Here is a 72,089-nt window from a genome sequence, read left to right on the forward strand (position 1 = left end):
ATTAAATAGAAGAAATAAACTCAATGATTTAATTAAAAGTCCAAATTTGACATAATTATATTTATTTAATTTAATAATAATTAATTTAGAAGTTTCATTTTAATAATGAACTCTAATACTATTATTAGTTAAATTAATAAATATACTTTATAAATACAACTTATTATTTAATAAATATAAAGTGAATAATTTAAATAAACTCTATGCTAATTAAAAAGCAAAAAATATGCACATGGAATTAAAGTAATAATAATAAAAGAAAAAGGTTTTACATGTTCGTGAAACCAAAACCCTAAGAGGAGAAAATTATTTATTAAGAAATTAGAGCTCATTTCTCCACACATAGGTTTGGAGGAACAATTTTTTGAAAAGGTTTCGAAAGACGAATTTTTTTTGCATTTTTTGAGCACTTTTTACGTTTAGCATCAGGTCAAGGTAGGAATTATGTTGAGATTATCAGTAAATTATTTCGAATTACCTATGTGTTCTTTGTGCATGTTTATGGATCTTGATTTGGAATTTGTATTTTAATTTGAAATCCTTAATTTTGAAGATCATTGTTCTTTGTTACTGAAACATTAATGAACAAAAATGAATTGAAAACCCTCATGATAGGAATTGATTGTAGAAAACCAGCTATGGTTTGATTGGAAAATTGTAATTTAGATTTTAGAATCAATGTATTTTGTTTCAAATCAACGCGGGGAAAAAAGTTTGTATACCAGACATGTACCTGCAAATAGATGAAAAAAAAATTAAAAATTGAATTTTTATAAAATGTAATTAAAAAATAAAAATAAAACTAAAATTCTTTGGGGAAGGGGTTTTACCTACCCCCCGTAGATGACACGCAGTTGCCTAAGCAATTTGTGGCTACCTAAGGCAAATCACGGCTACCTAAGCAATTTGTGGCTACCAAAGATAGCCTGCGACTGCTTGGTTTAGACTGCATCCTCCCCTTTGCGGGGAAAAGTAAGTTAGTTTATTGTTTTATATATATATATATATATATATATATATATATATATATATATATATATATATATATATATATATATATATATATATATATATATATAGTTTTAAAATTATTATTAAATAGATGTGTGTGATTTAATTTATTGTAATTTGAATTAAATTTCTATGTTCTAGTTTAATGATATTAAATTTGAGTTTGTTTTAAATGAAAATTTAATAATTAATTTGTATAATGATTATTAAAAAAATTTAAAGTAGGACTTTAAAAATATTTATAACTCAATTTTATTGGTGAATTTTAGATGAAAGATATTTTCCCTTATAAGTTATCATTGGACTAAGTTAAACATGTATATATTTGGAAAACATAGATGATTAAGATACAAACTTGCGACTTTTAGTTTGACCAATCCAACATTGGAAACCTTTATCGATTGTGATTATTTTGAAAGAAAAAACTTGAAAACTTTATTCTAAATGGATTTTGTTATGATTATGTAGGTCTGATTTTTCGCAGTATTAAAAAATCAGAATTGAATCAAAATTGTAGCCCCGATTTTGCAAATTTTGAGAAAATCAAGCCCCTTTAAATGCTTTTAAATGAGATTGTACCTGATTGTACCTGTGAGGCCCCTAAGGTGTTTAATGTTTCTAACACCCTGTATTTAGCCTGTCTAACTATTCCATGAAGTCAAATTGAGATTTCGAGCTACTCTGTGAGATCCTGTTTTGAGCAATTGTTAAATCTATATTTTACCCATGTCAAACAGTGACAAAAGGCCTTGTTTGCATCATAATATCTCACACCTAGTAATGTTTCATGACCCACCACTTTGGGAGTGTTTAGTGTCTATACTCGAGAACCTGTGTTTTAGATTTCAAGTTGTTTCAAGCTTGTTTGACTAGGTTTTGAATCCCTCAAAGTTGGTTAGTTATCAATGTCATGCTGATATGAAATATTTAGAATTCTGGGAAGCCTTGTTTGACGTGTCATAACTTTGACCCAGTTAACCAAAATACTAAAATTCCTTTTGCATTGCATTATAGACGTCAGAAACTTGTTATGTTTCAAGTTTCAGCTCATGACGAATCTGTTTGATCAGTTTTCAAATGCAATTTCTATCTTTTTACTGGTATCAACATTTGCAAATTTTTCAAAAGCCATGTTCGTGATGTTATAACTCCTAATCTGTGATTGGTGAGACTGAATGGATTGTACCCCTATGTTGTCCTCCGAAAATACTCCAAGTGTGCCAATTTTTAAGTCTTGATGAATCCATTTGCACACTTTCCCAGGTCAATTCCATTCACAAAAAATGTTTCCCATTAGTGTTTCCAGTTTGCAAAATCCATGTAACCTACTTTGATCGCTCTCCATTTGTGCCCAGTTATTCGTCATGAGCCCAGATCGCAGATCCATAATGTCCTCATGACAGAGAACCAACGCCCCAGTTTTCATCTTCCCACATGTCAGTTTGCCCAATTTTTGAAGCCAATTCTGAATCCAATTTAGTGTTTTCTAACATGTTTTCTTGCAGGAAATTTTGAAAGGTCAACTTTGACAACGAATATCTTTTGACCCCAAATTTGTCATGAGACGAGATTTGGTGGGGTAAAAGTGTGCAGAAGAGAGAATCAGTATCCTGGATTTTAGAGCCTAATCAGGTGTTCTGATTAATTTTTAAGGCCAGTCAACGGACCTCCTGACATGAAATTCACAGTTTGCAAATCTATGGTAAAATGGGTTTTAATTGATGGTTAAGTGATCGAACTTGATTTTAATCAGTTCGAGATGATCAATAGATCAGTTTGCCAGTTCAGTTGTTCAGAAACAAAAAAAAAATTTAGCCGAACCCACTTGGGGCCTAACTAATTCCATTAGATTAACAAAAACATTGTAAAGTTTTTATGATGTCCTATAGTGATAATGGTTTTTAAAGATAAACTGATTATGCATTAATCATCATTTGCAAATCAGAATACTGAACGAGGATAAATGAATGTATTTTGAGGCTAATTGTCTGTCGTGAATCTTGCCTAAAATATTTCAATAGAAATGTGAATAAGTATTTTTGTTCCCATGGATCTAAAAAAAGGAGAGTCCGACAATAATTCCAATATGATGAAAGCTCAACATTTAGGTTGTCTTGCATGTTGAACAAGTTGCAGAGGTTGCTCACAAAGATATTCACAAAAGTCAAGTTGCACAAGTTGGCATATTTGTTGTTGATACTTCAACTAGCCATGGTCTTCTTCAACAAGCTATGTAGTCTTATGCTTGAGGCTATTACAGGGGAAGATCCTTCTAATTTGTGGGAAGCAAATGAAATGTCTTTTCATAAAGAAAAGGGTTCAACTAACAAAGGAAAGTCAATAGAGGCTCAGTGATAAAAAAAGGACCAAGCAGCCCACGCACAAGAAATAACAAAGAGGAGTAGCTAAAAAGAATAAGTCTCAACTCCACGCTATTAAAGACAGTTCCAAGTTAAAAAGGAAGAAGATTTCCATTCATCATTAAAGCCGAGTGCTCCAAGTTTAGCAGATTGAATTTGACATTATATGAGTCAATAAGCCAATGAAGAATCCATATTCAAAGCAAGGAAGCCAATTGAAAATAAAGATAGCGTATAATGACAAAGCAATAGGTAGTCAACAAGGCCACAAAAAGAGTAACTATAACATGGAACTCTCTTGTTGAGAATCAACAACTTGACATAATAAAGACGAGTATTGGCTGCAATAGGCACAAGCCAAGAGCCACTTTAAGTATGGTTCCCAATGTTAGAGTTGTTGCCTTAAATAGTTCCAGTTCTGCCCACACTTTCCATGTAGCCAAAGAGGAGTCTCTAATCACATGGTAGAGGATTTTCTAGCCCATTATCATTATCAAGGTGTTTGCAACTGGTATAAGTCAACGTTGGGGGCCCACGCCATAGGAGCAAACAAAGATCTAGTAAGTTCAAGCCGATAATGATGAGGGAGATTCTGAGAATGTCAGTAGGAATCACACTAGTATACTTCTTTTCCGGCTTGGAGTTTTTCAGAGGCAAAATATGTGGATTTAAAATGGCGATTAAAGAAGATCCATATAAGTAAAAAGGGAACACCCACCTCCTAGGAATAGAACCATGTTAGGAAGATGAAGGCATCATATTCTTTGAAGAGGTTGGAGTTTTAAATTTTGAAACCCATGTTGAAAGGAATGAAGCTGCTACATCACATAAAAATTCCGCCCAACAGTACATAAAGAAGATGCCTAGCATATTAGAGCCCTACCCACGCATGAAAAATGGAGCCCGATAGTATAAAACAACAAAGCCACAGCTTGAGAATAGAAGACGCAATCAAAAAGGGTAAAACTTTGACGTCCATTTATCCCACATCGATAAAACAAGGAACATTTTGAGTGCTTATATATGCTTCCACTCATATTGTATCGCGTTCAAAGAAGCGAAGGGTTTTGCAAGCCACAGACTTATGTGGTGGACCCGACTCTGTCAATGGAGGCAAGAGGTAAAGTTTTAAATAAACATACTAAGAAAAATGATGTCAGCACAAACAATGATGGATACGTGGCACAATAGCGCTTCCCCGCTTGGGAAAGTTGCTCGGGTTTTAAACAAAGCGAGAATGCACCTAGGCACCATGTGGCAGTGGGCACAGGTCATAGTTCATCAATGGTAGCTCAAAATGGGACTGTCAAATTTTGCCACGTGGCAAGATCTAATGGTTAGCGCTTACCCGCAAAAGAAAGTTGTTCAAATGTTAAAAAATGCGAGAATACGGGGATGCACCACGTGGCAGCGAGCTCGCTAGTGACAACATGGCGGATGATGTAGATCAAGCGGGCCAATCAAGAAGCAACATGTGGCACTTGGTCAAAGTTTCTTTGACCACAAATTTGAAGGGAGAAGGAATAAAATATTTTAAAGTCCCTCTCCTACCACCTACTCTCTGTCTCTCTCAAGTTCTCTTTCTTCCTCTCTACTCTCTCTCTCTCTCTCTCTCTCTCCCATCCCTTTCTCTCTCTCTCTCTCCCATCCCCTACTACTTTCTCTCAAACTCTCACACTCTCTCCCATCCTTTATCTCTCTTATAAATAAATACACATTCCAATTCCCCCCCCATCTCTCTCTCGCAGTCCTTGTCCCACTGCCTACTCTCCCCCATCCCCTACTCTATCTCTCTTAAATGCTTCCATTCCACCTCTCTCTCCCTCCCACTCCCTCTCCCACTGCCTACTCTCTCTCTCTCTCTCTCTCTCTCTCTCTCTCTCTCTCTCTCTCTCTCTCCATCCCTCTACCATTGCCTACTCTCTCTATCTCTCTCTCCCCTCTCTCATTCTTGACTCTCTCTCTTTCACACACACACACCCATCCCCCCTCTCTCCTCTTCCATCCCCTACTTTTTCTCTCACTTGCTCTCCCTCTCCTACTGCCTACTCTCTCTCACTCTCACTCTCTCACTCTCTCTCTGCTACCCTCTAGTCTCTCTTAAATTTTCACACTCTCCTATCCCCTACTCTCTCTCTCTCTCTCTCTCTCTCTCTCTCTCTCTCTCTCTCTCTCTCTCTCTCTCTCTCACACACACACACACACACACACACATTTCTATTCCCCCCTCTCTCCCCCTCTCCCACTCCCTCTCCCATCGCCTACTCTCTCTTCCATCCCCTACTCTCTCTTGAGCTACTTTATCTTCCCCCTCTCCCATTCCATACTCTCTCTCTTTCACACAAATGCACTCCCATCCTCCTCTCTCTCAAGTTCTTCCTCTCCCACTCTATCTCCCATCGCCTACTCTCTCTCCCCCTCATCCCCTACTCTTAATCTCTCTCTCCCAACCTATACTCTCTCTCCCATCCCCTACTTTAAATCTCTTTCCCCCATCCCACACTCTCTCTTTTCCACCCCTACTCTCTCTCACACTTCCTCTCTTTGCCACCCCTACTCTCTCTCTCTCATCCTATACTCTCTTTGCCACCCCTACTCTTTCTCACTTTCTCTCTCCCATCCTGTACTCTCTCCCCTCTCCTATCCCCTACTTTCTCTCTATCTCTTTCACGCACACACATAGCCATTCCCCTATCCCCCCCCCCACGTAGTTCTCTTTTGCAACTTAGATCTTAATAGTGCATGCACACAATAGTGCATGCGCACTATAGTGCACACGCACTATTTAGAACTGAGGTTTAAATAGGGCGCACGCACTATTTAAACCTTAATTAAACCCAAGCCTAAGGCTTGGTTTTGCCTTGGAGATCCAACCCAAAGGTTTGGATTTGATGAACAGGCCTGAGATGTGTTTTCTAGCAAACATACAAAAAATGATTGTTTTTTCTTCTGTGCTCCCCTTCAAGATTTCTCATGGTTGGGTATCAATAAGATCAGGTTACATAGCATTATAGGTCTTTGTGTTAGCTATCTAACCATATAATTTATTTTTAATTTGAACTATTTCAAGCCTTTCATCTATAATTTCTTTTGAATATATGTTCATTTTTTGTCAAAAACCACCACGTACTAATTGGGCTATAGATTTTAGCTCGTTCATCAAATTTTGTAATAACTTAATTTTTTAGAAACTAGACTCCATTCTACACACTTTGAAAAAAAAAAGTTTTGATTTTAGATTAGTTTTCAATTATTTCTAGGGGGAGCACACAAATATTTCACGTTTTTGGGATGTGTCTAGTTAAAAAATTCATTTAAAAAAAATACACATTATAAAATTACCCAAAAAATTTGGGATAAACTACATAGTGTTAAGTAACTTTTAACTAGAGCGATTAAAGAATTTCAAAAAAAAAGTTAAAATTTTAGGGGGGCCACACTTTGTACTGTGTTATGTTTTTTTGGAATAAACGGTACCACTTTTTGTGGCCCCCTTTTTTGAGGACCTAAAACTAAACCATTTTGAAAAAAAATTAGTAGTTCAGAAACTAGATTCAAAGGACTACGACTTTTGTTTTTGTCATATCTGAAAAATTTGAGCATAACTATCTTCAAATTCTTGTTGAAGTTCAAAATTTGCAGATTTCAGGAAAAAGGTGTCCAGTTATACCCCCCTTTTGGCACCACAACTTTGTGCACTTACCCAAGTATTGCTATTGTTCATTCAAAGAGGAATCCTTAGTATGATTAATTCATAGTTCAAGTTTATATTCAAATTCTGGTAGTTTAATTTTTAGAAAGTTTTATGTATTCATAAGATTTGTGGATGCATAAAATCGATTAGCTATTTTAGAATTCAAACCTGCCTGAGTTAGATCTTGTCTAAGTCTAACTTGGTTACACCTCTGTTGTTCTCGGGTTAAGAACACATCCTCATTAGATAGTAGGAACAAACATAATTCATTGAAAATCTATCATAGGGAGCTATACCTATCAATTTAGAGAAAAACCTTTCATTTATGGGTGGCTTTTCAACTGTTGTATTCAGATATTGTTCCAGAAACTTGGGATTTAAAGAGTCAAAACAAAAAGAATAAATTTGTTTACCAACACATCTATACTATTTGGTATGAGTGTTAGCCATGGATGATTGTGTTGTGTATTTGTGGTCGGATCATTATCCCATTAGCACGATGGGATTGAGCTTATAGGCACCATGTTGTTGGGAGGCATAGCTACCTATACTACTACTGGGGACCAATGTACAAAGATGGTTTATTTCCAATTTGAGGTTGATGTTGGATATTCACTTGGTACTTTGGTGTATCTAGAGTATGTTCTCTAGTGATTTATGTTTCGCTTTGGATGCATTTGATACCATGTTTAGATGATGATTAGTATGTTACTTGATGCATTCCTTTATCATGATGTTGTATCATATTGCTAGATGATGTTTCTTACCACTACTTTGGATTAGTGATGTTATTGATAGATTAGCATGTTGGATGTACTTGTTCTTATGATGTTAGTTGATGGTTATTAGTAAGAATGATCTCATGAGACAACTCCAACTATCTTTTTGGCAATTTGTGATTCATGCTTGTAGGTATGGTTAGGGCCTTTGAGGTTTCATGATGTCATTATGGTTGGGAGAAAATGAGCATGATTATTTTTAGTTTGGTGGCTTCATTGCTTGTGATTTCCTTCTTGTATTGTTTGATATATGCACATGCATGTTCATTGCAATGTTGCTTTCCGCATGATTACATTATATGCTATGGATTAGATGTTAGAGTTATTTGTGTTGAATAATGTTGTCCTTGATGTCACACAAATGTCTTATTAGTCATTAGTCTCAAGTTCACTGAGCTCAGACAGCCTGCAATACAATTTACAGTGCCAACCGAGCTCACTCGATCATCGAAGGAAATGTGAAAAATTAGTGTTAACCGAGATCACTCGGTCATCGAAGGAAATGTGGAAAATAGTGTTAACTGAGCTCACTCGGTCATCGAAGGAAATGTGGAAAACAGTGTTAACCGAGCTAACTTGGTCAACGAAGGAAATGTGAAAAGTCAGTGTTAACTAAGCTTCACTCGGTCTCCAAAGGTTAGTTTCCACCGAGCTTCACTCGGTCTCCAAAGTTTAGTTTCCATCGAGCTCACTCAGTTATCTCAGGAAACTCAGTACTTACCGAATTCTCCCGGCGATTGAAGGATTGTCACGAAGATTCGTTGTATCAACCGAGCTTAGTCGGTTAACACAGGAATTATTTTCTGAACAAAGTTCACGGTGCAGGGTCGGCCAGTATAGGGATTTGCTAATTAATTAGTTTTAGCTGACTGTTGTAATTGTTTGTTTTAGTCAGTGATTTGAGCTGACTAAGATAATCTAAAAGGTATATATGGTCATTCAAGTTATGAATTAAAGTGTGTGATTATGAAAAAGAAGTTATGAATGTGAATTATAATATGAAGAGGCGAATGTTGAGAAAAGTCTGATAAAGGATCAGATGTGTTGAAGGAGCTGCAAAGTTGTATTTGATCAGTAAGGATTCAGTCAAGCATAATAGAGATCTGCAATCAACAAAGATAAGTTGCACATTATATCAAGTCATTTCATTGTTGCTTTCTAACCATTGTAACAGTGTATTCAAAATCTCTTAACAGAGTTGGTTTAACAGCCATTCAATAAATCCTCTAACAAGGTGACAGTTCAGTTGAATTGTTCTAAAGACCTCTAGCAAGGCCACTCCTAACAGGGTGATTAAATCCTTTAACAGGGTCACACCTAATAGTGTGTTTTTGTAACCTTTAACAGGGTTGGCTCCTAATAGGGCTCACTTCAGAAGAGTGAAAAATAGTATCTAGTTACATTGGTGGTTTTTCCCATATTGGGTTTCTACGTTAAAACTGGTGTCTCTTGTGTTTTAATTACTGAATTACTTTGTGCATGGCAACATATCAGTTCTTAATATTTATCATTTGTTGCATTATCAAGTTTTAGCATTTTATTAATCAGATCAAGGGTATATTCAGACATCTTAGGGACTGTGGAAAGTTTTTGGAATAACTGATTCACCCCCTCCCCCTCTCAGTTACTCTATTCTCATTTCCAACAATTGGTATCAGAGCTTTTGGTGCTTGCAAGAAAAGATTTCAAGGATCTAAGTCAAAGATCAAGATGTCTTACAAAAGAGAAATTCCAAAACTCAACAGAGATAACTTCTCCGCATGGCAAGGATTGATGAGACTTCATCTGGCTACTGTTGGTGATACTGGACTAAAATACCTTGAAGAAAAATATGAAGAACCTTCTGGCACATTGTCTGTCAATGACATTGCTGAAAAGAAGACTCACAAAAATATGATGATAGACATAGCATCCGCTCTCAGTTATGAAGAATTTGATGACATTAAGGACTGCACAACTGCCTTTGAGATGTGGAACAAGCTAAAAGAGATCTATGGAGGAGATGATAATGTAAGAAGAGCAAAAGCAGAAAGTCTAAGAGGACAATTTGATCAAATGAGGATGAAAGAGGATGAAAACATTGCAAAATATGTTGGAAGAGTTAAAGCATGTGTGAGTGCAATCAGAGCATCTGGAGGTGATATCAAAGGAGAAATAGTTATAAGCAAAGTTCTCAGAACCTTGCTTCCCGTTTATGCAATCAGAGTTTATGCAATTCAGGAAAGAAGGTGTGAAGCAAATCATTAGATAAATCTTGAGGCCATTGTTGGAAGACTAACTGCATTTGAACTGGATAACTTTGATAACTATGTTCCAGCCTCTAAAAACATTGAATCAGCATTTCAAGCCAAGCTCTCACTCAAAGGAAAAAACAAGAAGGAGAAGGAATCTCAGTCAGAAAGTGAAGATGAATCAAGCCAAAGTTCAGACAGTGACCTGGAAGTAATTGAAGCTCTACTAGCAAGGAAATACTCTAGAGGCAGAGGAAAATACAAAGGTAAAGTTCCTCTAATTTGTTTTTCTTGTGAAGAAATTGGTCATATTGCAGCAAGGTGTCCAAACAAGCAAAACAATGATGAAAAGAAAGATTACAAATGGAATGGCAAGAAAGACTTCAAATCATTCAAGAAAAAAGGTAAGAAATCATGCTTCATGGCTGAAAATTCTAAAGACTCTGATAATAGTGAGGATGAAATTGTTTATATTGCTGTTAAAGATGATTCTGACAGTGATGAGGAAGATAAAATGGCACTTGCCTCTCATATAAGTAAGAATGATACATGGATTATAGACAGTGGTTGCTCACATCATATGACTGGTGATAAAACTAAGTTTGATCAGTTTGAAGACTATGATGGTGGCAGTGTAAGGTTTGGTAATAATGAACCTTGTTTCATAAAAGGAAGAGGAAGAATCTATCTAACCAAAGAACTTGTATGTAATAATGCCTATTGGGTTGAAGGTCTTAAACATAATTTGTTAAGTGTGGCACAGTTACTCAATACTGGATTCAAGGTGGAATTCATGCATGGAAAGGCAAGATTGTTGAATGAGCAAGGAAAGCTGATAGGATCTGGCACCCAAACTAAAGGTAACTTGTTCTATCTATAACTTGGTGAATGCTCATGTTTTATTGCTCAAATTGAAGAAAGTTGGTTATGGCATAAAAGGTTGCATCATGTCAATTTTGATAACTTGGTAAAAATAAGCAAATTCAAGAAAGTAAGAGGCATTCCTAACATTAAGAAACCTGAGGTTGGTCTATGCAAGAATTGTCAGATTGGTAAAATGGGTAAGACTAGTTTTAAAAGTAAAAACTATCAGTCTGAAGATATATTAGAAATTGTGCATACTGATTTGTGTGGGCCCATTGGAATAGAAAGCTATACTGGAGAAAAGTTCTTTATTCTTTTTGTTGATGACTACTCAAGAATGATGATTGTCATGTATCTAAGGAACAAATTAGAAGCATTTGAGAAATTCAAATGGTATTTGGCAAGAGTAGAAAAAGAAACAGGAAAAAGACTAAAATGCTTAAGGTCAGATAGAGGTGGTGAATTCATCTCACAAGAATTCAACAACTTCTGCATTGAAAAAGGTATTAAAAGACAAGTCTCAGCACCTGGAACTCCTGAACAAAATGGAATAGCTGAAAAAAGAAACAGATCCATCATAGATTGTGCAAGAACCCTGATGATAGAAAAGAACTTTGCTATCAAATACTGGAAGGAAGCCATCAGCACTACAGTTCATACCTTAAACCGAGTACAATTGAAAAAGGACTCATTCAAAACTCCCTATGAATTATGGTATGGCTACAAACCCAATGTAAGTTATCTGAAAGTATTTGGAAGCAAATGTTATATTTTGAAAGAATCTAGAAAAGGAAAATTTGGTGTAAAAGGTGATGAAGGAATATTTTTAGGATATTCTTGCAAAAGCAAAGCATATAGATGTTTAAATCTATCCACTCACAAAGTCATAGAAAGTGCACATGTGAAAGTTGATGAGTTTGCAGACAAATCTGAGGAAGAACGCAAAAAGGTACCTGAAGATTACAGAAGATTTGTTTACATTGAACCAGATACTATACCAAGCATACCGTTCACTCAAGAATCCTCAACTCCCGAGTCATTAGTAACCAAGTTGCAAAAGGTTCAAACCGAGCCACAGCAACATTCAGACACCACCGAGCAAGTGTCTACCGAGTCTAAAGTGCCCGAGCCAATTCTTACCGAGCCAAAACAGCCTGAATATGAAATTGAAACACAAGGAGATAGCAATGAAACTCATTCAAGAGGCAAAGAACCTGTATTAGCTAAATATGTCAGAAGACATCATGCACCAGATCAGATCATTGGAGACAAATCTGAAAGAACCTTGACAAGAAGCAAGAAAAATACTTGTTTACTTGCTAATTTTGAACCTAGAAGCATTAAAGATGCATTGGCAAATGATAGTTGGATTGAGGCAATGAACAAGGAAATAGAACAGATAGAGAAGAACAAGACATGGACTCTTGTACCCAGGCCTAAAAATAAGAATGTAATTGGAACCAAGTGGGTATTCAGAAACAAGTTGACTGAGGATGGTAAGTTATCTAGAAACAAAGTCAGATTAGTATGCAAAGGATACTCTCAAGAAGAAGGCATAGATTATGGAGAAACCTTTGCTCTTGTTGCAAGATTGGAAGGAGTCAGAACCTTACTTGCATATGCTGCTCACAAAGGATTCAAAGTTTATCAGATGGATGTCAAGTCAGCATTCCTCAATGGAATACTGGATGAAGAGGTTTACATTGAACAACCTGAAGGTTTTGTTGATCCAGATAAAAGGAACATGGTCTGCAAATTACACAAGGCACTGTATGGTCTGAAACAAGCCCCTAGAGCATGGTATGAAAGATTGCATAACTATCCTATTCAGATTAGTTTTCAAAGAACTAATGATAATGGTAGCTTGTATATAAAGGAAGGACCAGATAATAAGATTGTCCTGGCAGAAATATTTGTAGATGATACTGTCTTCACAGGGCATGATGATCTTTGCAAAGAATTTTCAGAACAAATGAACAAGGAATTTGAAATGTCTATGTTTGGTGAAATAAAATTCTTTGTTGGTCTCCAAATTCAACAAAATAAGAATGGCATCTACATCACTCAATCAAAATACATCAAAGAGATATTGAAAAAGTTTGGTATGGAGGACTGTAAACCTGTTGGAACTCCTATGTGTACTGGATTGAAACTTACCAAAGATGATGAATCCAAAAAGGTAGATCAAACATTGTATAGATCTATGATTGGAAAATTGCAATACGTAGTTCATACCAGGCCAGATATTGCCCTTGCAGTTGGTATTGTTGCAAGATTTTCAGCAAAACCAAGAGAAACTCATCTGATGGCAATCAAAAGAATAATGAGATATTTGAAAGGAACTAAATATTATGGTTTATGGTACAAATTTGGAGGTAATTTAGATTTGAAAGTGTTTACTAATGCTGATTGGGCAAGAAACCTTGATGACAGAAAAAGCACAAGTGGAGGAGCATTCTTTCTTGGAAAAAGATTGGTTTCTTGGACAAGCAAAAAGTAGAATTGTACATCCCAATCTACAGCAGAGGCAGAGTATGTTGCTACAACAGTAAACTGTTCAAATATTGTTTGGTTTAAGCAGTTATTGCAAGGAATGAAGATGGACATTAAAGAACCAATTGTCATGTTCTGTGACAATACTAGTGCAATCAACATATCTAAGAATCCAGTGATGCATTCCAAGACCAAGCATATTGCAATACAATATCATTTTGTCAAAGAATTGGTGCAAGACAAGGAGATCAGATTGGAATATGTCCATACAAAAGAACAAATTGCTGACATATTCACAAAGCCTTTACCTAAGGATGCATTTTTGTATCTCAGAGGTAAGTTAGGGGTCATTCCCCTATCTGAAGTCCCCTAAAAATAAGTTCTAATGATGCATCAACGCATACAAGATTGAAGATCTATCTGTTGATACAGTTTAGTCAACAATCATTGCATATGAATCAGTACTAAAGGTACATTATAATTCGCTTAACTTCTATTGTCTTTGGCATGTGTTGTCAAAGAGGGAGAGATTTTACTGTCATATCCTTCTGAAATTTGTGAAGATTTGAAAAGTTTGTCATAAAGTCCCTTAACAGAGGGAGACTATTGAAAGAGGGAGAAGTCTGTTATCTTGTTGAACTTGTTTTCAAAATTTCATTTATGTTATGACATGTTGTGTTGCCATCAATGCCAAAGAGGGAGATTGTTGAATAATGTTGTCCTTGATGTCACACAAATATCATATCAGTCATTAGTCTCAAGTTCACCGAGCTCAGACAATCTGCAATACAATTTACAGTGCCAACCGAGCTCACTCGGTCATCGAAGAAAATGTGAAAAATCAGTGTTAACCGAGATCACTCGGTCATCGAAGGAAATGTGGAAAACAGTGTTAACCGAGCTCACTTGGTCATCGAAGGAAATATGGAAAATAGTGTTAACCGAGCTAACTTGGTCAACGAAGGAAATGTGAAAAGTCAGTGTTAACCGAGCTTCACTCGATCTCCAAAGGTTAGTTTCCACCGAGCTTCACTCGGTCTCCAAAGGTTAGTTTCCATCGAGCTCACTCGGTTATCTCAAGAAACTCAGTACTTACCGAATTCTCCCGGCGATTGAAGGATTGTCACGAAGATTCGTTGTATCAACCGAGCTCAGTCGGTTAACATAGGAATTATTTTTTGAATAGAGTTCACCATGCAGGGTCGGCCAGTATAGGGATTTTCTAATTAATTAGTTTTAGCCGACTGTTGTAATTGTTTGTTTTAGTAAGAGATTTGAGCCGACTAAGATAATCTGAAAGGTATATATGGTCATTCAAGTTATGAATTAAAGTGTGTAATTATGAAAAAGAAGTTATGAATGCGAATTATAGTATGAAGAGGCGAATGTTGAGAAAAGTCTAATAAAGGATCAGATGTGTTGAAGGAGCTGCAAAGTTGTATTTGATCAGTAAGGATTCAGTCAAGCATAACAGAGATCTGTAATCAACAAAGATAAGTTGCACATTATATCAGGTCATTTCATTGTTGCTTTCTAACCATTGTAACAGTGTATTCAAAATCTCTTAACAGAGTTGGTTTAACAGCCATTCAATAAATCCTCTAACAAGGTGACAGTTCAGTTGAATTGTTCTAAAAACCTCTAGCAAGGCCACTCCTAACAGGGTGATTAAATCCTTTAACAGGGTCACACCTAACAGTGTGTTTTTGTAACCTTTAACAGGGTTGGCTCCTAACAGGGCTCACTTCAGAAGAGTGAAAAACAGTATCTAGTTACATTGGTGGTTTTTCCCATATTGGGTTTCCACGTTAAAACTGGTGTCTCTTGTGTTTTAATTACTGAATTACTTTGTGCATGACAACATATCAGTTCTTAATATTTATCATTTGCTGCATTATCGAGTTTTAGCATTTTATTAATCAGATCAAGGGTATATTCAAACATCTTAGGGACTGTGGAAAGTTTTTGGAATAATTGATTCACCCCCTCCCCCTCTTAGTTACTCTGTTCTCGTTTCCAACAATTTGATCTCCCTTATTCTTTTGAGTGTTTACTCCTCGACTATGGTGGTCTCGGTACTCCCTGGTGTGGAGGTTATAACACTTCCTTTTCTACATAAATGGCTAATTGGCCTTATGTTCAAAACATGGGCGATATTTTTTTCAGCATTCACAATTTTGAAAAAGTATCGCACTATAGTAGTAAAGAATATTGTACGATACTAGTAAAGTATTGCATAGCCATAGTATAAAGTATTGCATGGTTATTATAAGAAATATCACCTGACTATAGTAAAAAGTGTTGCACGATAGTAGTGAATAATATCATACGATACTTGAAAGTATCGTATGATTTGAGGGAAAATATCACATGGGGTTTGAGAGAAAACCTGCTCAGGTAGACAATAGGTACTTTTTGACTTATTGGGTGTGTTTCAAAAAAATGTTTTGGATACCCTTTGGGGAGTTGTTGCCTCCTATAGTGAAGGGATATGTTTATATATCAACTAAGGATTAGTCAAGTTTCAAGATGGCTAGTCAGGGTTTTTTGTACGTGTGTCTTTATTGGAAGTGGTTATTGTACACTAAACCTACTTAGTTAGTTAATGATGTGTTGGTAAATAGTGGAATTTGGAGATCATTGGTTGATTAGACTACTTAGTTGAGTCTTCCACTGTGATATTGTGATCATTTTCATGTTGATGTTGTATCCATGCTTTATTCCTTTTTTTAAAAATGTATTGGCTTTTATTTGTCCTTGTTCCAAGGATCTTCAGGCAAGGCATTACAAATCTTCACATATCCATAGTGTTGGTTAAAAATGCACATTTTTCACCAAATCTTGCCTACTAACCATAATAGGGTAGGCTTTGGTGAAAGGAAGAGGATGACATTTCCTCTTGGGAGGAAAACCAATAAAAAATTTGGTAACACAAGTATAGTCGTACCCACCAATAGTAGAGAAGGCATTACAAGGGGGGCCTCAACATTGACACCAATCGAGGACCTAGGGTACTCAAAGGGAGAGACCTTCTCTAAAATAGTGAAGATTAGAATGATAACATCACCCACCACCTAAACTATAGGAGTCATATGAGAAGTTGGTAATGCAAACCCAATTAGAATGTAAAAGGGTGCATAAACCCCAACACAAGAGTCAATGCTCACAGATGCAGGAGACAAAGACCTTAAGTCCATAGTTAAATGTTTTGAAGAAAAAGTAGAATTGTAACTATTACAGGAGAAAGTAACTTAAGTAACTATGAAGTTGAAGAAAAGGTATAATTAGTAACGTTTGCAATAGTAGTCCCTATTCAAAACCAATGCCAAAATGAGCGCTACTAGAAGCTTAGATAACTGTTTTTTAACATTTGGTGTATTAACACCAAGGGAATCAACTTTCCATTCTTAACATAGTAGAGAATGACCCCTTGAGGTTTGAAACTTGGTTGTTGACTTTATAGACCAAATATTGTACCATTCACAAAATGCTATCCCCTTTTAATAAATGTTATTGATTACTAGATTTGTGATTCTATGCTAACTTTTATATGAAGTAACAAATTTATCTTATGAGATTTCATGTAAATATTATGTAATTTATAGACAACAACAAATAAGAAAACCATGTTATTTACATATGAAAATTATGATATTTACGAAAATGGACATTTTATGTACCATCTCCATTAATGTATGTGGTTTTCAACCACTCTCATTGTCACTACAAGGACTACTATCATGCATTTAGCTATTGTTATTAATAATAATAAATATTTCTGATCTAGCATGAATAATGACTTCACCGTTATAGTATAAAATCTTTTTTTTTTAAATCATTGTGTTTATTTTAAAGAAGCATAAATAACATTTCTTAATATATCATTAAAACAAATAGCTGAAATTTTATGATATTCTATCATTGCAAGGCCAATGGTCTAGAAATTAATAGCAAGCAATGAAGAAGTATCATCTTAATAAGAAGTTTGAGAAGTCGACGGTAATGTAAGTTTGAGAAGTTGAAGGTATTCATCATTACTACACATAAGAAATTAAATTACAAAAGTTGTTCAATGAGGTGGATTGTCCTACAGTCTATGTATGAACTCATGGAGGAATATTTTACTCATAATTTCTAATGCGCTAAAATAATCTTTATCATTAACAATTAACCATCTCTAACACCGACATGAATAACCTTAAAATAACTTATTTTAGAAATATTTGTCTGTTTTGTTGTCTTTGACTGCTTTGTTTTGTCTAGTACTTTAGTAATGATGTCATCCAAAAAGATTAAGCATTAAAAAAAGTTAATTCTAATTATTTAATACTTCAAATCTAAAAATAAAGCCTTACTATGTAATATTTCTTAGCTATTTCAACTCATAAAACAACTATTACTGTATTAATCCGTTTATCCAATAGCTCAAAAAACAGAGGAAGACATGGATATCATCGCAATCACCTTTGTTGCAAGCAAGAGCCATTTTAAGAAATGAAGGGCAGCAGTTGATATTGTCGACACAAACTTTAATATCTGGGTACATACTTGGTCAAGTATTAATCGACCCATCCCATTGATCTCCATGAACGGCGCGAGCCGACATGATGATTAAAACGTTGAAATCAGTTCTTCCTCTCGCGAGGAGTAAATCATTTCCCCCCCCCCCTGCGAGGCTAAAAATATGTATGAAATTGAGAAGGGATGGTTATTGGGCGTTGTGAAAAATGTTAGCTAATAGTTTTAGATACTCTGAAGGGGACTTGAGCAATTTATTTGACAAAAAACAAAGCAACTAGGCAATTGTGGTGAAGCCTAAGACATTTGTTATATTGTTCCAAGAAGAAACAATGATGAAGGATAGGGCAAAGCGTGCAACAAAAGCCCAACTTGATACAATGCTGGAGTTCAGATGATGTGATGTGAAGCGAGAAGGCGACAATGGAGAGACTCTCGAATTGTTAACCAACACCAATACCAACAAAGGGACGCCCATTTTGGCCGCCGTAGTACAAAAAGCAAGGTATCTCTTGGGGCCCAATCACATATGATGGTTGCACCGGTCACCAATGATTTTGTCCTTGGACAAGTAAACACTCACGAGTATAGCAACACAAATGGTCCCATCACTACCTCACTAACCAGGAGGTATAAAAAACTAGGTCACTTGTCTAGATTATATATTAGGGGAAGAGAGCAAATGACAGGGGGAATCAACAATGGTGATAATTTTGTTATACATACATATTAATTATGGTTGTAAAAAGAGTTTCAGAAAATGAAAATACATGTACTAATAGTTAATTATATATTTACTAATAATTAATTGTTTTTTAATCATTTTTAGTTGGTGATTGACTACTTTGTGTACAAGACATTCTATAAAAAATACTAAGACATTTAACCTTAGTACTGCTATTTTTTGAGTGAGTGACTATTGGTGCATAAACATAGCAAGTCTCAAGCGAGCATTTTGAAATTACACTTTTTGACCACTTGGCACTCCACTATCCCTACAGAGAGCTCTGTGAATACCCAAAAGTCAACACATTAGCTTTAAGCTCCTCACTCACCTACAGAGGTGCATTGAAAAAATTGACAAAATCTGACTTAGGGTGAGTTCTAGCTGTATGAAGTTAGCTTGGGCGGTTGTTGGATCTTTTTCCCTAAGGGTGTTATTCACCTGAGAAGTTTAGGGGAGAGTGTCTACTACCTAAATGTGTTCTAATGGTTGTGATAGGATTTGTTTATTTGATACCTATATTTGTTAATTTAGTACTCATAATTGTTAACGTTCAATATTTTTCACAAATTGCACCAATAGTTGCGAGTTTAAGCTTCTTCTTGTTGATGAGGACTACTCATAATTGAATAAAATGTATTGTTTATTCTAGAAAGAAATGAATCATGTAGTGGCACATCAACTACTTAAGCACGTGTGTGCATTTTCCCGATCATTAGTCTCACATTTTTTTGGGGTTGTTTTTGATACCTTGGCAAAAAATATGTTGATGTGGCTCTGAACATTAGTTATAAGTTGGGGACTTGTCAAGTAAGTTGTTGTAAAAAATTAAGGGTGATCTGAAGTTTCATGTAGGATCTTGAGAAGCGCAAAGTTAGGGTGCACAACTACTAGGTCCTCTCCCTAGTGATTTTTCTTCTTTCACTATTAAACAATTTTTTTATGGGTACGCCACTTCTAAAATATGAACAAATAAACCAACAAAGACTATTTAGATTTATAACTTGGAGTATAAAAAATAACAAATTAATTAAAGAATTGTAAAGAGACAACACTAAAAGAGAGCTCAAGGTAAAGAATACAATTTTAAAAATAACCATAGAACCAACTATAAGGGAGGAACATTTCATTTAGCATTTTTGGGTAACCCTTCCTTGTATCGTACTGAGGACATCCATGATCTTTTGAGTTGCTTCATCAACAACATATCTACCTTCAATCTAGAGCTTCTTATAAACAGTGTTCATAATAAATAATTAATATAAAAAAGTTGCTAAGGGAAAAAAATACTTTGCAAAAGAACACAAATAAAAGTGTTTGGTGGAGGTTACTCCCCTTACTAACCCAAACACACACAATACAATAGGGAAACAAACATAAAATGACAAGAACAAACAACAGCAAGAAGATAAACATTTATTTTGTATTGTCAACTTTTCTATGCAACTCCTCTTGTAGTGCTCACACTTGCCTCTAGAGAGCTCTAAAGCCCTCTTCTATCATACACGAAACTCTTCCTCCATGGTTCCTTTGTGAAGGCATTTTCTGCATTTATCTCCCATACCCACAACTACAATCTTGGCGCAAACATTCTGATGTTCAACAATTTATCTCTACTCATCCAAGAACTTCTTCTTTGATACCACTTGACATAGGGTACTCTTTTTACTAACTCAAATGCACACACCACAATAGGGAAACAAACCGTAACTAAAAAGAATACTACAATAGAAAGAAGAGAAACACTTGCTTCATATTATCTTCAATGAAATGACATTGCAATATTAAAAAATATTAAATTCTATATCTATTAACATGAATGTTGATGGTATTCCTATGGGGGAGTATCTTAGCAATGTTGTAGACATGATTTAGAGGTTGTGTGTTGCATTCATGACAAAGTTTGTCATTGATGTCAACATACTAGTTATTTTGTGAAGACTGACAGAGTAGCAAACAAAGTTTGGTTCCATGTTGTTTGAGGATTGAAGATCAGCTTATGCGCACTTGGGATTATGTTCTAAAGTATGTCTAGATGCTACATTTAAGAGTTTCTAGATAGAAATATGAAGATTGGACAAGGTTATGAAGGATTTGGTGAAGGCACCTTTTAGATAGCATTCTAGAAAGTGGGTACTAATGTTTGGATTCTATGTCCTAACAGAGCTGCAATATGGATGAGTGAGCTAAGACAGAGGTTGAAGACATGTTGAAGATTCTTTGATTAATCGCACATAATCAAATGATAAACGAGTATAAAGTTATGACAACTGTGAGATGACAGATTACTTCTAATTGTGAAAAGATGTATTGTTGTAATGTAACATGTAATGTAATTGTATTTGGTCCTATATTATTATTGCAAATTGGGAAAGCCTCTTAAGTCAACTCAATAAATAAATTTAGGACTTGGTATAAAGGGAGGGTCATTTCCTTATGGATAGGTATCCAGTGCATAAAATATGATATATGATGTATTGTGCAAGCTCTTGAATGTGAATATCTTTTGGATTAGAGTAGAAATTGATGTAGTTGAGGCACAGTGAGCTTACAAGGAACTATATTTGCCAAAATAAGTTATTGTTGGAATTTTTTTGATGTACACTTGTATTATTGAGTGAGGATAGTACTGAAGTTGTTTGGACAATGGGTCCTTTTGTCTTCCTTTCAACTCCTAACAGGGTTGGCACAATTTCTAATAGGGTTGAAATCTCCTAACAAGGGTTCAAAGTCTCCTAACAAGGACTCATATATACAGTTTGTATTTCATTGACTACTAACAAGGTCCATCCTTTTACAAGGAACATTTATATTAGTACATCATCTTGTGCGCATCATTCCCGTTAGGGGTTTCCCTCTGATCAAGGGTTTCACTAGTTAACAAATCTAGTGTTATTGTGTATGGTTATCTTTCTATGGTTGCTAAATCTATTGTTTACATGTTTCAGAATTAAAGAAGATATTGAGAGTTGTTTTAATTGCATAAATGATTCACCCCCCTCCCCCCATCTCAACTATTTTGGTGGAATTTACTTTCTAAAAATTAGCATCAGAGCATTAGGTCCTTGAAGGAAAAGATTAACATCTTAAGGAGATCTATGGTGCACTTTAGGAAATAAAGTCTGAAGTTTGATGCCAGAGTTAACTATGAAAGTTGAAAAGAAAAGATGAAGACACCTCTATTATACATGGGTCCAGATTACTAGTTGATTACTATGAAGAAAAAGGATGTGATTGAAGAAAAATATCTTGAAGGTTGTGAGGAAAAAGAGAAATATATATTCATGTCCAATATGCTTGCTAGAGAATCACTATTATCAACTCTTCCTAAAATTGAATTTGGTCAGGTAAAATCTTTAAGACTTGCTCATGAGATTTGGATTGCTTTGCAAAGTACATTTGAAGGTGATAAACATGTTCAAAAGATTAGATTGTAGAGTTGAATATGCTTATTACAAGATGCTAAGATGGTGGAAGATGAACATATAAGGAGTTATTTTGGTAGAATATCATAGATTGTTACAAGAATTAAGACTTGTGGAGGATAAAATTTAGAAGATGAAGTTGTATGGAAGATATTGAAGACTTTGACACCTACATACAAACAAATAGCACAAATGATTGAACAAGGTATTCATTGCATGTCTGATTTTACAAGAGAGACTCTTCTTAGGAGATTACAGTCAGCTGAAATGTAGATGAAGCAAAGTGGAGAATTACCTAGAGTAGAAATTGCTTTTAGCTCATTGAGAGACAAACCTATGTTCACATGAAGTGCAAGTACAAGTGGATATTATGCCAGTAGCAATTGACTAAAAGTGGATAAAGACAAGAAGATTGAGGAAGGATTTGTCCTAGTTATGAAGAGAGAACCTAAAGGTAACAAATTTTTTAAGTGTTGGACATGCAATCAATATGGTCATTATTCTTCTAAATGTCCTAAGAGAGTGAAGAAGTTTTAAAATCCCTATAAATCAACAATGCCTAAGGATTTCTTTTTATTCTGATGAGATCAATTTGATTCTAAATTTGAATATTTCTTGAGTGAAAGGGATGATGAAATAGGATTTGTTGCTATTAAGGAAGAAAGCCTTGAATAAGAGAAAGTTAGTGAAGAAAAAAACATTAGTATCACAAGTTGAAAAGAAAAAATCTAATTGGATTATAGATAGTGGTTGCTCCCATCACATTGTTGAGGTAATGGGTGTTGCACGCATTGCATAATATTGTTATATTATATTATATCATTTTGTTATGTAACATTGCACCTAGATAGATGTGCAACATGTAAAGATTCTCAGGGGATATACTTGATGAGTTGTATTGTAACATTGTATAATATTTCATGTAATTATTTAATATTAGGGAAAAAAATTAAATTTTCAATATTAAATGTGGGGTCAATGGGTTAGGTAGCGCATAGTTTTAGTACCTGATTTATGTAATACCACTTGGTGATTTTGTTGGACTTTCTACTATATAAACAACCACAAGGGTAGTTGTAGAGACAAGATAGAAGGCAAAAAGGGAAAGATTCGAGTGGGACAATGCATGATAGATTAGCCAAGTGAACATTTGTGAAGGTTGGAAGCATGGCATGGGATATGTGGATTCATGTTTGTTCACATGGATTGCTTGGTAGTGGCTATGGTTTTTTGAAGGCTTCCATGGTTGTATTACAATGTTATTTTTGTTGAATAAAATATGAAAATGGATGCTTTTGGAGGCTGAGTTTTTTTTTTTTCCCTCAATGAGGGTTTCCCATGGTATATCTTGTGTCACAATTTTTGTGGGGATCTTGTCTATTATCTTGCATGTGAATTTCAATTACATATTTATTTTAGATCTATTATGGGTTATGTGGAAACAATTATATTCTTTGTTGCAAGTTTTCTTACAAGTGGTATTAGAGCTATGGTTTTATTATTGTAACCCTAGATTGAATCCATGGGAGTGCATGAGATGATAAAAGAAAGAGAAAGATATATGAGTTGTTTATTGCAAATCTGAGGATTTTTTGGGTTTGTTGTTATGATGAGATTTTGGTAGATTTTGGACATGTGAAACTGTTGGACAAAATGGATTTTTTGAATTTTTCATTTAAATGAGGATTTTACTCTCTTGAATCTAGTGGAGTTGTTTTGTATATAATGCTTTATAGCCAACTTTTAGAAGTTCCCTTTTGAGATAGATGTTTATTGTATTACATGAAGTTGTATTGGGAAGTAAAATTTGACTTTTGGGAAGGGTGTTGAATGTGGGATCAAAGAGGAGGTTAATTATTGGAAACTTGTGTTAGTGTTCCTTATAAATTACCTGCCAGTCTTTTACACTAAACTAGTTCATGATGCTTGGCCAAGCTCAATAGAAGAATTATGCATATGTTTGAAATGCATTAGTTATTTTATGTTATATTTCCTTTTCCACATCCTTGTGTATGTTTCTACTAGACATATGTGTAAGTAGATTAGGCACAAAGGTTGCACCAGATCCTTTCGATCTAATTGTGCCAAGTTGCTAGCCTTCTCATGCTAGGGTTAGGTAGTTCTTTTTAACCAAAGAACCTCGGGGAGCTAACCACTCCATGGTTGGGTGGTAAAAGTGCCTGGACCACTCTTCTGTCTCATGATAGTAGATGGATAACGTTCTGATGGCTTCGAGACATGACTACATGCAAATGTACACTAATTTTCAATGACATGTTATTATTATGTTTTATGTTATCATATGATTTATACCATATGATGTACTAATGTTATACTTATGTTTGGTGTGCAAGTTGACATAATTTGTGACATAAGATCGATGTGTTATATGTATATTCTAGTATCTTAAGCTTATGTAGTTCTGACGTGTGATCTGTTAGTAATAGAAACAAACAACATTAATTATGTCCAAAATTATGATATTTTTGATGACATGTTTCATCTTTGTGACTCGTTTGAGTGTAGCTGTAATTTTATTTTATTTTCAACTTTAATGAAATGGGAATAAGTGCTTATGCAAATGTAGTTGACATTTGACTTTTCAATTTCAATTTTTTGCATTTTATGGTTATTTTGCATATGTGGCAATGTTAGAGATTTTGGTTCTTACAGTAGTAATGAAGCCTAATAGTAATGTTTAGATCACATCAATAACTACCAAATAAATGATAAGAATAGTATATAGAGATATAAATATCAAAAGATAGATGTAGAGAAAGTTATGGGTAGAAGCCAATGTAAAGTGGAGTGTAATGGAGATATATATATAGAAATAGAGACACATACACATGATAGTATAGATGGAGTGAATGAAAGAGTGAGAAATTGTAGGTGTACTTTCAGTACACCATTTTTGAACTTCCAAATCAACCTTGTCAAAAAGTCAAGTTCATATATCCAAAGTTAAAGAATATTTAGATATCATGGCACTTGGTTCATGATCAAATTCTGATTTACAGTTTCAAAGACCAACCTCCAAGTCCAACTTCATGAACATGTGTTGCCAATTTAGATAATGAGATCATCAATTTCAGGTCTTAGATTTAGAGTTCCAAAGTGCAATATCATAAGTGCAAATTTGGGTTCATATCCCAAGTTTACATGCTCTATTTTTGAATTCAAAGGAATCAATTCGGGTTTATAACCTTAATGAACAAATTAACAGCAAGACTTAAATGTATATGGTAGCCTATGTTGTTACTAACCAAGCATGTATGTTGATTGTGATGTATAGTTCGAAAGTGAAAAATAAATCAGAATGTTAAAGTCAGACTTTTGCATAAACCCCAAGTGTCTTGTGTATAGAAACCTGATGGCATAACATTCAGTGGAAAAATAATCTTTTGCATTGGCTCTAAGAACTGAATCATCAAAAGTCACAAAGCTAAAAGCTTCAAACCAGGAGTTATCTTAGAAGTTGGAGTCATAGACCTAGAGAATAGAACTTCTAATTTCTCATAACATGGCTTGTGGCAGTAGTGCATTGGGATCTAAGAATATTGTCAATATGCCGACTGGACAATGGAAATTTGCGGTGGTCACACTAAAAGAAAAACTTAATAGATAGCCAACTTTCCTTGACTTTTGTAGCATCATTAAGTGCATCGACATCTTTAACAAAATGGCGAGGTGAAAAATCTAATGTCGCAGTCCATCTCCAATTTCCACCACGGGAGAGGCTAAAAATGAATGTTCCACTACAGGGCAGTCATCAAGTGCATCACAAGTATGTTGAAGCACACATATAATACATCATGTAAATTGGGATCACCCGAACATGAAGAGTTGACTTTGGTGGAAAATGCCCTCACATGTTCATTTTTCGCCAGAGAAGCTATATTGATATTTTTTGCAAGAGAATCTATATTGATATTTTTCGCTAGAGAAGCCAAATTGCCATTTTTTGCCAAAGATCAAATTCATAACAAAGAGCATGGCTATCAAAATAAATCTATTTATGTGCTTCATCTCACCAAAAGTGGCCCTGTGAATCCTCCATAATGGAGTGAAAACTCTCTAATAAAGCCAAGGTGAAAAATGTATATTGTGGTACTCCATTGAAGCAATCCTATGAAAACCCACCAATAGCTATGGTGCATGTGGGGAATTAGTGCTGAACATAGGAGCTCAGGCCTTGGAAGAGGATGAATGTCAATTACAAAAGTCTTAGCCATGAGAGACCTCGAGCTTGATAAATTTGATGCTCTAAATACATTTTATGTCTTGTGCCCATTGGGTGCCATAACATGAGCTTGTGGGTGTGAAAGCCCAATGTTTAAACTCGATATAAAGGAGGGGAACATTCCTATATGAAGTTTCTATTTTGTTATGCCAATGTCTGAAAAAATATACTCGTAGCCAGTGAAGACTTGGTGGTCACAAAGGAAGTAAAAGTCTCAAAAGCCTTTCACATGCGAACAAGAGACAACATCTATTGAGCTTTGTTTGAAGAGTGAAGAAAAAGCACATGGTTTGTGACAAAGACATGGTAAATATGTTTTGACCAAATGCTAACAACAAGATGGAGAAGCTCTGCGGCCATACAAGAGATGAATCAGCCCGAGTGTCTTGGGGATTGCCATTGAAGACCACAGAAGACCCATGGTCATGTGAAGATGGTTATGATCTATTCATACACAATATGTTTTACGCAAAACTATGAAATCCTACCAATAGAGGAATTATGTGATAATGCCTGCAGTTTACCAAGCAACAACATAAGCGACATGGTATAATGAACCCGAGCTCGGAGTCGTGTTGCAAGTTGTGCAGGGAGTACAGAAGAGAAGTATTTTATCCACAACCATTTGAACTTTGAAGTGAAGTAGCACAAGGACGTAGAGACTGATACTGCACGTATTGTTAGTTTTGAAGTCACACCTTTCAGTGTAAAGAATATGAGCAACCTTGGGAACCCGAGAATCCACATTTGATAACCCGCAATGCAAACACTAAGCATTATGTTTTAAGTTTTGATGCTCCCTAGGAGGTAGAGGAAGGTAAAGAGGTCATCTGCAGTTATGATGTGGTTTTCAAGGATAGCTCTATGAAATGAGCATCTTGATGGGATACATATCTGCTAATGTCAGATAATTAGATCCATTGGTTCTCCATAATTAATTCATTAATGATTGTGTTGTTCCTTTCAGGCATGGTGGCAATGATCATGATGAGAACTTTGTATAGGGATATTTCAAAATACAACCAATTGGAGATACAGGATGAAGCCCAAGAAGAAATAGGATAGAAATTGGTCCATGGAGATGTGTTCGGGCCTCCTATTCACTTTAGCCTACTTTATGTTTTTATTTGCTGGCTACTCTTTAGCTCATTTGTATAAGATGTTCAAAGGCACAGAATTTTTTTTTTAAAATGCCCTGAAGTTTGTTTTTATGTTTCCGGTTACTTTAGGTTCAAGAAACCCACCATTAAGGATCCAGTGAAGACAAACAAGACCCCTAGGCAAATTCCATAATAGGCTTGATACATGCAGCCAATTTTCTCCATATTAATTGGTGGCATCATACCTTTTGGAGCTGTTTTCATTGAGCTATTTTTCATTTTGACTTCCATATGGTTGAATCATTTCTACTATATCTTTGGGTTCTTGTTCATCGTCTTTATCACCCTTTTGGTCACTTGTGCCAAGATCACTATTGTTATTTGCTACTTCCCGTTGTGCAGTGAAGATTATCATTGGTGGTGGATAGCACTTCTAACTTCAGGCTCATCAACACTCTGTTTTTTTCTCTATGCAATATTCTACTTCTTCTCAAAACTAGAGATCACCAAGCTTGTTTCTGATATACTCATCAGTGAAGATTGATTGAGCCACTCAGCACAACTATTCCTAAAAAGGGCAAAGTATTCTAGGCCAATCAGATTTTGGATATGAAGAGTCAAAGAATCCCAATAGTGATGATATTCAGAAGACTGTTGCAATACTTTGAGGAATCTTTTGCATTGAATTCATAAAGAATGATACCATTAAAATGGTCAAGGTACTAAAAGTTAAAAGAATAGGATTCGAAAAGAGTGAAGATAGATTATCATTGAGAAATGATTAAAGAATTGGATGAGAAAGAATCAGTCATATTGGTGATTGAAGGGTCATGAAGATGAAAAGGCATTAAATAAGGAATTGGATGAGGATAGAAGGGTTCTTCTTTTCCTACATACAGTCAAAGAGCTGGAGTAAAGGAGAGGGCATGTTAGTTTATGTATTTCATTTCATTGCATATAGGGGTTATTATTCTAATTTCTGTAATAAATTTGACAAGAAACTGTGAGCAAATAAATCTGGGTATTGTATTTGTGCATTCAAAATAGAGAAAAGTTTCATTCTGAATCAGAGTGTTTAGTTGTTACTTTTTTGATTATAATCAATCAAAGTGTTGGTATATTCAGTCTTGGACTCTATCTTGCATTTTGTGTCAAATATCAAATGTGATGTAGATCATAGTGTTTGCATGCCTTCCTATGATGGAAATTGGAATATTTAACTCGCACTCCATTTTTCATTCTGCATTGCCTCTGCATTAACAAATTCTTCATATTGCATTACCAATACTAAGGAGTCATAAGATTGTGAATTCTTGGGATTGGCTAGGTTTAGGATCTCAAATCTGCCTGAGCTAGTCTTGCCTAGGATTAGCTTGGTTTCTCCTCTTCCGTTCTCAGGTTAAGAACACACCCAGTTAGTTTAGGAAATAAACAAATTCATTACATATCATTCTATAAGGGAGCTGTACCTTTCAATTCAGAGGAAATCTATCAACGCCATGATAGATTATCCAGCTATTGGCATCTAATTGTTCTTTCAGATTTGGACATTTTGGAAGCTTATTCAAAAGAACAATCCGTTTACCAACAAAAATATAGATAGAGATATATGGAGAGAGAAAATACGTGATAGATAAAGAGAGAAAGAGAGTAGGAGAGATGGAGCAACTAAGAAAGGAGGGAGGGATTGACTATATATATATATATATATATATATATATATATATATATATATATATATATATATATATATATATATATATATATATATGGAGAGAGAGAGAGTCATGATTGAAAGAGATAATGAGGTAGATAAAGCTAGAGAGATATGCCTAGAAAAATATAGAGAGGTAGATAGAGCTAGAGAGATATACCTAGAAAAAAATAGAGAGGTAGATAGAACTAGAGAGATACACTAAGAAAAATATAAAGAGAGATATACCAATATAAATTTAAATAAGACAAGTATTGCAAAAAAAAATTGAAAAACATTTTTAAAAAAAATTCCATTAAATTCAATTGTTAATAAAAATTGTTGAGAGAGAAATATTTAAAATAGTAATATCTGTCCATCTTCAATATATCTTTGGCATACCTATTGCATTCCAAGATGGGCTTGCTAGTTTTAAAAAGTGTACGTCAAAGTAAGGGAGAAAGAGTGGCTGATAACTTACATCCGAAAGTATCGATTCATTTTTAATTAAGTAGGCCAGTATTCCAACGAATAAAGAAATAGTACGCAGCAGGCAGCCGAGACAAATCATTTGCAGCAGGCCCATAGGACCGCAACCTAAACAAACATGTAAACATAATAATAAGTAGGTCGCTGCACAATATGGGGGGCTGCGTAGAGAAAAGGGACCCGACATTCAGCGGGAACAAGATCAGTAGCAGCGTGCCCATGGGACCGCAACCTCTAAACAAACGATATTAGTTTTACTTACGGGTGATGAAGCCGACCAGTTATTCCTAACTTGGGATTAGGGGTCGGTAAAGTAGAGAAAAGAAAGATATTAGATGAGGAGGAAACGTCTAGCGAGTCACGATTCGGACCGGTCGACAGAAGCACATATAAAGCCCGACCATGTTAAAATCGCCCATGCGGCTTTTTAGTATTTCGTTCAGCAGGTGGAAGAGAAGCATTATGTGGGCCGGGGCTGAAAGAATGCAGGAAGAGGCGGAGAACAGTGACATTACTAGCAACACTAATGGCAGAGGAGGATTCAAGGAGGAGCATCTTGTGGGCTTGGCGGGGCTGAAGAGGGAGAAGGGCTTCGTTGAAATGACATGCGGCTGCACCAGCGCCAAATACGGAGATGCGGTAGCCCGCCTGAGAGTTAACGAAGACGGCAGTTTTGAGATCGTCGGCTGCGAGTGTTCTCCCGGCGGCTACTGCGATGAGGGCACCATGAAACCGCCCGCTTTCGAGAAACACGCCGGAAACCGCTCAAAGAAGTGGAAGAACAACATTTGGGTTCTTCGCCACAACAAGAAACTGCCCCTCTGCAAGACTGAGCTTTTAGGGTACTACAAAAACAAGGGCCAGGGTTCGAAGCCCAGGGTCGCCCACAGGGATGAATTCGTCCGCTGCGCCGCCTGCGGGAAGGAGCGCCGATTCAAGCGCCGCAACAGGGAAGAATGCAGAGCTTACCATTTGGCTGTCGCTGACCCCAATTGGGTCTGTTCTGATTTTGCTTTTGAGAGAATCGGGTGCGAATTGGAGGAAGAAAGGGCGGCAAGTCGAAAGGCATACAGGGGATGCAGCAAGATTTCTGGCTGTGATGGCTGCCCTTTCTGCGTCTGCTTGGGCTGTGAAATCTGCCTCTTCAGGGACTGCAAATGCCGCTCTTGCATTGATTTTTATTCCTTCAATGCCTGACTCATGAGAATTGAAGATTTGCCAGGAATAAAAATTGTTTCTGTATGATTGGGGTTGGAATGGTGAAATTTTCCCTTGTTTTTGGCATCAATCATTTAAAAACCAGTAACCAGATGCCGCCCTCTCTTTTCAGCCATTTCTCTTTCGTTCTGTCAATTTACAGCCTTTTTAGTCGAGATCTTAATTCTGGAATTTTCATTAATCGAAGTGTATCCAGTTGTCTCATTTGCTTTAAAGATTGTTTTGTATGGAGCAGACTGGGACTTTATTCAAAGCTCGTGTTGACACCTAGATTTTGACTGGAAATTTCACTCTTTTTATTCTGTAGTTTTTAATTAAAAATTGGAGATTTAATGTAGCTTATTATGAGCAGGAACGTTTGAGCCTATAAAATAGGTAAAGTTGCTTCTTATTTTTTAGCAAGAAAAGTAAATGAAAATAATTTAAAATATTAATTTTCCTATAAAACTATATTTTAACTAAAAATATAAAATTCAAATATTTGATAAGTAGGAGATGATTTCCACAGCTAGTCAAATTGTGATGTGAATATCAGGATTTAACTGTGTGATTTTGAGTCAAACTCGATGACCCATGTTTCATGAGTAGTGATTCAACATGAATCCATCTCTCATGAGAATAAATGGAACACTTAGCACTCATTGGATCTAGGTGATGCTCACAGGGGTGAAGCACCGGGACTTCCCGGGAGGTCACCCATCCCAGTACTACTCCAGCCTGAGCGCGCTTAACTACGGAGTTTCCTCCACAGTTAAACCCAAAGCTTGCAACCCCATTTGCAAATGGGGTTGCAAGCTTTGGGTTTAACTGTGGAGGAAACTCCGTAGTTAAGCGCGCTCAGGCTGGAGTAGTACTGGGATGGGTGACCTCCCGGGAAGTCCCGGTGCTTCACCCCTGTGAGCATCACCTAGATCCAATGAGTGCTAAGTGTTCCATTTATTCTCATGAGAGATGGATTCATGTTGAATCACTACTCATGAAACATGGGTCATCGAGTTTGACTCAAAATCACACAGTTAAATCCTGATATTCACATCACAATTCAAATATTTGACATGGCTAAAAAAAATATTTATATTCTCAATATGCCTTCCCATTCTCAATTCCTGTGCCTACAACCAAACAAAGAATAATTGCAAATAATTAAAATGGAATCATTAGTCTATGAATTATAAATTGATTATAGATTAGACATGATAAATCATAATAATTATTGTTCAATCGATACTGGATGTGAAGAACTTCTAAAATCTTACAACTTTGATTGAGACAGTAGTGTTTTTCCTGGAATGGAATGTGGAGATCGAATATTTTTTTATGTTGAGAAGCCAGTGACTCTCCTGGAATGGGGAGATGGAGGATTCTAGTTTGACAGAACAGTGAGTTTCCTGTAGTCACAAATCTCCATTTTTGAATAGTGTAAGATTATCGAAATACCTGTCTACTTACTTTGATGTAAATTTGTAGTTTATACACCAATACGTATGCTGTGCGATTTCCCCTAGTGTACATTTACTGATTTGGAGTAGGTGATGAGAATCGAACATTTGACCAAGAGCTAAACACAATGTTCCTGATTTATATACCTACCCACGAGTGTTAGGGCGTTCATGTCTTTTCTCCTCACCATATTCGCTCAGCAAATTCGGCCGCTATGTAGCTTTGTGGGCTACGACGGTTCCGACTTCTCAATCAAAACATCCAATGTGTTATAAAGTAATAATAATAATCTTTTTTGTTTTGAACGATATATGTCATGAATGAACTGAAACCCTTGGTTTTATTAACCTACTCCCTATGAAGTATGAAGATTGCCTTGTAGAGATTTTTTAATACTAAATTACTTTTTCATAGGTATGGCTTTCTAAGTTGTATACATGCCTATTGAAGCGGGCTAGTTGGTACTATAAGAGGATGCAGCTCATGAACAGATCTCGCTTTGATTAAATTTAATAATTAACCTCATAAACTCACCTTTCAATTCAGTTTTTAAGGTGTAAAAATCATTAAGACTGACGTTTCTGGATTTCATTTTGTGTAATTCCTAATGATGGCAGACAGAGTGTATTCAGTAAGATTCTGCAAAAGACACAATGGAATCCAAAAACAACAGTAAGAAACAAATATCAATTGAAAAAACTTAAAATCCTTCAATTTTCTATTCTAAATTAGTAGTACTAGATTATGACAGAAAACGTAACCACCACTGTAGGAGGATCGAGCTTGAGCCCACTTCATTTGTGGACAGTGCATTCTGTGAGCGTAAGTTTTGAAATCCTGCAAAATGTCCTGCAATTAAAATTTTTGCCCACCTGCAAATACTGTACTTGTGTTCAGGTTAAAATATATTCAAAGCATTTGTCGCTTTCATTAGTGAATTAATTTACCAACTTGTTGGGGTTTGATAGTTTTCCTGGGGATAAGGGAATCTGGGATAGAGTTAAATTTAGTTACTAGCCTCAGAGCCCGAGTAAGAGGTCATGTCAAATGATGCAGACGTAAGATTTGAACACTAGACGTACTGGAGATGGAGATGGCTTCACCTGCTCCTTAGAGTCTCATGTGATTCGACCCCTAGACCGAAGGGTAATACATTTTGTTTGCTAATGGATTGTTACTTTGAAATTGTTGAATTTTACTCGATCATGCAACGTGGGCAAATATCATGCGAGGTAATTGACGTACATGGCTTTTTTATTTGTTCATGATTCTTTTACAATATAATTCTTTTGATTTTGGATTGGTGGCCAAGAATGCGTAGTTGCATTAAATTAATTTTAGCTTCGCACGGACGTGGCGAATGTGATGCATTATATATAATAAATCATTTCAATGGGTTTCTATTCTATTTTTAAACACACTCGTTTAGAACATATTTTCAAGTTTATTACTTCGAGAGGGAGGGAATAACCTCCTTTACACATTACACTAGTTGAATACAGCTAAAATGAAATAAATAGTATCAATTCGTAAAAACAATTAAGACATCTTAAATTGATTTGATGGAAAAATCAAGTGCAATGAGATGAATGTATGTAGAATTTATGAGTGATAGATAGTTTTGTTTAATTTTTTAAATATTGGAGATGTCTTGTGCGATTGTAGATTTAATAAGATGTAATGTCTGCGTTTTGGAGGAGTTAATTATTTATAAAGTTATCAATTAAAAAAATATATTACAAGGTAACTTTATAAAGTGATATATTTTATAAAGTCATTAAATAAAATAATGTTCTAGAGGTTGTTAGAAGAAGCGGAGAAAAAAATTAAAAGGGAGGCCGACCTATCGAGGAAAAAAAGAATAAATAAGCATTGAGGGCTCATTGCCTATCATCGAGATTTATTATTGATATTTGCTGATGTGCATTGTGGAGCCTACAATTTCTGCAAGTAGTCACAATTGGCCATTGAGAACGAAAACTCTCAATTGGTACGCAATTTTGAGGGTGTGAAAGATCACTTGAATTATTGCAGCTGTGGGAAGGATATTTCAGTCTTTTCAATTGTGCTTAATTACTGGTTTGGAGTTTCAATTGGAGTTGCACTTTCATCATATCATCTTTAGCATTCAGTCTCTAGCATTTGATCAATCCAGGTTCTTCATTTCAGTTTGTAGTTGTAACAAGTTCTCAGTTGAATTCAGCCAGTTAGGGTTTGACTGTAATGTGTCATGTTGTAATGTTTCGGTGCTGAAAATTGCATATCATATGTAAAAATACTTGGTTATCATTGAATGAATACATTGGCACTTTTTTACATTAGTTATTTAAGTAGAACAATTTTTTTTATTCAACAATATACTTTCAACAGAGTATTAAATTTAGGGTTTTTTTTAGTGGCCTGTTGGTAAGGGTCATTACAGTGGTATCAGAGTGGTTTCCTACCAACCTGATAAGGTTTATGCAGCCAATTTAGTTTACAAAAGTAAAAAAATAAAAGGGCTTTATTTACACAGGGAACCAACTTAATTGAGAATATGGCTGAGAGGGATTCTCAAAGCCCACCCTGAATTATGTGAGATGATGAAAATTTATAGCATTAGGAGAGGCTTCTACAGTCAATAGAGGCAAGTACATAGGCAATGATGGTTATGACGCAACATTTGATTGGGGAAAATAGGAGAAATAATCATAATAATGACCACCTGGATGACAGGAGCATAGTAGGATCACAACATAGGACACGGTTTGGAACAATTGACAGACCCAAACGTCCTACATTCAGGGAAGAAACTCCAACATGCACACCTGATGCTATGATAACATATATTGTAGATGAACTCCGACAAGCGAGGAATGAGTGGGATTCACTACCAACATATGTACAGAATGGATGGACATTTGATAGGTACCTGAACTACAAAGCTGCTAGGCAGAAGCAGGCAGATAAACATAGTGAGTTGCAATAGGTCACCAACAAGTTGGTATTACCCACATTTGATGGCAATGGAAAAATGACTACTTGTGCTTGGATTCATAAGGTGGATACTTTCCTATCTCTAAAGACTATGACAGAATTTGAAGCACTCAAGTATGCCACTTTACACTTAGATGGGGCAGCACATGATTGGTGGACACATGGCATGATCACATTGCAACACAATCAGATAACCACTTATCAGAATTTCATGGATAGATTGATAGAAAGGTTTGATTAAAAAAATCTTGAAGTTTATTTCCGGGAGTTAGCCCAATTGAGACAGTCATGAGGCTTAGAACAATTTATCAATGACTTCCAGAAGCTTGCAGTGATGGTGCTTGACATTTCAGAATGGAAGCTAGTCATTTTATTCATAGAGGGATTAACTAAACCACTCAAGGGGTCGGTAAAGGCCTTTGATCCTCCCACATTACAGAAGCCATGAAGAAAGCCCACAATATGGAACTTGCAGCTCTAGCAAACCGGTTTAGTTCGAAGAGTTCTTCATCATTTAGAGATAACAAAGGGGAATTCAACAAGGGTAAAGAGAAGGTTAGTGACTCAAAAGGCAAGTCAGTTGCACCTTTGGATAAGGAAACGCTTAATGACCTGCGTAGGAAGAAGCTATGCTTCTTTTGCAAAGGTTCCTATAAGTTTGGTCATGATTGTCCTATGAAGCCTAAGGGGAAGGCTAACCGGGTGATGTGGGCTTATTACGAGGGTTCGGATTCAGACAGCTCAGAGCACCATGATGAGGATCTTGATGAGGTAGAGGGTGAACATGAGGTAGATAGTGCTGAGGAAAAAGAGGCTCTAGAGCTACATTTACAGGAGGCACGTCTGTCTAGTATTCAAAGAGAGGGATCTTTCAGACTCTGGGGAGTCTTGGCAGGACAGAAGGCTATTACTCTATTGGATACAGGTGCCACACATAATTTCATTGATGCACGATTTGTGGAGAGGCGTAGACTCATTACTGAGGAGTTTGAAGGATTGAGAATCAAGGTAGCTGATGGATATACTCTTCGCTATGACAAGATGGTGCGAGATCTACCTTTGCGCCTGAAAAATTATGAGTTCAAGGTGGACTATCATGAGGTCAACATGGGTGACATGGACATAGTACTTGGGATGCAATGGCTACATTCTTTGAAGGAGGTTACTCTAAGACTGGAGGATATGGACATATGATTCAAGGTGGATGGCAGGACTCATGTGCTGAAGGCTATCTGTAATGGTGATGTTAGGACTATCTCATTTAGGCAGTTGGAGAGATTAACCAGGCATAATAATATAGAGTGGGCAACAATATGTGCCGTGATGCCTACCTAGGAGGAGCACCATAAGACTGAATATCATCTAGATATTCAAAAATTGAGAATCAAGTATGAGAAGGTATTTAGTGAGATTCCACTAGGCAGACCACCAGATAGAGGCATTGAGCACATTATCGAGCTGGAGGAAGGTGCTAAGCCTATCATGATCACACCATACCAGCACCCAAAGTGACTCAAAGATGATATCGAGAGGACCATCAAGGAGTTGCTAGCAATGGGACACATCGGACCAAGTAAGTCACCTTTTGCGTCTTCTATTATTTTGGTAAAAAAGAAGGATGGTACTCTACGAATGTGTATTGATTACAAGGTGTTGAATAAGAGAACTATAAAGAACATGTATCCCATCCCACACATCGATGAGTTGATGGATGAATTGCATGGGGCTTGTTATTTCACAAAAAATGATTTGAGATCAGGCTATCACCATATTAGAGTTCAAGAGTAGGATATTGAGAAAACTACTTTTAGATGTCATTGTGGGCACTTCGAGTTTGTAGTCATGCCTTTTGGTTTGACTAATGCTCCTGCCACTTTTTAGTCCACTATGAATAAGGTCTTCCACCATGAGTTGAGGAAATTTGTGCTGGTGTTCTTTGATGAAATTTTGATCTATAGCAGGACATGGTAGGAACATTTAGAGCACTTGGAGACAGTATTGAGCATTTTACAGAGGGATTCCTTGTATGCCAAGGAGTCCAAATCTGATTTGGGGATGACAAAACTATTGTATCTTGGACACATCATTAGTGTAGAAGGAGTGTGAATGGATCTTGAAAAGATTTGTGCTATTGTTGATTGGCCACCACCAGAGAACCTTACACAGTTAAGGGGGTTTCTTGGTCTATGTGGATTCTATCGCAAGTTTGTCAGTGGCTACTCACAATATGTAGCACCCATGACATATTTATTGAAGAAAGGGGCATTCGTGTGGACTCGAGAGGCACAAGACTATTTTATGCAGTTCAAGGAAATAATGACCACATGCCCAGTATTAGCATTGCCTGATTTCATGAAGCCATTTGAGCTTCAATGTGATGCTTCTGGAGAGGGAATTGGTGATGTACTCATGCAGGAAAAGCATCCTATAGCTTATGAGAGTAGGAAACTCAGAGGGCCTAAGAGATCATTTAGTATATATGATAAGGAGATGTTGGCCATCATGCATGCCTTGGCCAAATTTAGACAATATCTTGTGGGCAGCAAATTTTGTATTAAAACTGATCATAATACTTTGAGGCACTTTTTGAGATAGTGAGACCTGAATGATCATCAACAGAAGTGGGTGAGTAAGTTACAGGCCTATGATTTTGATATCACATATTTTAAGGGGACACTGAATATTGTTGCAGATGCTTTATCTCGTAGGCCACACCTCACTTCTATGATTCAGATATCAGAGGACTGGCAACACTTGATTGTAGCAGAATATGCTAGAGACACATGGGCCTCTAATATAGTGGAGGGAACAACGATCGACACTAGGTACACCCTCATAGATGATTTGATCATTCACAAGAACAAGATTTACTTAGTCCTAGGATCAAAAGTGAAGCAATTGATTTTGAGAGCATTCCATAATTCACCTACAGCAAGCCATCCTGGGTATTTCAAGACTTATAGGTTAGTACGAGAGTGGTTCACTTGGAAGGGACTTAAGGCTAATGTTTTACAGTATGTGCGTGAATTTCATGTTTTCCAGCAGAACAAAAAAGAGCACACTTATCCAATAGGACTCCTATAACCACTTCCTATTCCTGACAAGAAGTGGGAGTGCATCTCTATGGATTTTATCACAGGCTTGCCCAGGGCCCAAGGGCACGATTGTATCTATGTGGTGGTGGATAGGCTAACAAAATATGCTCACTTCTTCCCTATCGCTACTACATACTCAGCAACTCAGGTGGCAGAGGTCTTCCTCAGGGAGGTTTTCAGATTACATGGTTTGCCTCTGAGCATTGTGAGTGACAGGGCAACCGCTTCATGAGTCACTTTTGACAGGAGGTATTTTGGTTGTGTGGCACTGAGCTTACACCTAGCACCAGTTATCACCCATAGACTGATGGTCAAACGAAGATTGTAAACAAATGAGTGTAAGGGTATTTGAGGAATTATATGGCAGATCAACAACGAGCTTGGGTCAAATGGATATATCTTTGTGAATATTGTTACAATACTACATACCATATGATTATACAAATGACACCCTTCATGGCACTTTATAGTTATGAGGTACCTAGTTTCTTAGATTTGTTGTTGGGAGACAGTCAAGTACCCTGTGCAGGTAAACTATTATAGGAAAGTAAGGATATAGTTGCTACTCTCCGAGACAACATTGCTAGAGCTCAAAACTAGCAAAAGCAGTATGCAGAGAAGAAGAGGACTAAGCGTAGTTTTGAGGTAAATGATATGGTTTACCTCATGTTGTAGCCATATAAGTAGTCCACTTTCAAGAAGAGTGGTGCAAAGAAACTCAAGCCACGCTATTATGGACCATTTAGGATCATCGGGGGAGTTGGTGAGGTGGCTTATGAGTTGGAGCTTTCCGCAGATAGTAGAGTGCACAATGTGTTTCATGTATCACACCTCAAAAAGGCATTGTGTCAGAATGTGATGCCTTCTGTAGTATTACCTCCCTTGGATGATGAGGGGAAATTGATCTTTGTGCCAGAATCCATTCTGGATAGTAGAGAGAAGTAGCTTCACATGAGAGTAATTAGAGAGTATCTGGTTAAGTGGAAAGATTTACCTATTGAAGATGCTACTTGGGAGGGAGAAGTGATTTTGTAGCATCCATCATTAAGATTGCTTGAGGCCAAGCAATTTTAGGAGGGGCAAAACTGTAATGTCCACATTTTGGAGGAGTTAATTATTTATAAAGTTATCAATTAAAAAAAATATTACAAGGTAACTTTATAAAGTGATATATTTTATAAAGTCATTAAATAAAATAATGTTTTAGAGGTTGCTGGAAGAAGTGGAGAAAAAAATTAAAAGGGAGGCTAACCTATCGAGGAAAAAAAAGAAGGCATTGAGGGCTCATTGCCTATCATCAAGATTTATTATTGATATTTGCTGATGTGTGTTGTGGAGCCTACAGTTTCTGCAAGTAGTCACAATTGGCCATTTAGAACAAAAACTCTCAATTGGTACACAATTTTGAGGGTGTGAAAGATCACCTGAATTATTGCAGCTATGGGAAGGATATTTCAGTCTTTTCACTTGTGCTTAATTGCTGATTTGGAGTTTCAATTGGAGTTGCACTTTCATCATATCATCTTCAGCATTTAGTCTCTAGCATTTGATCAATCCAGGTTCTTCATTTCAATTTGTAGTTGTAACAAGTTCTTAGTTGAATTCAGCCAGTTAGGGTTTGATTGTAATGTGCCATGTTGTAATGTTTGGGTGCTAAAAATTGCATATCATATGTAAAAACACTTGGCTATCATTGAATGAACACATTGGCACTTTTTTACATTAATTATTTAAGTAGAATAATTTCTTTTATTCAGCACTATACTTTCAACAGAGTATTAAATTTAGGGTTTTTTTTAGTGGCCTGTTGGTAAGGGTCATTACATTAGAGGTGGTGGATTTGAACTTTGTGCAATTGTAGATTTAATAAAAGGTGGTGGATATGAAATTTGTTACATTGATGTAATATTTGTAAGATTCTTTTATCACATTTTTAGTTCAGTCTGATATTTGTTATTTGTTTTAGCTTACAAGTTAAGTTTAGAAATTCCTTTAGGTAGTTTTTTGGGCATCTCTTGAATCTTTTTTTATCAAACTTGTAAAATACTTAATAAATTTTGAAAAAGATAAAGCATAACAAAGAACTTACAAAAAATATAGTTTGGTGTAAAACATGAATGCTATATAAGGATCTTGTAAAATCCCAATAATTATGGGATATCATTATGAGAAGATCATGAAAATGTGTAATCAATGTAACATTTATTAACATGTGAGATGTAAAATTTGATAGCCTAAACATTAGAAAGTAGGATTGACATAAAAGCACAAGAGCAACCTTGACAATGGTGGAGTGTATTATAATCTTCACAACAAAAAACATATTTTAGGGAAACATGTAATCAAGAATGTTGAAATATAATTATTAGAATCACATGGACAGTTATGGATGTGTATCATCATCATGCCAATAAATATATCCATTTTTGGATGAAGGAATCAACTTTTTGATCCATAATATATCTATCCATGTACATATTAATGTTATGTGGAGCCTAATCAGACTCATAGGTTAATTTTTCCCCACTTTGTTTTATGTTGTTTCCCCCTAGGTTTTTTCTATAGGGGTTTATGTGCAACACCCCCATGATGGGCTTAAGGGGTGTTGCCCCTTGTTGGATCAAGTGAAAGTGCCCCTTGCATGGCCCTGGGGTAGAGCCCTAGGTGCGCCCATTGTTATGATACATGGTAGGGTCAAGAGGCAACACCCTGCGAGGCTAAAAATAACTATATGATAATAAAAGGCATTGCACTTTATTTTCCTATTGGGTGACATATTCTAGCCCCAATTTTGTAAGTGACATAAGTGTTGTATAAAATGGATTAGGATTAGGGGTTTTTATGTAGGATGATTTAGTAGCTTCTTGCAACAATATTGAGTTGTAAGTGATTGCAGACTGTAATTAGGTTGAAATGATAAGATAATAGAATTGGACTTGTTTGGTGGACATAGCCCAGGGATTAGGTGAAGAGCATTAAATCTTTGCATCTTCTATTTGCATATGTATGCTTTATTCCTTTGTTTTATTGGTTATATTTGCATATTATTGTTATTTTTGTCTCTTTAATACTAACACATATATGTCATTTTACTAACTTGACATATTGTATTGAGAATGTCTAGAGAAATTATCTATATAAATATGCAAAATTTGATTATGTGAAACAATAATTCCATCCTTCATTGATATCATTGTAAAAATATTTTTTTACACTGTGAGCAGAAATCTAAATTTTGAGTATATTTTGCAAGACAATAATCAAGAAAGGAAGTTCTACTGTGGCTTTAACTTCTACATCTAGAGAAAACACTTTGGCATTATTGCTAATTACCTAGGTTATTTTTAAGAATGTCGCAAGCTGTTAGAAATGACAACTTATACGTGAATGATATTTATCCAAAGCTTGGTAGAGTTGAACATGAAATGGGTTCCTAGTATCATTTGTTAGAAGCTAGGGTTGTTGTTGCACCAAAAGATCAATATGTTAATGCTTGATAGAACCATTAGATTTGTAGAAGGTGTAGGAGGCAGTTAAGCCATGGCATGAACCCCATGAGAGATTTTGGATCACTACCAACTTTAACTCGTTGCAACATCACTTGATCGACTTGCATAGGGTTAAACTTGTGACCAATCTTTGATACCGCTTGTTACAAGATAGGGTTGTTGTTGCACCAAAATATCAACTTGCTAATGCCTAACTCAACCACTAGACTTATAAAAGACTCAAGAGATAGTTAAGCCATGTCATAAACCCTGTAAGAAATGTTGGCCCACTACCAACATCATTATCATGTCAGCATCAACAAAGATGTTAAATATAATCTTGAAAACCAAAAAGAAAATCACCATCTTGTTTGATGCCACTCAAATTTTTTGTCTCCAAGTTATAAAAAATATAAAGGAAAAGGGAGAGGAATTCAAATTGATATTTAGGACTTTGTTTCAAAGGATGTCAAAATTAATAATGAGAGTTTGAAAACCTACATTCTTTGTGACTAACTAGTATTTTACAAAATATACAAACTTGAAGCTTTATTTTTATGCACTGTAACTAATTCCTATAATCAATAATCTTGTCACCTTTGCATCTTGACAAATGTAGCACTTATTTTCTTCTTGCCCTCCTTGTGAATGGTGTTGTTATTTTTTTTGTTTGATCTTGGAGGTACTTATTATTGTTTCACCAATTATAGTTTATATGCTTTCCCATATTTTGTTGATGTAGATTCCAAAAAAATTAGTAGAAAGTGGAAACCCTATCAACAACTATAAGACTTTAAACATTGTTTATTTCACCAATAATTGATTGAATTGTGGCAATAATATATACATAAAATGATATCAATTAATAATAATTGCTTGACTTGTGCAAATAATAGATACATAGAAGGAAATTACTAAAGAAGTCACCAAAGGAAGAAGAGATAAAGCCTTAATCTTGTCTAGGAGAAAATATTGTGGAACTTTTTTATACACCTTACAAAAATCCATTAAATAGTTCAACTAACTACAAGGGTATTTTCTAATCTCATTGTTAATGGTTGTTGAACTTAAAATGTGATTCATGGTATTATCATTCCATGTGAATACCACTATCAAAATTATATTACTTTTTTTCTCCACCTAGTTAGGGATATTGACTTGCGAAGTAATGATAAAGATCCGAAGTGTTGAAAACCATAATGGTGTAGTGACCTTGTTTGGGTCATCTTGGTCTTTTGAAATGCGAAAATTGATTGTGTTGACTTGATTTTTGATGACATGGTCATATGTATATTTGAGAATAGAAAATTGGGGTGATGCTTTTAAATACAAATCGTAATAGGTAATTTGAAACTTTTTACATAATGGTCAGTGAAAAATAATCACGTTTAAATTTAAGATTCAAAATGAAAAATGTTTAAAAGTTAGTATAAAATAAAAGGGATGAGGTTGTAGTTGTAGTTGTAGGACTGTAGATATGAGGTCATCTATAATGGATAATACTATAGAGATTAGATTAAAAATATGCTAAACTAAGTAATATGGCCTCGAGCAATGCTGATTTCAAGTTTGAGATTAGCAACAACTATATCATAAATAACTAATTAAAAAATTAATTTGAGTTTTATGACCTAAAATGGTTAGAGATTTGTAATTATTATAAAAAATTATAAATTATATTGATAGTCATCATGTCAAATTGTCATATTACTATCAAGATTACACAATATGAGAATTATATAATTAAAACTTGATAGTAAATCATCATTGAATACATTATATGTATATACATTAAAAATATCTAACAGAAAAATTAATATAACAGAGTGTGTAAATAAAGTTTTGATGTGACCCTCTTAAGGGAAGATGTAAAACAATTTTGCAAGAGTGACATAAGTAAAGAAAATCAGTTTTGTTGTGTAAAACTATTGTTTCATTCTACTATTTTTCTCTTTTTTTTTTATATAATATAGAATTTATACCTAATCAAAAAATAAGATAATAATAATCTGGTTAATTACAAGACAATAATGGCAAAATTTGAGATGGGGTACCTAAATCATCTTCAAAAATATTAGATCAATTATTGTCTATGATGATAGACGCTCAAGATAGATTAAATACTCTTGGGAAAAAAATCAAGACCGTTGAAGTTGATGAAAGATCAACCCCATAGCTCCCAAGAATCACTTGCATGCAAACACTTGTCACAAAAAGCGAGAAACAAAAGTTATGGAGGCTGAAATTCTTATATCCATAGATGAGACATTCTTGAAGTGCAAAAAAGACATTTCTATTACATTGAATAAATAAATGCTACAAAGAGATCAATCCTAATAAAGGAGATCAAAACCCTAAAAGGTAAAACCTAGGTTGCATGATAATAATTAATACAATAATTAATAATTAATAAAATAATTTATAATTATATGCCCAAAGTTTAGCTTAAGTAAACTAGAGATAAAAAGTGACTTAATAATTAAATCAATATGATTTAATTAATAAGAAAATACTTTATTACTCTAACACACACCCTCCCCCCCCTTTAAGATAAACTTATGGAGTAGCTAAAAACCTAGAAACTACCATTGAAAGTAAATTTGGGTCTCGACAACAAAGCCTAATGAGGTACCCAAGCACAACCAAATCTTTGAAAAGAGGAGAAATAGAGAAAACCACATGGAAAAAACCCTACTCCAAAAAGAGATGGAAAAAATGTCTTAGAAGATAGGAACAAAAGTATAAACATGAAGAACACCACTGAAGCATGAAGGTAGAAACACTGCTTAATTGTTGATTTGAAGAACCTCCACTATATAGAACATGACTAGATAGAGAAGACTAAGTTTGAAGAGATGATCAATCGAAGATGGAATATATCTTCATGGTCTCCAAAAACAGGAATAAAAGAATGTCTATATGGTAAATGATCCATCTCACCAATATGCATAGGTATCCAACCACTGCAATCGCCTAGTACATAGGATCAAATATTCAATACATAGCTCACTCCATTGAACCAAGAAAGAAATAGAACCAATGTTACCCCCTATAATGCTAAGAGGTAAGAAATGAACATTGAAACTAAATGGAATATCTCCTATAAAAAAAGAACTAGGAACATCGAGAGTGCAAAATAAGTAAAAACACCTATAATGGCACATGTCATTGACACATCATGAGGATAATGCCGTGGAAAAAACACTCACTTGAAAAAGGAAGGTGACAAATATGGCCAACATGAAACCCCCCAAGACACTTTATAATGATCCTGAAATGCAATAGAGTGATACTTTATCTTAGTGCATTTGCAAAAATACTACAAAAGGATGTCAATAAAGATCGAAAGAGAAATAAGGTTAATACAAGAGATAGTACAACCCACAAAAAATCATTTGAAGCAACAAAATTGATCCTCAGACCTGAAACAACCAAGATATCTACTAGAATGCAAAAAAAAAAATTTCATGGAATGTGCCTAGAACATAATCTGAAAAATAGAATGTCTTAAGATATCTCCTAGAGTGCAAAATAGAATCTCTAAATTTGACTGCATAAAATGGCAACCAAACGCCATCAAAAGTGGAGATAAAATGTGCCATCACAATGGGCTCAGAATTAGCTTTTTGACGATATCTTGTTTGCAAAAAAATGTAGTCTGGATGAGCAAGTTATGGCCAAAAAACTATAGGTAGGCCAAAAAAGAGCCAAAAGGACAAAATAAAAAATCACTACCTTCGAACTTGTGCCCAAATGTCTTGAGAAGCATGCCAACTAGCACCAAACTCACCTTAAGAATTGGGTCAATTCATACCAGAAAATGTCTCAAGAAGCATGCAAATTTTGTACCAAAACATTACATTGGAAAGCATGTCAATTTTGTACCAAAAATAGTCTCAATTTTTGTGCACAAAAACTTACTTTTGTTCTAGAAAACCTCATTTTCCATGCAAGAAATCTTGATTTTCGACCCAAAAAATCATAATTACCATGTCAAAAAATATCAATTTTTGAGTATAAATAAATAAAAGCATTTCCTCGAGAAATGTGCCCAATTTGAGCAATTTTTTTCCCTCATATTCTAACTGTGTTCAAATTGGACAAATTTTATATGAAAATAGGGGTTTTTGGGTGCTTTGAGCTCAATTGTGAGGTGCATTAGGCTCAAAGTGCACAGAAAAAATATAAACCCTCCTCCCGCTCCCTCCCCTCCCTCCCCACCCCCCCCCAAAAAAAAAATCCAATACAAAAAAACTATGAAAAATGAAACCCTCTGAAAGAAAAAATATATATCTGAAAGCCAAGCCAAACCTATGATAAATAGAATAGGGCCATGAATATTTGGAGTTTTGATACCATATTGAAGTTGATGAAAGATCAACCCCACAACTCCCAAGAATCACTTGCATGCAAACATCTGTCACAGAAAGAGAGAAACAAAAGCTATGGAGGCTAGAATTCCTAGATCTACAGATGAGACATTCTTGATGTGCAAAAAAGAAAATGCCATTATATTGAATGAATAAATGTTACAAAGAGACAATCCTTATAAAGGAGATCAAAACCCTAAAAGATAAAACCTAGGTTGCGTGATAATAATTAATAAAAGAAATATTTATTATATGTATAAAATTTAGCTTAAGTAAACTAGAGATAATAAGTGACTTATTCATTAAATAAATATGATTTAATTAATAAAAAAATACTTTATTACGCTAAAAAAAACTCTTAAAGGGTTAGGGAATGAAGGTTTGGATTTCATACTCCAAAGTAAAATAGAACATTCACACCACACAAACTCCCTTAGAAAGGAACAATACAAACATGAGGTTCATAGTACAAAAGTTAACCTTGGATTTGGATTGATGATAAATGATATGATTAAGGTCAAACCACAACAATTTGGTGGTTGTGCTTTAGAAGATGTGGTAGAAGCATGGTTAATGGGCATGGAGAAACATTTATGATCCAAGACTACACAGAGCTTTAGAAGGTAGTATGGGGCTTGTACTAACTTATGGGAGAAGAATTCAATTGGTAGGAAAGTAAGAAGGTATAAATGAGGCTAACTAGGACAATTTTCACATGCACAAGGTTTGTCCAACTATATCATTAGTAATGGATACCATCGTTGTTTTATGATAAAAACTAGCCAAATTCAAGGACCTCAAGTAAGGATTATACATCATAGTATCTTGGTTGTTGTGTGTGTTTTGTATGTTGTATAGATGGGATTATCCATTATAGTAGCAATTACGCAAGGTATCCAACTAAGGTTATAGAGATCCATCCAAAATATAGGTGTTGGTTTTCTGGGAATGCTTGGCGAAACCTATTATGTATTTGTAGTGGTCTAATGAAGCTTATTTTATCAATGAGGATGTATCTCATGTTGTTTAATTCCTCTTGAAATGTTGTTAATGTCTAACCTTGTAATGATTTCATTTCTTTGATTGGATTTTGTATTATCGAATGAATAGTTGCAACTTGAATGTTAAATGCAACAACTCCTATTTGGGCAAGTGTAAGTAGTTGTGTTATATGTGGTGGACCTCTATCATCAAGAGCACATCTTTTGCATTCAAAAAAGTATGATTTTCCTGTGCATGTTTTTCTCTAGATGATCATGTGCAACAATGAGTGGAGAGTGCTTTTGTTTCGGTGTACAATCATTTCCAATAAAATATTTTGTCATACTGATAATTTAATGTTTGGAGTAGTTATTATGAGGTAATATGTTTTCAACCCAAATTGGCTTCTTTTTTCGATGTCTTTAAACTTGGTTATTGTTTTATGGAGATGTTGGGCTACTACATTTTGGTCCCACCTTTTGTTTTTGTCAAATTCACATCTTTTGAGCATGTCAAGTTTATTTATATTGACATTGTTTATTGGTCCCATTTGTGATAACAGTTTCTATTCATTCATTTCTTGTGTACTTTCTTTATTTTTGATAGAGGTTTTTCCTCACTTTTTGATGATGTATTTTTTTGTGTTATATGTTCAACATGTCAAATGTGGTACTTTGTAGCATTTATCTATTGCCAATTTACTTTTAGTATATCCTTTGTGAGGCTTATGTTTTGCTCAATGCATCAAAAATGCTTGTAGACGAGAAACTTTGTACACTAGAATAATTCAAAATATTATAAGTCTTCCTCTTCTATGCTAGTGAATTTGGGATACACAGTACTATAGCCTACATTTGTTGTCATTTCCATTGGTTCTACTTACACTTTATAGAGTAGGAATATGATATGGTTGATTCGAGTAATGTTATTATGTCTAGTTTAGGTGATCATATTATGTAGGTATGTATGTAGGTGTCTTCTATGTTAGTTTGAGAGGTTAACCTTGTAATTCATTGGAGTACCTTATGCCCTATGTTTAGCAATGTGAAAGGACAACTTTAATCTACATTAGGAAGTTTTTGTAGTAGGTGGCATGTTTCTTTTGCCCCTATGTCACACTATAATCATCTATGTCATGAATTTATTATTTGTTGTAATTGTTGGATTATTTCCTTGTTGGCATGTACATATTCTTTTCAACATGTTATTGCATGTCTTTGATTTCCTCTCTTCCATTTTTGCATATTTAGTTATGTACTTAAGGACATGCATTCATGATATGAGAGGTTGGAAATTGATGTTTTCTCTCCAAATATATACCATAGAGCAATGATGAATATTAATCATTTCATCATTCCTTGCAGGATCATCCTTCTTATTTCCCTTCTCACCATATTACAGTGAAGATACATGTTTCTCTTTCTATGGGTCCTTGTAATGAAATTCAACTTTTATCCTTTTTTTGATAGGCACACTCCTTCTCTAAATAATAATTTGGTTAATACAAGACAATAATGGGAGAATTGGTGCTAGAGAGAGAGAGAGAGAGAGAGAGAGAGAGAGAGAGAGAGAGAGAGAGAGAGAGAGAGAGAGAGAGAGAGAGAGAGAGAGAGAATATGTCTACTCTCACACATAGAGCCTAAGGATATAAACGAGGGTTCGAAAGATCAAGAGTAGAGAAACGCCATGGAGGAAGAAATTGATCAGATACTGAAAAATGATACATGGACCTTGGTGACCCAACTAGATGACAAGAATGTCATTGGTACAAAATGGGTGTTAAGAAACAAAATGATCAAAGATGAAGAAGTGGTCAGAAACAAGCCCAAACTTATCTACAAGGGCTATGCACAAGAGGAAGGCATAGACTATGGAGAAGCCTTTGCACCAGTGGCCAAACTGGAAGGAGTTGGGATACTCCTACCATTTACAATACAAAATAACTTCAAGGTATATTAGATGGATTTTAAGTCTACATTCTTGAATGGAGTTCTAGAGGAGGAAGTCTACATTGAGAAACCTAAGGGATTTGAAAATGAAAAAGGTAGGAACCGAGTATGTAGACTAAGAAAATCCATGTATGGAATGAAGTAGACACAAAGAGAATGGTATGAGAGGCTACACTCATACTAAATAAAAATTGCATTCATAAGAACCAATGCTAACTACAATTTATACATGAAGCAAAAAATAGAAAAAAGTTTGTTGATTGTAGAGATCTTCATGGATGATATCATCTTTGGAGGAGACAATCACATAAGTGTTGATTTTAAAAAAGACATAAAGGAGTTTTAAATGTCCATGATTGGATAAATCAAGTTCTTCATTGAACTTCAAGTGTCCAAGTTATAAGGAGGAATATTCAAAGGGAAGACTAAGTGTGTGAAATAAATATTGAAGACATTCGGTATGGAGGAAGCAAGTCTGATAGGTACTCCAATGACAAATTATTGCAAGCTATCAAAAGAGGATGAAAGCCCTTAAGTGAATGAGACACTTTATAAATCCATGATTGGTAAATTGTAATATGTGGTGCACAATAGACGAGACATAGAAAAAGTGGTTGGGCTAGTTGCTAGATTTTCAGCCAACCTAAAGGAATCATACATTGTGGTTGTGAAGAGAGTCTTAAGGTATATAAAAGGGTACTAAAGAATATGGTCTATGGTATCCTTGCAAAGGTAATTTTGAGCAAAGTGTCTTCATAGATGATGATTGAGTAGGAAACATAGATGATAGGAAGAGCACAACTGGAGGCACATTCTTTCTTGGAGGAAGACTGGTTGTTTGAACTAGCAAGAAGCATGATTGCATATTGTAGTCAATAGCTAAAGTAGAATATATTCCTAAAATAATGAATTGTACTCATGTTGTTTAGATCAAACAACCACTTAAAGGAATTCAACAGAAAATGGAGGTACTAGTAGTTATTAACTGTGATAACACTAATGCAATCAATATATCCAAAAATATGATTATGCACTTAAAGACATAGCATATATATCCATCAAATACAATTTTTTGAGGGAACAAGTGCAAGAAAAAGAGGCCAGGTTGGCGTGTGCCAACATGTTGACACACTTCTATGAATCGTTATATCTAAGATTTCTCAAGAATGAGGTCTCAAATGGTGACTCATTGCTCTCTATTCATGGAGTGCAAGGGTTTATAATGGAGGCCCTTAGTTTAGACCTAGTTTGTGCCCATGCAAGTACACCACAAAATGAGAGATTCAAAGAGGAAAATAAAGAGTGCTAGTCTCCATGATCGTTAAATATGCATGAAAATAAAAATAAAAGCTATTCTATATGATAACAATGCATGCAAGCAAACTAATCTATGAAAGGAAATACAAATGCAATATTATTCTATGAAAGGAAATATAAATCTAATCTAACATGCACGTGCAAGAGTAATCTAAATGGATTTCTATGGATACATGAGAGAAGAAGATAAGAAAAGAGAACTTGCAATGTCTAAGTTCAAGTGCTCAAGTTCTCCTCCAAAATCGCTCTCCAAACTTGCAACATAACAATAAAATCTTGATTTATGAAAAATGAGGAGAGGGCTCCTTATAAAGGAAACTATGGAGATGAAAGTATCCTCAATAGCAATGTGGGATAAATCCCTAAAAATGTAAGTGAGAGGAAAAAGCCCACCACTTAGAGATATGTGCAAAAAAGAAATATTTATTTATTTTTATTTGATTTATTTCCTTTTTTCATCAAAAAGAAAGCTTTAAGTGGGGATTTATTTATTTAATTAAAAGAAGGATTTTATTTTAATTAAATAATATAAGATTATTTAATTAGAAGAGAGATTTTAGTTAAATAAGATAAAATTATTTAATTAAAAGAGAGATTTTAATTAAATACAATAATTTTTTTGAAAAAAAAATTGATCAATAAATGGCTAAAGTCTTTTGATTATATTAATTTAATAAAGTACATCAGAGTTTCTTCATTCAAAAAGGCAATGGTAGGAAAGAACGGAGAAGAAAACCTCGAGTCTTGCCCAGGACCATAGTCCTTTATTATTACATTATTACAAGGGGCATAGCCTAGTTATCAATTCCCAATTAATTTATTTTAAATATAATATAAATGATTAGCTTCTTGCTCTAAATTTGCAAGTTTCAATGATCTCTATTACAACCATTGTTTGCTATTCAGTGGTAGGGTTGAAGATGATAAATTCATCTTGCTCTTTATCTTTTTGCAAAGGGATCTTCCTCTGCAAATTTGGATAAAGTGGTTACACCTTGCTTACCTACTAATTAGTGATGCAACTCAAAAGATAACATTAGAACTGTTAGTTAAAAACATTGAATTTGATATCCATGTTATCCTTTTGCTCAAATTTAAGAAAATGATTTATGTTGTTAGTATTAATTTATATGAATAGTCTTGCTATTGCTTTGACATAATAACCACCTATTATTTAAACTTAAGCTTAAAAGTCTCTAGATAAATCTAATAGCTATGTTAGTTATATTGATTCCCTTTTAAGATGGTTTTAATTAAGAAACATTGCTCTCAAATCTGAGATTATTTGAAGCTATGACTACGTAGTAGTTATCAATAACCTGATTTGAGAATAGGATCCCAGCCTCTATATGTCTGATTATTAATCCTAGTCCAATTAAACATTAAGTATGCATTTGTTCTTTTTACATTTGAGTTAGTGAATCCTATACTTAACAAAATATTCTTAAACTTGATTTTGATACCTAATGACCCCCTTACTAAGAGATTTAATCAGAAGAAAGTTCTCAAAGATGATCGTAGGATAAAACTAATTTAGAATAGTCTCAAACATACCAAAAAATAGGACCTAAATTAACTAGAGACTCCATTAATTATAATAATCAACCAAAACAACTACACCCCTAACAAAAGACATAAACCATTTGAAGAAGGCTAAAAGATGAGAAAATTTTGAGATTTCCACAAACCATAATCACTAGACAAATTGATTGAGAGTATAACATGTAGTTGTAGTAATATTGTCAAATATTTACAAATAGAGCTTCTCTAGATAAAGAGCTCAAGCATCTAAAAGTTGAAACTGAGCTATAAGACTAAACTATACATGTTACAATTTAGAGAAAATCCATATAAACCCAAAACATAATGGTTCATCAAGGACAAAATATAGAAAAATATTGTCCATAAGACAAAAAACTAGAAACTAGCAGAAGCCCTATACACCAAAACCTAAACTGAAAGAAACTAAGAAACTATAGATCAAAACACCACAACACAGAAGTCTAGACCTCTTCCTTTTTAACACACACCATGATGATTTCCACGGCTTCCTTGATATCAGACACTAGATACCTAGGAGGAAATATATAGGTCATCTTCTCTTTACTGGATTCAACATTTTCTAGATTGTCCAATTCAACCTCTGGTTCAATGTTTGTCAAGTAAAGACTTAAATAATTTTGGAGCCATTCCACATTCTACTCCTTTGTAATCCCTCTCCAATGTAGAAGAAAGTTAATGTTAGCCTCCATCTTTTGCCAAGCTTGGTAAAATAAGACATTATCTCAAATTGATAGAATTGGCTGCCTATAAACCTTAGCTAGTCCCAAACTTCCTAGTGAGTGACTCATGTAAACCTCTGGTAATGGAGTCCTCTTATGTTGATTGATGCTTAAAACCTCATGCTCTAACCCCATTAAACATGTAGGATAAAAAATATTGCAGAACAAACTAATGATCTTTGCTTTCCCTATGTTTGCCCTAGCTAAGTAGGCTATAAATGACCCAATAATAGAGCTATTCGTGCATCAAGTGTAGTTATAATTGAATACTTTCTCACCTGAGACACTACTCACTACAAGCTTGGATAAATCATCCATTGGGTTTAGAATCCTATTCCACCTCTTTGGTTTGACATTGCCCCTGAAAGCCACAGTCCTAGTTTCCAAGGCATGATAAATGACTACAATTGAGTCTATTCTATCTATAATACCTAACACTAAGATATGAAAAGAAAGTGACAAATAGGGAAATGAGAGAGTGATGCCTCATTTATAGCAAAATAAAGTTGAAAACTCTAGAAGGGCTCGACATATTTAATGATTGAAAGTTCATATTGTTCTTAGTCCCCCTCAATATTAATGATTTATAATGTTACTTATAATAATTATTCATTAATCTCCTAATATTAGTTCCTCACCAAGAAAAAGTCTATTATTATTTTCTTACAAAGATTGTATTTTAAAATACAGGTCTCTAGATTAGGGATAGTTATACTTCTATTTGAGTCTTCATAGTTAAATTTAATTTTGATATTCTTGATAATTTCAAATAAACCTATGATATATATTAGACTTTTGTAAAATTATGCCTGAATCTTGTTAAAGATTGACAACATGTATTAATACTTAGTATATCTTTAAAATGAAAGCTAGACTATATTAAATAGAGTCTAACTAGAATTTGGGCAAAAAGAAGAAGAAATATGTGTAAATTCTTCTCCCTCTACTCCTTTATTTTCTAACTTATCTTCCTTTATATTACCTTCACGGTAGATATATTGAAATCTAATATCTAAAAATTGATCTATTAAGCTTAATATACTTTCAAGTTGAGAATTTATCACCCAATTTGGTGTCTAACATTTTGTAATAGCATTGATAATAATTTGTGAATATCCTTCAATAATTAATTAATTTATGTTATTTTTAAAACTTGGCTATAATCCTTCTCGAAAGGCTTCTAATTCTGCTATATTGTTTGAAATGATTCCAAAGGTTTTCGCTCTTTTGATGATCCATTGACTAGATTCTGACCTAATTATGCATCCTATTCCTACTTTCCATAGGTTCCCTTTGGATGCTTCGTCAAAGTCTTTGGATGCTCCGTCAAAGTTTAATTTCATCCATCCTTTTGAGGGAGCTTCCCATGAACATTCTTTCCTAGCTTTAAAATCCTTTCTCTTGTATAATAATGGGGGATTAATAAGGTGTATCTAGTTCTTATTCATATTCCCATCCCATTCAGAAAAGGATCCGTCAATTTTTGTCATTTTCTTTAGACAACTATTCATAACTTATGTTATAGATGCTTGACCTTATTTAGAAAAAATTTCATGTAAATTTTAGAGTTATTAAAAATACATTTCTTTCTCTCTTTCCAAATTTCCCACATAAGGATGGCTGGGTTAATATTCCATAGTTTGTCATAAATACTATTTTTGTTCTTACTAGGTCATCCACTGAGGTGATTGGTTAAATCCTTGGGAAGTGGAGAGGTCCAACCAAGTTTTTTTTTAAGTCAATCCCAACCTTCTTGAGAAAAAGGACACTTAAATAAGAGGCACTTAGAAGTCTTTGAGTTTTCCTTACATAGACAACATCTAGATGGTCCTTCAAAACCCAATTTGGTAAAATAGTCTGTCATTAAAATATGATTTTAAAATGATGCCCATAGGAAGATACCAACCTTGGGGAGGTAAGTTGCACCCCAACATAAATCTAAAGGAAGTTTAAGGTTTTTCCATCTATTTAAATTAATAATTATATTGTATCCTAACTTAAATTTGTAAGATCAATCTTTGGATGCACCCTAGATAAGTTTATCTTCCCAATTTTTATGGTTAACCAATCATTCTTTGAGAATATTTTTAAGGTTTAATTTGTTTGTAGGAGATATATCTACATTCTCCAAGGGTTTCCAATCTCATAAGTCTATCCCATCAATCTTTTTAATAATTTTGTAATCTAAGACCTTTCGAGCCCCATAAATTGGTAAGCTCATTAACGACATTTCTAGGGATGTTTGAATTGATGAGTGGAGGCTTCCCATCTCAAGAGTATTCCCAAAAGAGATCCTCTTCTCCTCTTCCAAAATCCTAGCTTAAATACTTTTTGATCATTGATCGATGTATTTTACCATGAAATTCAATGTTTCTAAACCTATTGGAGAGTTCCTAATTGTAAATAGTGAAGTAGCATCATCAAAATTTAGATACTTATGTTGGATACAATTGATTAATTGTATCAAAAATGTCATATCATTATTAGTAAGTGCATGCCAAGCTCACTCAGGTAGTGAAGATAGTTTCGTGTGTCTACCAAGCAATCTTGTGTTTGCCTAGTTCAGAACACAATGTCTACAGAGTTCACTTTGGTGTTAAAGAAAAGTTTACAGAAGATGAGTGTTAACTGAGCTCACTTGATTACCAAAGGATCTTCACAAATATGAAGTGTTAACTGAGTTCACTTGGTTAACACAATAAAATCATTTCTAAGTTAGTGTCTACTAAGCAAGGTTGACTAACAAAGGATTTTCTTATTTTGGCATATTGAGTTTAATTAATTTAACTATTGGTTCTAGCTAACTGAGGTGATGAATATTAGTTATTCTAAGTTGTATATGAGCTGAATTAAAAATATGAATGATATAAGTATAAGGTCAAGTTGAGAATTTGAAAGTGTGTAAGAGTGTGAATGCATGGAAGATTTTGAAGATCTAATAATGCAACAAGGAAGCAAATTAGAAGGATAAGCAAAATATCCTTGTGAAGTTGAATGGGTATATTTAATCAAGAAGGATCAAGTACAAGCCAAAACAAAGATCTATAATTAGTAGTTCAGTTGCATTAGAAATTAGATCATCTCATTGTTACTCTCTAACCATTGTAGCAGTGATCTAAATCTCTTAACAGTGTTGGCTTAACAACTATTTGTAAAACCTCTAACAAGGTGGCAATTTTATTAAATTGTCTAAAGACCTCTAACAAGGCCACTCCTAACAAGGTGATTAAATCCTTTAATAGGGTCACACCCAACAATGTGTTTTGTAGCCTTTAATAGGGTTGGCTCCTAACAGTGCTCACTTCAAAAGAGAGAAAATAGTAACTAGTTGCAATTGGTGGTTTTTTCAAATCGGGTTTCTACGTTAAATCTTGGTGTCAATTGTATTCATGCTATTTTCTTTTATCTATTTGCATCTAAGTTAAAATAATTGTAATCATAGATAACATCTAAGATTTTCATGTTAAGTACTTACTAAGCATATTCAATATTTACCGAGTTACAACATTTTATGTGTGTTTGTCGAGCATTAGCATTATTCAGTTTTCAGAGTTTATTTTGTACTAAAATCTAAAGAGATTTGGGATTTATTTTAGTGGTAACTAATTCATCCCTCCCCTCTTAGTTACTCCTCTTATATTTCTAGCAATTGGTATTAGAGCTTTTGGTGCTTGCATAGAAGGTTTCAAGGACCTAAGCTAAAGATCAGGATGTCTTAGAGAAGAGAGATTTCCAAGTTGAACAGAGACAATTTTGCAACATGGCAAGGATTTATGAGGTTACATTTGGTTACCATCAATGACTCAGGTTGTAAATATCTTGATGTTGAATACAAGACTCCCATTGGAAATTTATCAGTTGAAGCTATTGTTGAAAAGAAGAATCATAACATCATGATGACTGATAGTGCATCTGCTCTCAGTTATGTTGAATTTGATGAAGTAAAAGATTATAAAACAAATCTTGAAATGTGGACTAAACTAAAATATATTTATGGAGGAGATAGCAATGTAAGAAGATCTAAGGCTAAAAGTCTAAGAGGTCATTTTGATCTAGTGAAAATGAGAGAAGATGAGAACATTGTAAAATATGTTGAAAGAATCAAAGGAAGTGTGAGCACAATCAAAGCATCTGGAGGAGACATTCAAGAAAAAATAGTTGTAAACAAGGTACTTAGAAATCTTCTTTCTATTTATGCAATTAGAGTGTCTACTATTCAAGAGATCAGATGTGATCCAAATAATAAAATATTTTTGGATGCTCTAGTTGGAAGATGACAACTTTTGAGTTAGATAACTTTGATAACTATGTTCCTAGCTCAAAAGATATTGAGTCTACATTTGAAGCTAAAATCTCACTCAAGAAAAAGAGTAAGAAATCAAAGTCCATTCTATCAAGAAGTGAAGAAGAAGAAATAGAAGAAAGCTCAGCTAATGATCTTGAAGTTGTTGAAGCCCTACTTGCAAGAAAGTATTCCAAAGGTAGGGGAAAGTACAAAGGTAAAGTTCCTTTAATCTACTTTTCTTGTGAAGAAGTTGGTCACATTGCTGCAAGGTGTCCAAATAGAGAATACAAAGATGAAAAGAAAAGTAATAAGTACAAAGGAAAGAAGGATTCCAAGAACTACAAGAACTACAAGGATGAAGGTAAGAAATCTTGTTTTATGGCTAAAGATTCTGATAATAGTGAAGATGAAATGGTATTTATTGTAGCAAAAGATGAATCTAATGATGAAGGAGATAAAATGGCACTTATCTCTCATGATAGAAAAAATGATACATGGATTATTGATAGTGGCTTTTTACATCATATGACTGGAGACAAAACAAAATTTGAGCACATGGAATATTATGCTGGAGGTAGTGTGAGATTTGGAAACAATAAACTTTGTAACATAAAAGGAAAATGATGCATTTCTTTAACAAAGAAATGTGTATATGATAATGCTTATTGGGTTGAAAGACTAAAGCATAATCTACTAAGTGTGACACAGTTGAATAAGATTGGATTCAATATAGAATTCATGGATGGATAGGCCAAACTACTAGATGGAAAAAGAAATTTGGTTGGATCTAGAAAGCAAACAAAAGGTAATCTATTTTATCTTTGATCTTATTGAAAGTTTATATTTTATTGCTCAAGTAGAAGAAAGCTAGTTATGCTAGAAAAGATTATGTCATGTTAACTTTGATAATTTGGTTAAGATAAGAAAACATAAAAGAGTAAGAGGTATTCCTAGTTTGAAGAAGCCTAATATGGGTCTATGCAAAAATTGCCAAATTGGTAAGATGAGAACACTAGTTTTAAAAGCAAGAACTATTAGTTAGGAGAAGTCTCAAAACTTGTGCATACAGACTTATGTGGACCTATTAGAATAGAGAGTTACAATGGAAAAATTCTTTTCATTCTTTTTGTTGATGATTATTTTAGAATGATGACTGTAATATATCTAAAAGAAAAATCCAAAGCTTTTCAAAAATTCAAGTGGTATTTGGAAAGAGTAGAAAAAGAAATTGGAAAGAGATTGAAATGTTTAAGATCATATAGAGGTGGTGAATTCATCTCCAATGAATTCAATAATTTCTGCATTAAAAGAGGGATCAAAAGACAAATATCATCCCTTGGTACTCCTCATTAGAATGGTATAGCTGAAAGAAGAAACAGATCCATCATGGACTATTCAAGAACATTGATGATTGAAAAAAATGTTGCAATCAAATACTGGAAGGAAGCTATAAACACTACAATTCATACCTTGAATAGAGTACAGTTGAAGAAAGATTCAAATCAAACTCCTTATCAACTATGGTATGGCTACAAACCAAATGCAAGTTACTTGAAAGTATTTGGTAGCAAATTTTATATCTTGAAAGAATCTAGAAAAGACAAATTTGATGTCAAGGGTGATGAAGGTGTATTTTTAGGATACTCCTATAGAAGTAAAACATACAAATGTTTGAATTTTTCTACTCATAAAATCATAGAAAGTGCACATGTGAGAATTGATGAGTTTTCAGAAAAGAGTGAAGAAGAAAACAATAAAGAGCTAGAGGATTACAAAAGATTTTTTTACTATGAACTTGATACCTTGCCAAATCTATTTGAGAGAAAGGAAAATTCACCCCTCGAGTCCCAAAAATCTCTAATAGTTACTGAGTTGTAGATAGTGCAACCTGAGTCACAGTCTGAAGGACCCAAGTCACAGTCAGAAGCTACTGAACTAGTTGAAACCAAGTCTGATGGACTTGAGTTGTAGATAGTGGAACCAGAGCTAGATATTAAAGTTCATGATATAGACAGTGGAACTCATTCCAAATCCAAAGAACCTATGTTAGCAAGATATGTTAGAAGGCATCATGCACCTGATCAAATCATTAGAGACAAATCTGATGGAACAATGACAAGAAGCAAATTAAAATATACATGTTTATTTGCTAAATTTGAACCTAGAAATGTTAAAGATGCTTTGGATAATGAAAGTTGGGTTGAAGAAATGAATGAATAAATAAAACAAATAAAAAAGAACAAAACCTAGACCCTCATTCCTAGACCCAAGGATAAAATTGTAATTGGTACAAAATGGGTGTTTAGAAATAAGTTGAATGAAGATGGAAAAGTTTCTACAAACAAAGCAAGATTGGTGTGTAAAGGCTATTCTCAAGAAGAAGGTACTAATTATGGTGAAAATTTTGCTCTTGTTGCAAGATTAGAAGATGTCAAAACTCTACTAGCATATGCAACACACAAAGGATTTCAAGTGTATCAAATGGATGTTAAATCTGCATTCTTGAATGGAATTCTTGATGAGGAAGTCTACATTGAACATCCAAAAGGTTTTGTAGATCCTAAGAAAAGAGACATGGTCTGCAAATTACATAAAGCATTATATGGCCTCAAGCAAGCTCCCAAAGCTTGGTATGACAGACTTCATAATTACTTGACACAGATTGGCTTTCAAAGAACAAATGATAATAGTAGTCTGTATATCAAAGAAGGACCAGGCAAGAAGATTGTTTTGGTAGAAATATTTGTTGATGATACCTTATTCATAGGATATGACTACTTATGCAAATCATTTTTAGAAGAAATAAGTAAAGAATTTGAGATGTTAATGTTTGGAGAGATAAAATTCTTTGTTGGATTGTAGATTCAATATAACAAGAATGGTATATACATTACTCAATCCAAATATGTCAAAGAGATACTAAAGAAATTTGAAATGGAAGATTCAAGACCAGTTGGAACTAAGCTTTGCAAAAATAATGATTCAAAGGAAGTAGATAAGACCACATACAGATCAATGATTAAAAAATTATGGTATGTAGTGCATAAATGGCCTAATATTGCATTAGCAGTTGGTGTGGTGGCAAGATTCTTAGTGAATCAAAGAGAAAATCACATGATGGAAATCAAGAGAATCATGAGATATCTGAAAGATATTGAAGACTATGGCTTATGGTACAAACTTGGAGGCAATTTGGACTTAAAGGTGTTCACTGATGTTGATTGGACAGGAAGTATTGATGACAAGAAGAACACTAGTGGTGGAGCATTCTTTCTTGGTAAAAGACTAGTGTCTTGGACAAGCAAGAAACAAAATTGTATCTCTCAATCCACTACAGTGGCAAAATATGTGGTAGCAATAGTTAATTGTTCTAACATTGTTTGGTTCAAACAACTATTGGAAGGAATGAAGATAGTGATCAAAGATCTAGTAGTCATATATTGTGATAGCACTAGTTCAATGAATATATCAAAGAATCTAGTGATACATACCAAAACAAAGCACATTGCAATAAAATATCACTTCTTAAGAGAATTAGTTCAAGATAAGGAAGTTAGATTGGAATATGTGAACAAAAAAGAATAGATTGCAGATGTATTCACCAGGCCATTACCTAAGGATGCATTTCTATATCTAAGAGGTAAGCTAGGGGTCATTCCCCTATCTAAAGCTCACTAAATAAAGTTTAGTGATGCATCAACTAGAACCTATTGAAGACCAATTAGTTGGTGCAGTATTGACAAGGGCATATTTCAAATGAATAAGTACTTACGGTACATTGATATTAACAGAGTTGTTGCCTTTGGCATGTGTTGTCAAAGAGGGAGAAGTTTACTATTATATCTCATAAGAAATTTTAATTAGAAGGAGAAGTTTTTTGTAAGATGGAGAAGTATGCTATCATATAAATTTCTATGAGGGAGAATGAACTTGGTAATAGTTGTTGACAAAAAATTTCTAACAGAGGGAGAAACTGAAGACATAAAGAGTTCATACTAACAGAGAAAGTTCTCATAGATAAAAATTTCATTGTGTTATGACATGTTGTGTTGCCATCAATGCCAAAGAGGAAGATTTTTGGATACAATTGATTAATTGTGTATTTTCTTTGATGTCACACAAATGTTATATCATTATCAATTAGTGCATGCCAAGCTCACTCAGGTAGTGAAGGTAGTTTTTTGTGTCTACCGAGCATTCCTGTGTTTGCCTAGTTTAGAAGGCAGTGTCTACCAAGTTCACTCAGGTGTCAAAGGAAAGTTTACAAAAGATGAGTGTTAACCAAGCTCACTTAGTTAATGAAGGAAATGTTGGATGGAACTAGTATTAACTGAGCTCACTCAGTTACCAAAGGATCTTTGCAAATATGTAGTGTTAACTGAGTTCACTTGGTTAACATAGGAAAATCATTTCTGAGTTAGTGTCTACTGAGCAGGGTTGGCTAAGAAAGGATTTTATTATTTTGGCATATTGAGTTTAATTAATTTATCTATTGGTTCTAGGAAATTGATGTGATGAATATTAGTTATTCTAAGTTGTATATGCACCAACTTGACAATGTGAAAGATATAAGTATAAGGTCAAGTTGAGAGTTTGAAAGTGCACAAGAGTGTGATTGCATGGAAGATTTTGAAGATCTAATAATGCAGCAAGGAAGTGAATCAGGAGGATAAACATAATCTTCTTGTGAAGCTAAAAGGTATATTTAATCAGGAAGGATCAAGTACAAGCCACAATAGAGATCTATAATCAGCAATTTAGTTGCATCAGAAATTAGGTCATCACATTGTTACTGTCTAACCATTATAGTAGTGATCTAAATCTCTTAATAGAGTCAGCTTAATAGCTATTTATAAAATCTCTAACAAGGTGGAAATTCTATTGAATTTTCTAAAGACCTCTAACAAGACTACTCTTAATAGGGTGATTAAATCCTTTAACAAGGTCACACCTAATAGTGTGTTTTGTAACCTATAATAGGATTGGCTCCTAATAGGCCTCACTTCAGAAGAATGTAAACAACAACTAATTTGTAATTGGTGGTTTTCCCAAATTGGGTTTCCATGTTAAATCCTAGTGTCAATTGTATTTATGCTATTTTATTTTATGTGTTTGCATCTAAGTTAAAATAATGGTAAACATAGATAACACCTAAGATTTTCATGTTAAGTACTTACTGAGCATATTTAGTATTTACCAAGTTACAACATTTTATGTGTGTTTGCCAAGAATCAACAATATTTAGCTTTTAAAGTTTATTTTGTACTGACATCTAAAGAGATCTGGGATTGATTTTAGTGGTAACTGATTCACCTCTCCCCTCTTAGTAACTCCTCTTATATTTCCTATAACTTATTATAAAGAATTTTTGTTCATTTGTTTTCCCTTTCTTCATACATTCTCCATACTAATTTTTCTCTGAGTGCTTTGTTTTTCCAATTGAAGTTCTTTATTCCTAGCCCCCCTTAATCTTTCAAGTGAAAAGTTTTTTCCCATTTGATTAATGATTTTTTCTTTTTATCTTCTGTTCCACTCCAAAAGAAGTTCCTAAGTTTTCCTTCCAATTATTTGTTAATATTTTTGGGTAGACGGAGACATGAAAGTTGATAGGTAGGGATGGCTGAAAGGATAGATTTGATTTTAGTTTCTCTACCTCCTTTAGTTAACCATGTTAGGATTTGAATGATTTGGAACAATATATGAATAAATAGTTAAAAATAGAAACAAAAGTAGAAAACCATAAGAACACAGATAACACATAGATTTAACGTGGTTCACCCAAAACTTAGGCTACATCCACTTACACAACCATCCAACCTTTCTTATTATCTAGCTATGATTATAGTACAAACCCTTATAGCTCAATACCACTACAAGAATAACCTATCCCATTATACATCACGTTCCAACAATTCCTAACCTAAGGAATTATGAAGTATGTATAGTACTTCTTTGATTAGTCACTACAAACTAATAACCTCCCACTTGAGGACTGATCAAACTCCACCCTAGACAACAATCTCCCCTTGGAGATTGATCCTATAGTAGTACCGCTACCACATGGGGCTCCCACTAAATAAGAGCCTTTTCTATGTATTAACTCCATGATCATCAGTCAAGAAGCCCAATAGAAGTTGAGCAAGAAACCAACTTCTCCTTGGGGATTGTCTTTGTGAACATGTTTGCAAGATTATTACTTGTGTGAATCTTTTCAAGCCATAACTAGCCATCCTCCAAAATAGACCATGTAAAATGGTACCTGAGCTATAAGTTCTTTTTCCTCTAATGGAAAGAAGAATTCTTTGCAAGATGAATGACACTCTAGCTATCCCTGTACGATAGGTGATCTTCCTGCTTCTGACACAATTACTCCAGAGAACATTGTAACCAAATCATCTCCTTGCTAGCTTCTGTAGTAGCTACATACTCGGCTTTGGTGGTTGAAAGTGCATTAACCTTCTGTAATCTAGAAATCTAGCTGATTGCAATACCCCCTATAGTAAAAACATACCTTATAGTATTCCTCCTTGTATCAACATCTCCTACCAGATTAGAGTCAAAAAATCCACTCAGAGCAAAATTGGATCTTGTGAAACATAATGCCTTTGTAGTAGTGCCTCTCAATTATCAAAGTATCCATTTGACAACGCTCCAATGTTCCATACCTGGATTACTCATTTACCTACATGAGAAATATTTGGTCATGTGCATACCATTGCATACATTAGACTACCAAGTGCTAATGAATACAAGATGATAGACATTTTATCTACCTGTTCCCATACCTTTGGGCACATTTCCTTAGTCAATCTAAAATAACTAGCCAAAGTTGTACTGATTGCTTTTGCATTTTGCATATTAAATATTTTCAACACCTTCTTTACATACTCACTTTGGGACAAATTCAAGGTTCTATTTTTCTAGTCCCATGTGATCCTTATACCAAGGATTTGCTTAGCAGCACCCAAATCCTTCATAGAAAATGACCTTACTTATTCATGTTTAATTTCATTTATCTATTGCATATTAGACCCAACAAAAAACATGTCATTAACATAGAGTAATAGAATAATGTAACTCCCATTATCCAATCTCTTAAAATATACATAGTGATCAAGAATGACATTTATGGTAACCTTGTTCAACAATGAAACTATCAAATTTTAAATACCATTTCTAGGGTGCCTACTTTAGGCCATACAAACTCTTCCTTAACCTGTACATCAAATTCTCCTTACCCTTGACCTCATATCCCTCTGGTTGTTGCATGTAAATTTCCTCCAAATCTCCATGGAGAAAGATTGTTTTCACATCTAGCTTTTCAAGATGCAAGTCATCAGTAGCAACAAGACTTAGTGCAATTCTAATTGAAGTCATTTTTACAATAAGGGAGAATATTTCATCAAAATCTATACCCTTTTTCTATGCAAAACCCTTTACCACAAGTCTGGCCTTATTCCTTTTCTTTCCTCCTTCAGCCTATAAACCCATTTGTTAGGCAAGGTTCTTTTTCTTTCAAGTAAAGGGACTAAGTCCAAAGTCTTATTTTTTAATAAGGAGTCCATCTCCTTTTTCATGCCTAGTTTCCACTATTGTCTTACATCTACCCATGTTGTCTCTTTATACTCCTCTGGTTCACTAGAATTAGTCAATAAAATAGAGTATAAAGAAGAAGAAAATCTTTCAAGAGGCCTAGTCAACTGAGTAGAACATCTAACGCTTACAGGAGTTTATGGGATAACCTATTCTTGTTGAGCAACAGATACCTGTGGCATTTCTTTTTCAAGAGTCTCATCCAAAACCACATAGTCTTCTTTGACCTGTTCATGGTTCTTTTCCTACAATTGTTCTTTATACATGACCTTCTCATTGAATATAACATCTCTACTTCTAATTATTTTCAAAATTTTAAAATCCCACAACCAATAACCATAGTCATCTATTCCATATCCAATGAAGGTATATTTCTAAGATTTAGTATCATGCTTGGTTCTATTTTCTTTATCATAATGGACAAAAGCTTCATAGAAAAAAGTTTTCAGAAATGAATAATTTACATTTTTACCAGTCCATGCTTCCTCTAGAATACCACCATCCAAAGGAGTCAAAGGTCTAGTTATCAAATAGAAAAAAATGTTTATAACATCTACCTATAAATGAAGTGGCAGCCCAACATGCAATCTCATGCTCCTTGCACGTTCCATGATTGTCCTATTCATCCTCTCAGACACACCATTTTCTTGTGGAGTTCCTAGAATAGTGTTCTACCTTCTAATTCTGTTAACAGAATAGTAATCTTCAAAGGACTTGTTTCAATACTCACCTCCATTATCTGATCTGAGACACTTTAGCTTCTTTCCTATCTCATTTTCAACCAAAGCTTTCCATTTCTTGAAATTTTCAAAGACATCATATTTTTTCTTAAGAAAATATGATCATGTCTTCCAAGTTGAGTCATCAATGAAAATAAAATAGTAACGAGAGTCACCAAGAGATGATACCTGAGCTGGTCCCCACACATCTGAGTGCACTAGCTCCAACTTCTCACTCTTCTTCTCTTTTCCAACTTTGAGAAATCTAACTCTTCTTTGTTTACCATAAACACAATTTTCGCAGAACTCTAAATCAATATTTTCCAACCCTAGCAATAGATTCTTAGAGTGAAGGATTTTCATCCCTTTCTCACTCATGTGCCCAAGTCTTTGGTGCCAAACAATTAAATCTGTTCTTGCATCATTTATTGTATCTCTCCTCGCATTATCAATATCAGTAGCAACTAAATTGGAATAAGTGTTCCCAGTACACAAGTGCAATGTGCCAAATTTTGCACCTTTAGCTACTACTAATGAACCTTTAGTTACCTTCTAGACATTATCTATAAACATGACTACACAACCTTCACTACCCAGTTGTCCTACATAAATTAAATTTCTTCTTAAATTAGGACATGTGTTACCTCCTACAACATCCAGTCATTTCCATTTGGCAACTTGATCTTTATTTTTCCTTTTCCAACAATAGGACAGGGCTCATCATCACCCAAATAAACTTGTCCAAAATCACTTTGAACATAATCTTGAAAATATTTCCTATGGGGTGTAGCATGGAATGAGGCCCTAGAATCTATTACCCAGGAATCATTACATTATCTAAACATAATATTAAATAATATTTTAAATCATTACTTGCAATATTAGCTTCCTTACTGCCATCTTCATTTTTGTCTCCTTGTTTGTTTTTTTGAGACCAACAATCTTTCTTTAAGCGACCAGGTTTTCTATAGCAGCAATAATCTTTCTTTCCTTTAGACTGAGAATTCTTTAACTTCCCTTGTGACTTGTCTTGTGAAGAGCATTTTCCTCTTTGAATTGTTCTTCCTTTATTCTCCACATTTGATGTGGAACCTGATTAGGTTGAAGTTTCACCTATGCTTTTTTCTGTTGCATTTCCTTGCTTAGGATAACACCAAAAACTTCATCAAATTTCAAAGTATTTGAACTAGAGATAGAGTTAATTATAGCCATAACAATGCTATTCTAGCTTTCTGGCAAATAACATAAAATTAAGAGAGCCCTAACCTCTTCATTGAATGAAATTTGTATTGATGAAAATTGATTGGTGACTGTGTTAAACTCATTTAAATGACTTGCTATAGATCCTCTCTCACCCATTTTCATATTAAATAAATGCTTGCTAAGAAATACTTTATTCAAAGTTGAGGGTTTCTCGTATAACTTAGCCAATGTCTCCATCAACTCTGTAGTCATTTTTGCTTTTGATATATTAAATGTTACAAATGGCACAAGGTACAATCGAATAGATCCTAGTGCCTTCCTATCCAAGATCTACCAATCTTCATCTGTGATTGTTCCTTGTCTCTTAGCTTTCCCTTGTAATGGCTTCTATAGATCCTTCTAATATAGATAATCTTTGATCTTTAGTTTCCATAACTGAAAATTTTGGCCATTGAATTTCTCAATCTTGAATTTGGAATCCTCCATTGCTTCCACTCAAATCTGAAAGTCTTGTCAATATACAACAAAAAATCTTATTTTGATACCAATTTTTAGGATTTGAAAGATCCAAAACAATATAAGAATAAATAGTTAAATGCATAAACAAAAGAAGAAAACCATAAAAACATAGATAACACACAGATTTAACATGATTCACCCAAAACCTAGGCTACATCCACTTACACAGTCATCCAACCTTTCTTATTATCCAGTGATTACAATACAACCTTACATCTCAATACCATTGCAATAACAACCTATCTCATTCTACATTACATTCCAAAAATCCCTACCTTAAGCTATCTTATATAATATATTCTTTCTTTAGGGTTACAATATGCCCATCCAAATAATTATGAAGTATGTATAGTACTTCTCTAACCAGTCACCACAAAATAACAAACCATTTACCTTTCCATGTTTCTATTTGGTTTTCAATTCTTTTTAGGATATTATCCCATCCTTTTTTATTCCTTACCCTTTTTTTCTAGATGGATCCCTAAATATTTACAAGGGAAGGAACCTTTCCTATATCCCATTTGATTACAAATATATTCTTCCATATCTCTTGATGTGTTTAAAAAGAAGATTTTTGACCTTTTTGTATTCACTTTCTGACCAAAGTTTATAGTATAATATAGAATAATTTATTTAAAAGCTTGAGTTTCTTCCCTACTGCTAACACCAAGGAGAATGGTGTCATCAAAAAATTGTTGGTGTGTGATATTGGAGATATTTTTTGTCACCATGCTACCTATAATTTTTCCTTCTTCTTGGGCCTTTTGGATTGACCTTCCAAAGGCTTTGGCCATTATGATAAATAGGAATGGTGAAATAGGGTCACCTTGCCAGATGCCCCTTTAGATATTGAGTAATCCTTTTGGGGTGCCATTGATTAAGAGAGATATCTTAGGTGTGGATATGCAATTAAAAATTCTATTAATCCATTGTCAAGTGAAACCAAAGGCTTCTAGAAATTTGCAAAGAAATCTCTAGTCTACTACATCATAAGATTTTTGGATGTCTAGTTTCATAAACATGCATGCATCCTTATTGTTGACAGTTGAATGGATAGTTTCCTGAATTATGGATATTTCATCCAATATAGATCTACCAAGCACAAATCTAGTTTGTTCTTCTGAATTTGTCCTAGGTAGCAGATCTTTAGTTCTATTTGCTAGAGCTTTAGAGTAGATTTTATAGATAGTGTTACACAACGCTATAGGTCTAAAATCTGAAGGTAGATTTGCTACTATTTTTTTTGAAATTAAGGCTAAGAATGTAAGATTGATTTTGGTTTAAATGGATCCTCCTTTTCTAGCAACTTCATTTTTTTCCCTCGATAATTCTTCTCCTAAAATGCCCCAACATTTTTGAAAGAAAAATGCCTAGAAACCATCAAGCCCTGAAGATTTATCTAGGGTAAGTTTGAAGAGAGCTAGTCTAATTTCTTATTTAGTAAAGGATTTATTTAAAGCTATATTATCAACATTTGTTACCACTTTGGTATATTTTTAAGCACTTTTTCCTATATAGTTTGATTAGAGAAGTCATAGTTATTAAGTAAGCTTTCATAGTATGAAACAAAATTTTCTACTAGTTTAGTAGGGTCATCTACTAAATTACTTTCTCTATCCTCAATTTGTGTAATAGTATTGATAGATCTATTCTAGAAGAATTTTGTTTTTCTATCTCCTTCTGCAAGCCATTTTTACTTAGATTTTTGCATCCAAAAAATCTATTCTTTTGCTAAAATCTCTTCTTGCTTAGCTAGTAGTTATTTTTCTTTGTTAAATTTGTCATTATCCATGCAATTTTTAATCACTTCATTATTTAAAATTTTTATTTTTTCTTTGGTATCCAATTTTTCTTTCAAGATATTGTTAAAGTGTGTTTTACCCATTTTAATATTTTTCTTTGATGAATTTTAATTTTGATACAAAATAGTACATGTTGGAACCTATGAAATTTCCTTCTACACACCATTGTTTGATGTTTTCCATGAAATTTTTATCTAGGAACCACATTTTCTCACATTTAAATGGGTTCCTAATAAGGGTTTTTAGGTTCTATGAACTCAATTTTAATCGGATAATAATTTGAGCCTACTATTGGTTGTATGTTAGCTGTGATAGTTAAATCCAACTCTCGTAGTTCTCCTTTGAAGAAGAATTAGTCTAGTTTCTTTGCTATATAATTAAAATCAAAATCTTTCCTTTTGTTATTTTAGGTGAAAATTCCATTACTGGTTGGAATTTCTAATAACTTGTTTTCCTTGACCCAATCCCTAAATTCTATACTTTCCTTAGAAGTTATTTTCCATCCTCAAAATTTCTCTTAATATAAAAAATAACATTAAAATCTCCACCAATAACCATATTAACATTAGGGTGCAGTCTCATGAGTATACTAATTTCATCTCATACATTCTTTTTATTTGTTGTCTATATTGGCCCATATACGTTAATAAGTACTATCTGAGGATTATTTCTATTGTTGGATACCTTTCTCTCCATCCAATTGCTATTGGATTCTATAATATTAATGTCTACCATCTGTGAATTCCATATGATTCCCATACCTCCTAAGGCACCATTTGATTCTTTCATTTCTACTTTCCACTTAACTAATATTTTACTTAATTTATCTCCTTCTTTATTTAACTTAGTTTCTTTTATCAATATTATATTTGATTTGAATAAGATTAGATTGTGTTTTAGCAATCGTTGCTTTCTAGGGGTGTTCAGGCCCCTAGCATTCCATATTGTGATCCTTATTGATTACTGAGAAGGTTCTTCCCCTTCTTTGTGTTTAGAAATTCAAATATATTTTTCTATTCTTTTGCTTGCCCATCTTCTTCTCTTAGTTCCTTTAGTGATTTCCTTCCTCTCTTTGTTTTTTGTTTACCACATTTTGTGGTACTAAAACCTTCCTAGTTTATAGATAATCCCAAATTATCTGTAATGTTCTAAATGATGTTTAAATTAGATTCTTCCTTCTGTTCTTCATCCTCATCTAGTAATTCTTTAATTATCTGCTCAACTAAAGCACTATCCTTTTCATTATTCTCTTGTTTTTTTTTTTTTTTGTCCCTCTCACTTCCTTCAATGTTGAATGTACCATTCATTATTCCAAATTCTTCCCAGTGATGATTATTTCCAATTGTCTCCACATCTAAGTTTTCTTCTGCATGTGTAGATTTGTTCTCTTGCACTTGATTTTCTATTAGGGCCACTAGTTTTTTTGGGATAAAATGTCCAACTAATCCACTTAGATTAATGTTTAATTCTTCTCCAAATATGTCTTTCCCATCTGCCAGTGTTTGCCAGAATTTGCAACTCCTTTTCTTTGATTTCTTTCGAATTGTAATGTTTCTCCAACAAGTTGAATCTATTGATATAATTGAGCTCTCATCATCGTACTATTCTCTTTTATCTTCTACTTCATTAAATTCTTGATTTTTAAAGCTTGATACTATATTTTGATTGAATTCCTGCTCCTGATTGGTTCCTTGATTGAATATTTTTTCTCTTTCTTTGCTTGTATTCTCTTGGATACTCACTTCCTGCTACTGCATTTCTATTATTTTAATTTTTTTTGAAGCTTCTTCTTTATGCTTCCTTTTTAGTTCTAAGTTGGTTAGACCTTCTTCTATACTATCTTTCTCATGCTATAGTACTCCATACTCATGCCCAAGGTGATATTGTTCACTGATCAAAACTTGGTCTTCAATATCATTTTGAAGTAATAGAATGTCATGAGTCATTTTATTTAGTTCTTAAACACTTTCCTCTGTATCTTCCAAAGCTTCGTTCTTTTCTTGGAAAACCTTACATTATTTTAGTTTGGAAATTTTTTTATGAGCATTTTTTATATCTTCTATACTCTTTTCTATTACCTTATTATTTCCCTTATATCTTTTTTTTGTGGTTTGTTCTTCTATATCTACTGGCTAACTATTCTAACCAATGTCTTCCCTTTTTGTTCTCTATCCTTCTCGCTGGCCCTTGCTATCCCTTGCTTTCTTTTCCTTGTGAATTTTTGATTCATTTGATCTTTGCTTCTTTTTATGCATCCTTATGTTTTTGAGCGCTTCTTTTATATTTGATCTATTATAATCAATATACATACTAGGTTTGACGATTCCTATTATTTTCCCTTCATATTTTATAAATTCTAGCTTGTAGAGGGGTCTATTTGTTATTATTTTTTTTGTTTTTAAACCATACTTACCATACTCTATTTCTATTAAAAAAATTATACTACTAGTTAGATTATAACCAGCTTTGATACCTAATAAGTTCCCTAGGGATTTACCAATTTTTATTAGAGTCTGAAGTTGTTTAATTTCAAGTGATTTTTTTTTACTTTCTATCTAGGTGGGTACTTGCTTAACCTTTTATTTGTTCTAGTTAGGTTCTCAAGCTAAAAGCTTAACTAATAATCCTTTATAGAAACAATTAGAAATTGAAATTATTATATTCCTAATTTCCTTATTTTTGCATTGAATGAAAAGTGAGACTTTTTAAGAAGTATTGATACTTACCTATTTTTTGTCAATCTTTGTTATTCTTTTTTATAGATTTGATATATACTTGCTTGGGCTGCTCCAATATGCATAGATGCCAAGCTTTGAGCAATTCTCCCATTTTTCTTCTACATACTTTCCACTTATAATTAGTATATAAGAAAATAAACCATGGTTAGATGTCATCTCCATAGTAGGAGACAACCCTTTTGTGATTTTGTCTTTCTTTTCATCTATTCTTTTATATGGAGGAATGTATACTTTTCAATTTTGAGTTTTAATTGTGGAAACCCTAACTTCCTTTCCTAGTGGTACTTGTTGTTGGTTTTGACCTAATGGGATGTGATTAACTTCTGAGATTTTGAGAGGTTTGGGTATCTCGTGAATGCTATCTCCATCAAGCTAACTATAGATGGAGTTAGATCTGAATTCCTAGCTTGTTGTTTTTCATATCTTATTTTTCCAAAGAAAATCTTCTCTTTGTTTATGTATTCTTTTATCTTCATTTTGTTGTTTGTAG

The 72,089-nt window shown here is 34.3% G+C and overlaps 2 pseudogenes across 1 annotated transcript; both read left to right on the top strand.

Annotated features, from left to right (window-relative positions):
- Positions 1 to 26,681: 26,681 nt before the first annotated feature.
- On the top strand, positions 26,682 to 27,500 carry LOC149580485 (transmembrane 9 superfamily member 7 pseudogene; annotated as a pseudogene).
- A 2,415-nt stretch (positions 27,501 to 29,915) lies between these two features.
- On the top strand, positions 29,916 to 31,112 carry LOC149580486 (protein ULTRAPETALA 1 pseudogene; annotated as a pseudogene). Its single transcript, XR_016353776.1, has one exon. The product of XR_016353776.1 is annotated as a protein ULTRAPETALA 1 pseudogene (transcript).
- Positions 31,113 to 72,089: the final 40,977 nt, after the last annotated feature.

Source organism: Cupressus sempervirens, chromosome 1, assembly GCF_028749045.1.
Source record: "Cupressus sempervirens isolate cs-2001-9-10 chromosome 1, ASM2874904v1, whole genome shotgun sequence".
Classification (NCBI taxonomy): Eukaryota; Viridiplantae; Streptophyta; class Pinopsida; order Cupressales; family Cupressaceae; genus Cupressus; species Cupressus sempervirens.